This window comes from Cavia porcellus, unplaced genomic scaffold (genome assembly GCF_034190915.1).
Source record: "Cavia porcellus strain 051 isolate PalLab524CR breed Dunkin Hartley unplaced genomic scaffold, mCavPor4.1 scaffold_2, whole genome shotgun sequence".
NCBI lineage: Eukaryota > Metazoa > Chordata > Mammalia > Rodentia > Caviidae > Cavia > Cavia porcellus.
In genome coordinates this window covers 54,407,515-54,479,603 of record NW_026947485.1, presented here as the reverse complement: position 1 = coordinate 54,479,603, position 72,089 = coordinate 54,407,515, and the positions used below count along the sequence as shown (strand labels likewise).

Sequence of the window (72,089 nt, the reverse complement as noted above, 5' to 3'; positions counted from 1 at the left end):
TTCCTCATTTCTCCTTCCACCTACTTCTCCCCAACTGAATTAAAACTCAAATAACTACCGTTTGTCTCTCAACTTCTATGAAATCAATACATTTAGTTTCTATACATGAATAGGAACATGCAGTATTTCTCTTTCTGTGCCTGGGTTATTTTACCTCACATGGTGATTTCCAGTTCCACCCATGTTGTCACAAATGACAGGATTTCATTCTTTTTAGGGCTGGATAATATTTTGCTTTATGCTTATACATTTTCCTTATCTGTTCATCAGTTGAGGGATGCTCATTTTTATTTCTTACTCTAATTAGTGCTGAAATAGACAAGAGGGTACAGATGTCTCTGCAACATACTTATCTAATTTCTTCTGGATAAATACCCAGGAGTAGGATTGCTGGTAGTTCTGTTGTTAATTTTCCTAAGAACCTGTACATGGTTTTCCATGATAGCTGTACAAATTTACATGACCACTAACAGAGTACAAGTATTCTCTTTTATCTACATTTTCCCCAACACCTGCCATCTTTTGTTTTTATAGTAGCAATTTTAACTGAAGTGAGGTAATAAATTATTGATGATTCTTTGATTAGTGACACTGAACATTTTCCCATGTGTTTGTCATTTATGTGTTATATCTTCCTTTGCAAAAAGTCTATTTAGACGTTTTTCTCCATTTTAAAATCAATTATTTGTTTTTTGAGTTTCTAGAGTTCCTTACATATTCTGGACATCAACCTCTTGTCAGATACATAGTCATGTATTCTCTTAGTGAAACATTGGTTCAAATGTTTGCCATTTTAAAATTGGGTTACTTGAATTTTATTTTTCAAGAGATCTTTATATATCCTGGAAATAAGAACATATCTATGAGATGATTTGTAAGTGTTTTTTTCTAATGTTTTTAACGATACTTTTTAAAGAATGTGTTTTTAATTTAGAAATACAACTTACAACTTTCTTTTTAATGGCCCATGCCATGTCATTTTTTCTAACTCAGTGTCACAGTTTCTTTTCGAAATTTCATAATTTTAGCTTTTATATTTAGGTTTATGATCCATTTTTGAGTTGATATTTCTGGATAGTGTTTAGGGCCTGAATTCTTTCTTCCTTTTTTTTTTTTTTCATATGAATAGCGAATTGTCTTAGCATTCTTTGTAGAACTGACTTCTGTTTTTGCATTTAATTCTATGGCACTTTTGTCAAAAATCACTTTTCCATAAATGTATGGAAAAATTTCTATATAACTATATAGTTATTTCTATATTCTCTCTTCTGTTATATTCATCTATGTATTTATTCTTATGTTGATACTATACACCTTGATGATTGTGGCTTCATACATCTACACTGGAAATCAAAGGGTATACAGTCTCCAGCTTTGTTCTCTTCGACATTGTTTGGGCTATTCTAGATTCCCTGCATTTCCATAAAAAATTTAGGATCAGCTTGTCTGTAAGAAGTTTATTGAGATTTTGACTAAGATTACACTAACTCTATTTGTAAAACCTCACTATCTTTATAATATTGATTCTTCCAGTCCGTGAACATGTTACACTTCTCCATTATATCTTCTTTAATTTATTTTAAGAATATACAGAGATACGCATCTGTGCCCATTTTGCTAGAAACTTATTTCTAAGCATTTTACTCTTTTTGATTCTGTTGTGAGTAAAATTTTGTTTTCAGATTATTCATTGCTAGACTATAAAAATGTAATTGGTTTTTGGGTAGCCATAGTATATTCTTAAAGTTTGCCCATCTGGTTTACTAGTTTTGGTAACTTCTGGTAGATTTGTTAGAATTTTCTACAAATAACACATCATTATCTTCAAATAAAAGCAATTTATCTCTTTCTTTCTTATCTGTACAATTTGAATTGCTCTTCTTGGTTACTGTGCTGGCTAAGCCTTTGTTTCAGTGTTAGAAGTAGTAATGGTGGACATCCATCCCTGATTGCAGGGAGAAAGCATTTGGTCTTACACCAGGATTATTTCAGTTGTGGTTTTTGTTTGTTTGGAGGAAGGCCTAAAATTAAGGAGAAAGTACACGCTGTAGTTCCATCTGATAGAAATGGAAGGATTTCAAGTGACCTCACTGCATGTTCCCCTTCCTACTCTGTTCCTGTGGATAAGGTCCCACAGCCAAGAAACTCTCCTTATCAAACACATCAGGAACAGTTTCTGCTACTCTCAAGCAGCATTCAGTGAGGTGGAACATCCTCCTACAGGTCCCATGGGTACCTCACCTCTTGACCCTGCACAGCCCCCAATTACTCACTCTGTTCCTCAGTGAAGCCCCCATGTACATCTGCATGGCGTGTGATGGCTTCTTCTCCTTGTGATTGACAAACTGCTGGTCATCTGTCAAGTGTCAAGTGTGGAATGCTCAGTAATCTCCAGAACTCTAGGTCAGGAATCCTTCCCTAAGCATGGGTTAAAAAAGAGGCACACATATTTGTCCACTTCCTTTATAAGACTGAGAAAGTATAGTTCTATTTCTTGCTTCAGGGTCTTAAATCATGAATTGATGTTAAGTTTTATGGAATGACTTTTTGAATCTATTGAGATAATCATTGGTTTTTCCATGTATTCTATGACTATGCTGTATCACATTTGATATTCATTTGTTTATCCAGTTTATATTTTTGGGATATATCAACTTGATCATAATGTATAACTTTTTGTATATGTTCGTGGATTCAAACTCTAGTATCTTTTTCAGGATTTCGGTATCTGTATTTTAGGCTGATATGTCTTTTGGTCTTCTTGTAAATTCTTTGTCTGGATTTAGTATCAAGATACCATTAACCTCTTGAAATAAATTGAGAATTTTTATCTACTAGTTATTTTACTCTCTTGTTTTAAATTTAATTGGCTCTTTCTATTTCTATTAAGGTAGAACTTAGATTACTAATTCAATGCTTTCTGCTTCAAAATATTGTATTTTAAAGCCATACTTTTAAAAAAAATGAGTTTATTAGCTGCATCCCATATTAGTTGCTCTTTTTTTCTCATTCAGGCCAAAGATATGTTCTTAATTTCCTTTCTGATTTTTTCTTAGTCCCACAGATTGCATTCACGAATGTGTTATTTAACTTGGAGATTTCTTGAATTTCTGTTATTGATTTGTAATTACATTTTCTGTGACCAGAATATATATGGAATATTTAATAGCTTGCCATACAGATGATCCTGAAAAACATTTCATGTGTACTTGAAATGAACATGTATTTTCTCTGGGTAGAATGTGAGTCTTTGCATGCATCTAAATTCATCACCACCGACTCTACTAAATTTCAGCTACTTGGGAGTCTGAGGCAGAAAGATGGCAAATTTAGGCCCAACTTTGGCAATTTAGTAAGATGCTATTTCAAAATAAAATAAGGTAAAAATGACTGGAAATATAGCTTGGTGGCACAACACCTGTGGTTTGATCCTCTCTATCAGAAAAAAAAATGATTGATCATATTCAGTTCTATTACCTACTTGATTTTATTTGTTCTACTGAAAGTGATATCTTCACTGTTTTGTTTTGTTTTTCTCTTTAAATTAAAAAAATAAAGTGAGATCTTGAAGTCTCCGTAGTTTTTAATTTATCTGTTTCTCTGTTTATATTCTGATGCAGGCTTTTCGATTAGTTAACTAAAATTAAACCTGATTTATTCTCATGATATATTAATGCCTGTCATTATAAAATATCCCATATTATCTCTAATAATATTCTTGAAGGCCTGTTTTGTTTTGTACTAAAGTATGAAGCAACAAGTGTTCTGCATTCTAGATTTCTCCAACTTCCTTGAGTCTCCACCACACTTTTCAGCTTACTCTCAGTTCCATGTGCACTGCCCTCTCAGGACCACACTACCTGACCTCCTAGGAATTCATCCACAATCTGGGTGAAAGTTTCCAAGACCCCGTAACTCTTGTATTCTGCATGTCTGTATCACCAGCACCACATGAATGATGCCACAGTCTTCCACCAGCTCATGTTGTAGACAGGAACACTTGGATCATGGTTCCAGAGGCCTCTGTGTCTATAGATGGCTGAACACTGTTAAAGAAATCCCAACAAATCAATTCCCTAGGTATCCCTTCTTGAGCAGTGGGCTCAGAATCCTCACAAATGAAAGTTTTACAGTTTTGCAACCTCAAGTATGCAAAGAGTGGGATCTTCTTGAATCCTGAGATACCTTCAAGGTATCATTTTTATTCTTCTGATAAAAAGTACTTGATTCCTTTCTATTGCTAATCTGTTCCGCAATCATGCTATCCTTTCTCCCAGCTTTGTAGACCCTTTCTTTCCTGAAAAACTGCAAACTTTTCAAATGGGTCTTTTACTCCTGATTCTCCCAGTAAATTTGGCTAAAAACTTGCAGTAGCACCTATGCCAGAACCTGAACACTGGGATGCTTTGGTATTTCCTCTGTCAGATTAATTAGTCTACTGTCATTAATCTCAGTCTTTCACAAAGTCTCAAAATGAGCAAAATATTGACAAAATTTCTACCCATATATAACATGCATGATCTCAAGTCCAATTACCAATGAAGTTTTTGTTCCAAACTGAAACTATTTGAACCTGGCATTTACTGTTTGCATTTCTATCAGCATTCTGGTCCTCTAAACTCTGACCAGAATCTCCCATCACACTCAGCTGAGACCATTCAAGCCAACATCTCCAAACGTTTCCAAATTCCTCCTATGAACCAGTTCCAAAGACTTCTGAACCAGATGGTCAGGTATAGTCACAAGAGTGACCACATTTCTCTGGTATCAAAATTTTTCATAGTTACTTTCTCACTGCTGAAATAGAATGCCCAATGGCCATGATATAAAGGAGGAGCATTTTACAGTGGTTCATGATATTTCATTCATGGTGGAAGGTCTAACAGAGGAAAGTTTCTCACATTATGGCAGCCAGGAAGCAGAGAGAGAAAGGGGAAACTAGGGAGGAAGATATACCTTCTAGGTCACATGCTCAGTGACCATAATCTTCTGATCAGGCCCAGTTCCTAACAGCACATTCAACTGTGAATACACAAGGAAGTTAACTCACTGTTTATTATAGTACCCTCATCATCCAATTACATTCCATAAGCCCCACCTATGAGCACATGAGCTTTTGGGGGTATAGTCTAGAACTCAACAATAATCAATTACATATTTAAAGTAAAACCACTGTCTAAGATTCCCTCATATTAAAAGAGAAGAAAAGTATCTATTCTGAAAACCATTCAATAATACTATTGAATACTCTATAGCATATTAATAAAACTCATCATCAATTACCTTCTTTCTTTTAAGTCATGTTTGAAAGCTAACAGTACCTTTGTCAACTAGTTATGAAAGAAAATTAAATTACCACAAGAATGTGATTTAATGCATATTTCTATATGATGTTATTTAAAATAAAACAAGGTATTTTACTCATAGCAAGTGTCATTGTGTTCTTGTCACTGTAACAATATTCAATACCCACAATTTAAAAGAGTGAATGTTTATTTTGTCTCACAGTTTCTGTCTGGGATTGGCTGACTACAACACAGTGGGAGGGTCTGGGCAGAGAAAAGCTGCTTATGTCAGAGAGAAAAGGGGTGAAGGGACATGAATACACCTTTCCATGTCATCTCCAGTGACTCACCTCTCAACAGGCCACTCTCCTCACAGCACGTTCAGCTACTGAACTCATTAGTGTGTGATGAGTGTGCTACCCTCATAATCTAAACAGCCTCTAAAACCCCGTATCTGAACACACAAGGCTTTTGAGGGACATTCCAGATCTAAACCATAATACCAAGGAAAGCTTGTTTTGTGAGGGTATTTACACAGGCCCTCCTCCTTCCATTTAAACGAATTGGCCTAGAAATGTATAAATATCTTAAAATTCTTTTTAAAAGTTGTGAGAAGTTGGAGAAAGGTAATTTATGTTCCATTTTTCAAGGGTAGTAGTTTTCAATATAACATAATCCTGTAGAAGAGAAAGATGAGAAAATGTGAGTTATTAAAAAACTTTTTAGTGACTTTAATATCAATCCCCAGGCTTAGAATCAATGGAAGAAAAGGAAACACAGTTAGTAAACTGCAGTTTAAGGAAAGATGTCACTCTTAAATATTGTTTTCTATCTCATTATATTTATGATTATTTTAGTGTTTGGTGTTACAAAATGAGTTTAAATAATAACCAAAGCACTAAGAGACAAAAAAAAAAAAAAAAACAAGAAAAGATATTGACCCTTGAGAATTAAAATGGCCCAAAGGCTGGCCACTCCACAAAACAGAAGAATGGTGGTGAGGACAGCATTTAATTAGCACAGGGTTAGTACAGTCAGAGGCAAGGTCAACGCACATGGATTGGCTTTTGAGACTGCCCTAGTCAAGATGGGTCCTGGACTGGAAGACTTTTCTGGGTAGAAAGCTCTGGGAACAAATTTTTGTTTGTAATTTTCTCAAATTACAGCTGAGGAGGAAGAGAGGAGAAGTAAAAAGGATTAAGAGGCAATATGTGTATTATCAAGTCCTCACAATGTGTGTAATCAGTATGTGTTTATAAAAACTTAATTTAAAAATTGAGTAAAATATAGCTAAAAAGATTAAACCTGCAAGGCCACCATCCCAGGACTTTTTCTATTTTTCAGGTGTTTATAATCTTCTTTTCATGAATCCATATCATCTTTATTTAAAAATAGTATATGTATCAACTTGATTTCCATATATATGAAATTAATTATCCCACACATCTCATATTAATTTAGATATATTTTAGAAAAACTCTATTACAGGACAGACTATCAAAATAACTTTTTGTTGCTCTGTGAAGTCTCCCAGTTTTATGACAAAGTTTTATAAACAAATTTATAAAATGATATGGAAATATACTAAATCCTTCGCATTCGGAATTAGAATTTGTGATATTCCTGTTTCTCTTTACAGAAATATATGTATAGTCAACTTTTTGTCACCATTGCAGATACTTGAAATAATTAACTTAGAAAGAGCATAAATTTATTTCGGCTATAGTTTTGGAGATTCGAGTCCATGATCATGTAGTCCCATGGCTTTTAGGTCTCTTGTGGGAGGACAGGGATAACACATCACAGCAGGAGTCAGTTGCAGAGCAAAAGCCATTTACTTCATAGCTGTGAAGGGAAAAAGAGCCAGAGGAGGAGGTCTGGGTCTCACAATCTTTCCAAAGACACACAATCACCGAAAGAACTCTGCTTAGGTTCTACCTCACAAAAGTTCTGCCACCTGCTGAGGTCAAATTTTAACACAAGGTCTCTAGGAAACATTTAAGAGCCAAACTATATCCTCATGTCATGTGTTAACACAAATAGAGAATGAAACACATTCTACAGATTTGCTATGAGAATTAAATGAGATAAAAGAGCACTGAGCAAGAATTTAAATGTCGTTCTGAAAGTCTTCTGTTGCCTGGTGAATATTCTTGTTAGAGAAGGAAGAATCCAGTAAAAGTTCAATAATCCAAATTATGGTTGGCTCAGTCTTAAAGATTTAAGGCTTCCTTCATGTACCAGAATTCCTTAGAATAGTCTTCTTTGCCTTAAAGAAAGAAAATATTTTACATTTAATTCAAACACTTACTTGAAGAGATACAGTTTAGCATAGCAGTCAGAATCTAGCTTCACTGGCAGACCACTAAAGGTTAATTCATCCCTTGTCTACCTAATGATATTGGGTGAGTTATTTTTACTTCATTTTACCTCTCTTTTAAATTTTCTTATACATAAAATAAGGATAATAATAGTACTCCAGTCATAGAATCTTTAGAAGGAATAGATGAGTTTAACATATGTCAGTACTTAACAAAAGAAGTTGCCTTAATACATATTAACTCTCTTCTTCCAGCAAATTCAAAACCATGTTTCAAATTAATCCAACTTCTTCCAATCCATTCATTTATTTGTTTGTTATATTGGGGATTGAACCCAAGGCTTTGTGCATGCGAAGCAAGCACTCTAACACTGAGCTATTTCCCCAGAACTTTTTAGTTTTACTTTGAGAGAAGATCTCGCTAAATTTCTCAGGCTGACCATTAATGGATTGTTGGACTTTCACTGGTTCTTTCCTCTCTAACAAGATTTACCAGATACCTATCTCTGGCTTCTGTGTAGCTGAGATTAGACTTGTATCTCCAAAACTGGCCAATTTATTTTTAAACTACGTTCCAGGAAGAACAAAGTTAGCTTTAACTGTTTTTGTTCTGTTTATTACAAGCAGGCTTACAAAACCCTATGTAAAATCTTATTTCTATACAGCATTCATTTTTAAACTTCTTTATTTTAGTATTTGTTTTTTCAATGACTTCCTATTAAAAAGTTGTTAATTATTGTACACAACTCTACAAATCTCAGTGGGTTGTTTAATATTGCCATTTTTAGAATCCACCTTGAAAACTAATGTGTTTGGTTTAATCACTTTAATCTGCATTACTTTGACATATAGCAACCTTCCATCAGGGCACAAGGCCCTAAGTTCAATCCCCAGTACAGCAAATGAATAAATGAATGAATTGCCAGAAGCTGGATTAATTTGAAAGATGATTTTGAATTTACTGGAAGAAGAGAGTTTTATTGTTCATCAATAATAAATATGCTGTGGCACATATGTCCTATCTGTGTACTACTAGGAATCTGATCTGAAAGATATAAGAGAAATATGATAAAGGAAAGCACTATTATCTTGCTTCCAAAAGCACACTTCACAATATATTGGCAATTTTTAGGTCACTTCAAATAAAGTGGCAATTACAGCTGCCACATTTGACATTTAATAATGAGTAATTTGCATCACAAAATAACACTGACTCATCTACAGTTTCTCCTCTGTGAATTATTCTCTGAGATGCTTTAACAGATGATGTAGTAAGCATCATAATATAACTAGTTCATTTTATAAAGTCCAATTTAAAATGTATATAAAGAATGCTAAGGGCTCATAAATGATGAACATAAGCATTAAAATCAATTGCTGATAGAATTTGGCCATAAAGTTAATGAAATGGTCCATGTTTTCTGGTAGCTTTTCATCTCTTGCATGAGATTTTCAATTAGAAATGCAGTTCAAGAATCAATACGTCATCCATTTGTCTTTTCTAGTGATTTTTCTTTCCCAAACTTGCTTTCTTAAAAAGGACAGAAGACTAGCTGTGGTCACATCAGCATTATATCATATGATATTAAAATACAGCTAGGAAACCATTAAAAGTTGAACAGTTTAAAAAATAATACAGTAAAGGAAATAAGTGAATATACCTGGGAATTAAGACCAGAATGAAAAACAATGAAAGTCATCCTTTTTTTATAGTTTAGGCAGCAGAGTGCTCATTTTGTTTTAAGTAGATAATGCAAGCCTCATTTCTGAAAGACCACAAAAGTAGACTGAGTTCTTTTAAAAAGCAATATGGTTAGAAGATAAGTGTGCCTTGTGAAAAATCATAGCCAACACGTTTTTTCATGGTAATTCATTAAATAAGAATTAACAGGTTTGATATTCTTTAGCATAAATTAAATTTTATTTTGTACAAATCTTATCTGGAAATGAATTTACAAATTAAAATGTCTTCTAATGTAATTACATTATGTCCTCCATTATAAATCATTTCAGAAATGAAAACTCTACTTTTAACAAGAAGCAAATGTATGTTTTTAACAGAATTATATGGAGACCTAAGCACCTCCTGAAATGTATATGCAATGTGGACTTCATATGAAGAAAATGAAGTATGATAGCACCTCCATTAATACTTCATTTGAATATGAATAGCTTTGTACATGATATGGGTTGAATACATTTGTTTTTAAGATCTATTTTTGTAACTTGATAATTCTCAAGAATTTTACTATTTTAAAATAAGATGGGGTTCTGGCAAAATGTCCTGCTTCTTCAGGATAATGAAGGATTTAGGATATATTTTGAACCATGTGACTAACCTGAATTTCACTATACACTTAATTGTTACACAGGAATGTACTGTGGTGGAGATGGGGGATGAGCTAGACCAGGTTTGAATCCTAAGGTTTGTCACACTTACTGTCCGAGCAGTCTTAGGCAATTGTCACTCGTAAACCAGAGACACAAACCTACCTCAACTGTTCATCATGAGGACTAAGAGACATAATGGACACAGGGCGTCTTCCTGGTGCTCTCTGTTACTTCAAGTGTCCAAGAAGTAGCAAATGTTAAACTTCTGTTTCTGAAAATTTATTAAAGAGGACTTATTAGGACAAAACCGGTCAAATTATAATCAGTTACACCCTTTCCATCACACACCTTGTGGTATCCTTGAAAGTCTTAAAGTAGTAAATATGGATTTAAATTTACCTCTTTATTCTGCTTCCTATTTAGCCTGCCTGCTCAGAGTTGAGGTTTTTCTTTCTTTTCCTGGTTTCTTGTGGAGTATGGGTTTTCGGTATTCCATTATTCCTCTTCTGTTAGTCTGAAAAATAGGTAATTTTCTATTCTAGAAACAACAGATTAGGAGTTTAAATTTACCACAGGAAGATATAACTAATATGCTATTGTGTATGTTATTTTAATTTTCTATGTATTTCAAATGCCAAAATCTTATATTTTTAGTATTCCACTTAGATTAATCCACTTTTTTATTAAGTGTTTTTGATACATTTTAGGTATACATAACCATTACATTCATTGTAAGGAATTTGTAGCTGTACATAGCGTAACTTGATGGGGTTTTTTTGTTGTTGTTGTTGTTGTTGTTGCTGTTGTTTTGTTTTGCTTTGTTTTGTTTTGGAAAAGCAGGAAAAATGGAAACAAAGTTTTTGTAAATAAGTAAGGAAGAGGGATTGAAGGGAGGGTAGAGGTATGGGATTAACCCCCTTATTTCTGGCTTTCTTTGGTATTTTTTTTCTGACTGCTTAGCTAATATTCAAATTGGTATCTGCCCAAAGAATATGTTTATTTCTCTCGAAGAATTTCTGGTATCAAATTCTCTAGCTGTTGACTGACAGTGATTTTATTTCTGAAGACTATTCTTGCTAGCCATAGGATTCTATGTAGTCATTATTTTGTATAGTGTGTTAGCTATTTAATTCTATTATATCTTGATTTTTCTGTTGTTGATAAGTTAGAGCTCTCAACATACATTTTGTCTTTCAAACGATCTTCCCTTTTCTAAAAGAAACACAAATTGCTTTAGATTTTTTTCTTTCCTTCAATTACACTGTGATATGTTGAGGTGAAGATTTTAAAGAATTTTATTCTGATCAGATTCATTATTCCTTTTACATTATTGCTAAGGTTATAAATTCTTCCTTATAAACATGATCTGTGCAAAAGGAAAATGTTCACTAGTAATAACCATACAATTCCCTACAGACTGTATTCACACAAAACAATAATTTCTAAACTTATAAAATAAGAGAACATTGATTTCTTTATTTTCTACCTCTCTTGTGAATAGCTCAATGTAAATATGACATTTACTATCTTCTTTAGTTTTCCATCCTTATAAAATGAAAGGTCAGTGACTGCCCAAAGATGCAAGATCAATTAAATTATTTAAATGAACCTTTTCTTTGACTATTTAAAGCCTTTTGGGCTTCAGAAAGGATTTTTCAATCTATTATAGCAAAAATGATTAACCAAGAAGTAGGCAAGCACTTATCCAGGGTTAAATACTTGAACATCCTCACTAGATAACAAAGGATTTCTGTTGAAGAAGCCAGCGAGCCATTTGTATAGACCAGATAGAAACAGTTCAGTGAAGACTATAGTCACTTCAGGGACATTCATAGGCAGTCAAGGATTTTGGTGTTGCAGTTTGCAACAGTGTTGCAGTTTGAAGCCTTTATTTTAGCCAATGTGAAGCTATTACTGTATTCATAAGCAAGATAGGAATGTTTAACTTTAAGTATCAGAATAAATGATTGGAAGATAAACCTTTCTGTGTCTCACCAGCCTCTATCCAGGCCCACCTCCTAATAGTACATTTAGCTATGAACTCATCAGTGGATCAATTCACTGACACGTACAGTGACCACATAATCCAGTCACCTTGCAAAACCCCCTCCAAACACGTGAGACTTTAGGAAGGCATTTTAGATCTAAACCAGACGAATGTAAGAATTATTAGGAGAATTTCAGGTATTGGGGTAAAGGGAGATGATTAGAAGCTCTGAAAGGAGGGGAAATCATGCAAAACAGGAAAAAAGTCACAGCTTCTTTGTCTATGTGATGAATATTATTCTTCAAATGATAATAGAGTCACTGTGTAATTATTTTCTTTTAAAAACAACCATTAAATTTAGCAGAGATGCCGGGTGTGGTGGCTCAAGCCGGTCATCCCAGCACTAGGGAGGCTGAGGCAGGAGGATCGTTTTGCGAGTTCGAGACCAGCCTAGGCTAGAAAGTGAGCTCAAGGCCAGCCTGAACTGCATAGAGAGACCTTGTCTCAAAAAAAGACAAAAAAAAAATTTAGCAGAGATAAACTATAATTAGTTGCCAGAGACCACGGTGACAAGCTGAAGGCAACAGGGGAAGGAATAGATGAGGAAAGGCTAGAAGGCAAGATACAGAGTCCATCATGGAGCAAATGAGTTTTAATTATATTAAAAAGATAAGAAAAGCAAGAGAGGAAACAAAATTCTGTAAAGCTTTTTGGAAAAATGAGGAAGTAGAAGTTACATAATGAAATAAGCTTTCATCTCTTTATAGTTAGTCATCAGTAATACCTAAAATTGATAAATAAAATGCTGAGATTATAAATTATGAAATAGCACATTAGTTTCAGACATAGGATCAATTACTAGTACAAACAGTATCAATTTCTTCTTGGTAACAGAGCTTGAGTGGAAATGTTGTCATTATGAATTTTTCAATAGGGTTTGATTCCCTTACTATATTTTAAATTATTTTAAAGGTATAAAATATTTAAACACATGTATAGTTAAAATTAGAAAACTAGGGGCTGGGGAATTAGCTCAGGGGCATAAGTGCCTGCCTTGCAACCTCATAGTCGTGAGTTCAATCCCCGGTATCAAAAAAAGAAAAGAAAAAACTCAAAACATACAGATCATAGATAACTGTGGTTAGGCTATTCTTTGGTTTTATTAAATTTATTTTACTACTCTATAAGGAATTGAGATATTTACAATATTTATTTATGTCCCATGAAAATATTGTTTCACTGCATTTAATTTTCTAAGTACATATTTCAATCTAATAATACTTTTCTTTTTACATCCTCCCAAGTTTTTGGTTGATGTTATATTTTCTATTTCTGTTGCAGTTGGGAGAAGAATATTTTTCCTATTATAGCTGAAGCTTGTTACTGCTGGTGAAAGGAATGCATAAGCAGAAAGAATCTCACTGAAAAAGAAATGAAAAGAAGAAAAAAGTAATCATGACAGAGTGAGAAAGTAGAAAAGTATAATGACTTCTGAATCTCTTACCCCACAATAGAGATTAAAAACAGGAGGAATGGAATACCTCCCTCTCACTTCAAGTCCTAGTGTAAAGGACTTTAATGGGAACCCTCAGAGGAAGTAGTACATGATTCCGTAGTTGGCAGGCACCATGAACATAATGGTGTTGACTCTTGCTTGAGAAATTTGAAGAACCAGAGGACTGATCAGACACTGAGAAATGTAAAGTGGCTGCAGATCTGCACACATGCCCAGGGTAGTTTGTGAAAGGGCTACTCATAGCCTAAAAGGATACAGTGAACAGAGAGGAAGGAGAGAGAAAAAGAAGCTGTAGTTATCAGATTTCCTAGCTAGAAGATACAGGAGTAACTAAAATGATGAAGATGGAATCCTTGGCATGGAGGTGTTCATTCTCTTTACTGAACTGAGAGTGTATCTTCAAAAGATTCCCAAGAAACCAAAGAAGTAGCTTCAGTTTTCATCTGACCAACAAGAAAGAGTTAGACTATCAAATACATTTAAATAAAATTATAATGTGAGGGCCGGGATTTAGCTCAGCGTTATGGCACGAGATTGTAAATTCGAGCCTCGGTACTGGAAAAAAAATTATAGTATGATTACACTGCATATGCTCTGATTATACATAAGAACTATACTAGTTTAATTCGGGGACTTTTAAAAATGTCTATCTTTTCTCCCCTTCTCTTACTTCTCTGCATCACCATCTTTAAATCTCTACGCTGTCATCCCCTTGTTTGTTCTGTGGTACTAGAGCTGAATTCTCTCATTCTGCTCAACTTCTGAAAGATACTCAGTTTAAAAGTTTGTATAGTTTTCATTTAGTAGTAAGTTATTATTACTATTATTATTATCTCTTCCACTAAATAAGATTAATGTTAATTAATATCATTAATATTATCTCTTCTACTAAATAATTTCTCTTTCAGTATCATGAGACTCTAAGGAAGTTCCCCAAAAAAGAGAAGATGGGGCTTCAATTTACACTACCTACAGGATAGGTTGCAGGGCTACTGATTTGTTACAGAGAAAAAAATTTCAAGACATCATTGAGAGAAATAAAGAAGTTCTTTTTTTTTTTTTTTTTTTTTTTTGTCTTTTTCCTTTTTATTGGTACCGGGGATTGAACTCACGACTGCCTGCTTGCAAGGCAGGCGCTTATGCCGCAGAGCTAAACCTCCAGCCTAATAAAGAAGTTCTTTAGGCAGAATTTTCAAAGTACGCACTCGAGAATGGAGTGGGCAGTTGAAGGTTTTTGTATTGTCTTGGGTGGGGGAACTCAGGTTTGCATTCCTTTTTGTCTGTCAGGTCACCCATTTGGCAGTTTGGCTAGACTGAAAACCATTCAACTGTGTTTGAAATTGAGATATGCTGCCCACAAATATTGCTGCTTCCTTGAGGACAGTTGTCTGTATGAGGAAGGGTGATTTGCAGGTAAAAAGCACAGGCCTAGTGCCCAGTATGTAGGCTTTTTATATCTTTAAAAGTCTTGCTCTTTTTTAAAGTAAGTTTCTCAAAAAAGAAAGTTTATGTCCTGAAGCTGTGGGGTTTTTGTTTTGTTTTGCTTTTTGAGCACAATTTTAAAAGTGCAACTTTCCTTGTCCCCTTTGCATTCTTTTATTCTATTACAGGTCACGAAGAGCCCTGTCTTGGCTCCTTGATCCTTTTATTCACCTACCAGTCAGCAACTGACTGGGACACCACATCCCACATCTTCCTACTGTCTCAAATTAGGGCAAAGGTGCCATTACTAAACCCTCTAGTTTCTTAAAGTAGTTTTTCTCTGACCCTGAAGCTTCCTAACCAGATGTCCTGATGATATATTTTAGGGTTCCAGGCTAAGCTTTCACACTGAGTTTGTTACAAATTCCAGGTGAGCCACAATTCTCATTCTATAGCCATCCTAAGCTTACTGCCTTCCCCAGAAGTCACTTCTAGAACTAAGTACAAATTACCCCACAGTGCCATATCCTCATGTCTTGGCTGCATCTCAGGACTGAACATTTTGAGTTTTCATATCTTCCAGAGCTGAAATATGGACTCCCCTCTGGGACAAACAAAAGCTCTCACACTTTCAAAGTTAACAAAGTTGCCTCCTCTCCGGACACTGCAATGAAGTACTAACAAATTTTAGGTAATTTTGCTGTTAAATTCTTAAAGCAGTAAACACAAAGCATTTCCCATCTGAAGTCACCTGATACTATATACATAAAGAGGTGCAGAAAGTTCTCTCTCCATCCTTCAGCCTCCTGGCAAGACTGAGCTTTAGGCCTAGTGTTGGGAGCTGGCTGATAACTGCGCTGGAATGTTATGATAGAAGTAGTACGTGGGTGTCATCTCTGTGAAGCTGGGTCATTTCCGGCTTTTCAGTGTAATTACACAGGCAGGTGATGTCATTTCTTCAAAGGTTCAGGAGTGGGAGTAGGATATGATCCTTGTAGTATAATTCTCCATCATTTTTAAAGCAGAATTACCAGGTCTTGGGACCAGGTACTAGATAGCACAGAGTGGGAAGAATCCTGCACCGGTAACAAGCACAGTATCTAGTCTTTCCAAATAGTAAACCTCACTGTAAGGACAGAAGCCCACGTGGAAAGTGCTTAGTGCTTCTGGGTGTTGACAGTGCTGCTATCCTTCAAACTCTGCTGACACATCAAAGAAAATCACCAAGTAAGATGGTAAATGATTTGCAAGAAGCTGCTTATTTTACCACTGGACTTCATGTTTTCTATCCTGTTTTGCAGCTCCATATGGGTAATAGATTATCCTATGTTTTAGCAAAGCTCAGGTGGCAAGTTTCTGTGATTACAGAGTGACTTGGTGATATTGTGTTACTTATCCTAACCCTAGCCTAGCCCCATTGACTCCCACCAGATCTACAGCCTTCCTTTACACCTTCTATGATCCATTAATCTACAACACACTGTCTTGCTGACCAATAATGCAAAAAGCCAGTTCAATCAAGTAGATGTTAATCACTGTCCTAAGCATTTCTCTCTTGGAAGCAAGCCTGATTCATACATAATATGGGAAAACTCTTCTCACCAGCACTATTTATCCACCTGCCAATTCTGATTAACATATTTTGCATGTTTCTAACCCAAGTAAACTACTTCTTAAAATCACAGTTTATGCTATTTACAAATAGTTATAAACAACAGGAGAGGGCAACCGAAATGAAGATGGCTAGAGACTGAAAGCTGCCAAATCACAAGGGAGGTCTGATATGCTAACACAAGTATGAAGAGCTCATTTGGCACAAACTCAAAGGTCATACTGGAGCAAAATGCAACTTGAAACAAGAGAAAAAAAGAACAGATAAAAAATGATGGGAAAATAGTGAAAGATTTTTACAAGGTGAAGGCTGCCAAAATGAAACAAGTGGATGGCCACATAAAATATTGAGAGGAATTGGCAGGACTGAGAAACTAATTAGATGTAGGCATGAGGAAAGTCAAGAATTAAGTTCATGTTTGGATTTGATAATCAACTGAGAGTGACACCATTCAAATATACATGAACAGAGGAAAGAAAGCAATTTGGAGGGTAAATTAGAGCTCTGATTTAGACTGTTGAGTTTGAGGAGTCTAGGAAATTAAATACTTTGTACATGAACATGTACATGTTCCTAGAGTGCCGGACACATCTAGGCTGAAATAAATACATAATAATAAGCAGAAGAATGCAGTTGAGATGCCAAAGGTAGATAAGGTTATTTAAAGTAGGTAATAGAATGGGTAGGCATGGTGTTGGTAAGAACAGAAATATGGGTTTGCAAAATATACCAACACAGTAAGACATGAGCACAGAAGTATGAAGAATTCTATTACAGAAGCTAAAGATGGAGAAACAGAAAGTAGTTAATAAATGCTCTAAAGATCAACTAAAATGTCTTTAACAATATGAAGGTCTTTTGTTGAATCAGTAAGAAAATTGTTGGGAGAGCTATGGGTAAAATTCACATGGTCATGGATAGAATATACATACATACATATATATATATATATAGAGAGAGAGAGAGACAGAGAGAGAGAGACAGAGAGAGAGAGACAGACAGACAGAGACAGAGACACAAAGAGATATCTGTATATGGGTTGATACAGGATTGAAGGAGGATTTTACTACCCTAAAGCCTTGACAATGTTCATTCCGTATTGTAAGAGAAGTGTCAGAAGAGACATTGAATAAATTTGGTAAGATTATAATGTAGTAGTTAACAGTTTGGAGCCAGAGATGATGTTAAGTACTGATTTTGGTCTCAAACTGGTTAGACACACAATTCTTAGACATAACTGTGCCATTTTAGAAAAGATACCTACATTCATTGCATAAGTTTCCTCTTTTATAAAAGTATCTGCCAAATAATGTGGTAGGGAAGAGTCGATGAAATCACATACCTAAAAGTGTTTACACAGTGCCTAGAACACAGTAAAGAGTATAGTCGTGATCATTTTTATTGTTCTTATGGATAAAATTGTTTTATATGGAAAGGAAGAAAGGAGTTTCAAAGGAATTGAGCCCCTAATGGCTGAAGCAAAAGAGTGTATCTTCTAACTAGGAAGGAGAGATGGACACCAATACACATGGATATGAATTACAAGTGAAAATTCCTACTGAAAGAATCTTGCCCTAGAATAAGTTACAGGGATGGGAGGCAGGATCAAGGGATGTTTATTTACTTTGAGGTCACTTCCTCCTTCCCCTATTACAGCTTCTTTTTTCCATTCCCAGGGCACTCAAAAAAAAAAGTTCCAATCAGCTCCTCATACATCATCAATGCCCTCCCTAAGCAGCACCCCTGGTCTGAGGTTATATGTATATCCCATAGCCCACATTCCAGTCAGTGCAAGGTAGGACATCCATGGTCATAGACTCCTCTCAACATCCTTAAAATAAAGGCCACTTTTTTACTTTATATTTTTCTCTTTCATCATGCCAAAAACTCTAACATAATGGTGCCATGACTCGCATGGCAAAGTGTGCTAGCTCCTAAAAATCCCTCCCAGTTGGAGCTCCTCTGCTTATGAACCACTTTTTTTCCCTCTGGGGCTGTTTACTTGCCACTGCTAATCCACATGCAACAGCAACCTTCCTCACTCATCACAGGTGAGCTACCATCCAGGGTTTTCTGTTTCCATTCCTAAAATTTGCAAGCTGTGTCAGAAAACCTATCCTTGCCATCCCTGAACAGAGAAAACAGTTTTCATGCTCCTTAGGCCATGCAACCTAAGGCAAACTGTTATTTTTGTTCCCTCGGACCCCGCCCTACACTCTTGAGTGTTGGGACTTTCCATGTCACACATTCAAAATATATGAAGATCTCTTTTGTTAAGTGTGATCTGTGACAATTTTCATGTTCCTTGGCAGGGAACTATAACTCTTACATCCTGAGGCAAAATTGTTCTTTTGGCTCACTTTTAGTTCAGTCATGGGGAATACTATTTCCTCTCCCTCGAAAAACACACCTATGGTGTGCCTGGTTCATAACCTTGGTGGTCTTGGCTGCTAAAAGGCTATAAAAACCAAAAACCTGATCTTTTATTTATGTTTTTCTTACAGTGGTGGCAAGTTGGCAGAAACTCTTAATTTTGGGCCCTTTTCACTTTAAGGATGTGTCCTTCTCTCCATCTTGCTTGCTCTGCTCCACTACGAACTCTTCCTCCTTCCACACTGGACCCTTTAGACAACTTCTCCCCTGTATCTCCAAGACCAAATCCTGCAGCTTTCTCAGCCAGAGGTTTCCTGTGCCTCCTGCTCTGTCCTCTCCCCATTCCTTACCCTCAGTGGCCTCTAATCCTTCCCTTAGTTTCTCTCCCTAGCCTCCAATTTCTCAATTCCATCCACCTGAGCCATCTATTCCATTGAAGGGTTCTTTGTCCTCTTCCCTTGTGTCACCATTTTCTCTGCCAGCTCATCATATACAGTTTCATGCATTCTAGCAATCCAGCAAGCCACGTGGTTCTCAGTAGCCATCTTGCTGCATTTCACATAAAAGATAGTCAAAACTTAAATTAGGGTCCTTTTCTGCTATTCTTATTTCAATATATCTCTATTAATTAATCTACAAAAAGGTTCACACTAGTCTATTTATTATAGTTCAAATTGGCCAAATATATTTGAATGCACTCTGATTTTGTACAATGATTGTCACTCTATATATCTGTTGTCTCTTTGTCCATTTGCCTGCTCTATAAACAACTATTCCTTTTTATTTGAGCTCAACAATCTTTTCCTTCTCTTTTACATTTTCAGATCATTTAATCAAGGTTTATTTGGACTATAGATTTAAAAAACATGCTTCCACCTAGGTTGCCAGCTGGTCAAAATGATGCTAGAATTGGTTAAACAAGATCCCTTGGGGTGAGGAGACATTGGACAGGACTTCAACTGATGAATAAGAAAGTGACCACCTAGTAAATTTAACCAGTTCTTGTTCATTAATGAGAGGCCCCAATAATCTCCATAGCCTTTTAGTTGAGGGAGACACCTCAACTAAAGTTCATATGACTAAGACAATTCATTGTTGCTGATCTGATGGTATATTCATGCCTTCAAATATAAAATTGGGATTGTTTATGATGACAAGAGTTTTCTTTCAGATCCAGACATCTGCCTTTTTCTTGTGCTCCAGCCAGGACATTCAGGTCAGACTAACATGAAGTCATCAGTCAAATAATAATTTTCAAACAAAAATTTATGTAAGTTATACTTAGAGATGCTTAAATAGTGAGCAGTCCAAACAATGTCACAAATTTCTTCAGTGCTCAAGTGTTAAAACACCCATGGTTAATAGAAAATAATAGTTCCATTTAATGTTCTATGTTAAGCTTACTGTCTCTACTGTACTGTACTGTTATCAATCTTCTGGATGTTCAACAACTAAAAGTAAGAGATAATTATAAATTCTTTTTGGATTCCTTTTGCTGGGACCCACCAGATCTCTTCCAGAAAAAGGATATATGATACATATTGGGGCCATAATTAGCTATACTCAACTGGCATTAAATAATACTGCAGCTGATCTCTCTCCTAAATAAAAAGGTAAAATTAATAAAACAGGCCATCCTCCCAAAATCAGATGGCATTAGACATTCTAACAGCACAGGAGGTACTTATACAACTGTAAAACCTAAATGTGTGTATGACAAATTAATGACATGTCAGTTTCTAAAATTCCCTTGACCTTATGCTTATCCTCCTTAGGGAAGCCATTACTAAAATTATACACATAAATACCCTGTTGAGTGTATTATTTGACTCCTGCATACTTAATTGATTCTTTGCCTCTGTCTCCTTTAAACTTAAAGCTGTAGACCTACCCAAGGTGACTGTGGAGGAGACAGATACCTTACACTGTGGGCCAGATCCCAAGACAAAAGGCTAAACTTGGCCCTCAGACTCCACAGGGAGACTCTCTTAATATGGCTTTTCATGTTTTCAACAACAGAGATAAAAACCAAAAGAAAAATAACAATCTGATCTTTTAGCAGTGACACTTACAGCTCTGAGACAGATAAACCGAGACAAGGTGGAGCTGCCTGAGCCCCTCCCAGACCATGCTTCAAGTGCAACAAAGAAAGACATTGGGCAAGAGGGTGTCCCAACCCTGGCATTCCTCTAGGACCTTGCCCCTATTACAATCTCAAGGGCCATTGAAAGAGTGACTGTCCTAGTCACCAGAGAGTGGGTGAGCCATCCTCTAACTCCTTGCCCTCACAGGAGATCTCATCACCACTGGATTCAGTGTTGACTGATCTACTTGGACTTGCTGCTAAAGGCTGATGGGGCTTGGGGACCAACAGCTCCCATTAAGATATCCTTCTCAGAGCCCTAAGTCCCACTGGAGGTCTCAGGTAAGACATTCTCTGTACTTGTGAACATAGAGGCCATGTATAGTGTTCTTTCTGAGTTTTCAGGCCATTATATTAAGTTCCCAGTCTCTACAGTAGGTGTTGACGGTCACCCTATGCAGCCTTTGCAGACAGGGCCTATTCCATGCAGGTTCCAGGCTCTTTTCTTTACCCATAGTTTCCTCGTCCTACACCCCTTTTAGGTAGAGATCTTCAAAAGCTTAACTTCTCCTTTACCTTCTCCCTCTCCATAGCTCTCTGTCCTCCAGCTGCCCTCACAGTGTGCATCAAAGCCATCCCTTCCCCTCCTTTCTTCTCTGGTCAATCTCATAGTTTGAGATACCTCCAATCCCACCAGCACTACTCATGCTATGCCTATTTTAATTCATCTCAGGGATCCTTCAATTTTTCCTGTGTTCCCCAATATTCCATAGTTCTCAAACATTTACAGGAACTTACCTGTATAATCAAGCACCTTTTACACAATGGTTTTCTTAAACCTACACATTTACCCTATGATACTCCCATTCTCCCGGTATTCAAGCCTGATGGGTCTTATCATCTAGTGCAGGACCTTGGGGTAATCAATAATGGCATTACGCAAATCCACCCAGTGGTGCTAAACCCTTATATCATGCTCTCTCATATCCCTCCCTCCACCACTCACTTTACAATCATAGATCTTAAAAATACCCTTGTTTAGTCCTTTGTGTTTATTCAGACTGACCCAGACACTCTGAGGTCTAAATAACTTACACTTGTCATTTCTCTAGTAAAACCTCTCCTCAGGGACACATAACACCCCCTTCTATTCCTATTTATCAATTTCATGGACACACCCTGGTCAGGACTGGCAGATAGATTTTACACACAGGTCCCACCACAAAACTCTCAAGTACTTTTTCTGGATGGACAAAAGCTTTTCCCACAATGAGGGAGACTGCTGATGTCATTACTAAAGTCCTGTTACAGAAAATCATCCCAAGGACTACAATCAAGGTTGAGCAGCTCCTACCTGGTCTTCTTGGCAACCCCAACTGTAGTCAAAGTTGCTGGACTCCCATCCTGGTTCTGCATCACTCAAGCTAAGTGGTGCCCTACCAACCCTAAGTCTAACCATCCTGAGTGGTCATCTCATCTATCTCTCACCTGTCACTGTCTTACCAAGGCCTCACAGCCACAACTCTCAGGCTAAGTCATATTTTGTTATCCAGTTTGGTTCCAAATCCCTTGCATTCTATTAATTATTTTTTTACAGCAGGACTCTTGAGAGTTTTTCCTAAAGACTCCCACATGTCTTAAAATTGTCTTCATGTTCTCTCTACACTCAGCTGTTGAGTTAAACATGAGATCCCTGTGGGCCTAGGCTCTTATCTCCCTTATAGTGACACAGCCATGGCCCTCTCCACCCCTACTCCGTAATTTCCCAAATATGATTCAATCATCAGGCCTTATATTTCTCATGCTTATTTCCAGCTCAACTCCTGGACCAAAGATGAGCCCTACCTACCTACACTTTTAATTTTTACCCTTTCACATGGGGAATAATCACCTCTCACAACTTCACTCCTCCTAACCCCACACTTATTTTTCAGATTCTACCTCACCATGGCTCTGATGAAATGGCATATTTAAATCAAAGACACCTTTCCTTCTACCTCTCCTGGGTATTTACATATGATAGTGGCCTGCTTCCTCATAGCATCTTGTCCCTTTGTTTTTTTCAATCTAGGATGCAGGCATTCACCAATGATAAAGTTGTCCTGGCTGAAACACCTGGTACCAGCTTCTACATGGGCATCAACCATCATTCCATCAATCTTCCTAAATCCCAATACAGTGCCCTCCACCTTTCAGTAGGAAGTAGTAAGAGAGAGACTTCACCCTTTTCCTGGCACTAAAGAAACAGGAATTAAAGAGTTTTGCCCTAGAATAAGTTACATGATATTATGGCAGTGGGAAGCAGAATCAAGGGATGTTTATTTACCTGGAGGTCACTTCCTCCTTCCCCTATTACAACTTCCTTTTTCCTTTCCCAGTGCACATGAAAAAAGTTCCCATCAGCTTTTCATGCATCATCAGTGCCTACCCTAAGCACCAACCCCCAGTCAGAGGTTATATGTATATCCTGTACCCATGTTCCGGTCAGAGGAAGCTAGGTCGTCCATGGCCATAGACTCCTCTCCACGTCTTTAAAATAAAGGCCACTTTTTAACTTTTTTTTTTTTACTTTGTATTTTTCTCTTTCACTGTGCCAAAACTAACACCTACCCCATTTTCCTTACCAATACTTATCAAGAAAAAACTGTAACCATTTCCAAGAACCTAGAAATAGCCACTATAAAACTGCAATAAAATGGCATACATCTGAAATTGTATATATAGATATAATATATATATATATGTATATATAGCAAAATGCTTAGTGAAAACTCATAGTGCTGTCTGCATTCTAATCCATAAGACAAAAGCTTTAAGAAAAATGTCCCATATAGAGTATAATTAAATCCAACATTGTTTCTGAAGTCTTCAATGTTTTGTGGCTAAGATGATAAAACAAATGATCTGCTACGAGATTATTATAGTTTATATTTAAAACATGCAAATTTTGCTCCATATGTTGGTAACTATTTTAATGTAAAATATTGTTGATCTAAAGAGATAGCACATTCCTCACTTAACTCTGCACACTGCTAAAAATCTTTAACTTGGAATAAATCAGCATCTTAGGATAAGACTGCTCAATAAAATTTATTAAAATTATCCACATCTTCTAAGTTTTCATGTTTTTAAGTTTAAACTTATACTGTGGGGCTGGGGATTTAGCTCAGCAGCATAAGCGCCTGCCTTGCAAGTACGTGGTCGAGTTCAATCCCCAGTACTGATAAAAAAAAAAAAGGTAAACTTATACTGTGAGGTCATCACACAAAATAATCGGTCAACTTGACTTTTTAAATCAATCAAAATGTTTTGTTGGATACTAATATAAAAAAGACCCAAACACTTGCTGGTGAGCCCACAATTTTCAATTGTGACTCTAATTTGGGCTAACAGTATTTCCTATTAAGACAAATTTAGATGACTTTATCAACATCATGTTCCTTGATTTATACTGTTTAGTGTTTCATACTGCAGCTAGAGAATAGAGCAGATACTCTGAAAATGAGATACTTAAAAAGGTTCCCTAGCTTGGCTTTAATCTGTTGTGAATCGGTCTACTGTTTAGCCTTTACAATATTTTAATCTATGTTAAGCCCTTGGTGGTAAATCTCAAAAATACATGAAATGAGTATGTCGAGGATTAAAGAGTTATCAACTTGTCACATCCAGTTGAACTGAATCAGCATGCTTCTGGATGTGGAAGGCCCACCGGAAGATTGTTGCCAACTGCATAAAAAGAGAACTGGAGGGGAAGGGCATGCTGCTGTTGATTCTCAAGGAGAAGCTTGTCACGCTGGTTTTCCTAATATGAACTCAGCTGTTGTCATCACAGGAGCTTGGGTCCTCGGTGTTGCTGAAGATGGCTGCAGTTCTTTAGGGGAGCTCTGGTCCTAGAGTGTTGCTTCCTAGCTCCAGTGCAGATCCTTTCCTTCATCAAGCTGTTGTAGACTTTCTAGCCTCCTCCACTGGCCTTTGGGCTTTCACACTAGAGAGCCTTGATACAGACTTGCTTGACACATTGTTGTGTGCTCTAGGCCCCTAGGTAGACTCACGCAGGACATTGCCGTGGGACCAAGGCCTTCAGCTGGATTTTTTGGGCCTCCAGTGTGTGGACAAATCTTGTCGTGCTCTTCTACATTGAACTTTTGGGTGAATATTATAATATTATACTATAAATTATGTGTCCTGTACTGAATCTATTTCCTTGCAAACCTTGACTACAACAGAATGAGACTAAATCATATTGGAAATATAATGGACAGGGATTCCAACCACAAGCATGAATGTTTTTGTTTTATATTTTTGATGTGTGACATTAGCTGTGTTTTCATGTAAGTCAGTGCAACACAAATTTTCCTTACCTAATCTGAATACTTATTACTCTTTTAACTTTAAATATGAGATACATTTTCCTTTTAGTTGCTTAATGATAATCTTGAAATACTATCCATAAAAAGAATGTCATCAAGAAAATCAAGTTATTATAATTTCTTAGGATTCTTAATTCACTTACTTGGTCAAAGATACTTATTGAACATTTTCTTTGTGTGCAAGGCATTCTTCTGGATAACCATGTGCAGAAATAACAAAATGTGTTAACCTCTACCAACAAGAGATAATAGAGTAGTAGAGATATTCACAAGCACTGACAGACCAAATTTGTTTGCCCAGTTGCTCTCAAAAAATCACATAGTTTAACATTTTCTTCTGGTACATTTAATATTAACTACCACATCACCTGTAGAAAGGTAATGTAGAATATTATCTCCAAAGAGACTAGGCACTAAATGTGAAAGAATATACAATATATAAAAAAGAAGTACCCTAAACAGCAAATCTATATGTCAAAAATTAGAAACAAAACAGATTCTAAAGAAGATTACATTATATATAAATGCATTTTAAAGTGTGGAGCTTATGAAATCAGATTAAAAATTTATTTAAAAAGTCTTTCCTGCAGAATTTTAAATTTATTAAGAGCAAGATAGTAGATCAAACCAAACTAAAATTTTTTTGAATGAAATGACAACAGAACTAAAAAGCTACTGGGGATAGCGTATTTGATAAATTAGTAAAGCACAATGATGTACACTTTAAAAAGACGATTTCAGGGGACAGTGTTTTTGTGATTTTTAGCAAAATATCATATAAGGAAAAAAATATTAAGATAAGATTACACTGAAAAATATTTCTATGTTGTTTCTTTCTTCTTAGTAGAATGGAGAAGTATCCCTGAAACAATTCAAGTAACTGCTTCATAAATATATGTAACACAAAATGACAACCATCAGCAAATTAGTCTAAATGTTAAAATTTTGGGGCTGGAGGGCCAGGGATTTGGCTCAGCAGCATAAGCGCTTGCTTTGCAAGCACATGGTCAGGAGTTCAATCTCCGGTACAAAAACAAATTGGGGGCTGGGGTTTTAGCTCTGCGGCACAAGTGCCTGCTTTGCAAGTGCAAGGCCATCAGTTTGATCCTCAATACAAAAATAAGGAAAGAAAGAATAACTGTTAAAATTTCTCAAAAATTTTAATTAACAACACCACTTTATCCTTTTAATAAAATGTCTCTATACTACATTAGTAATGTTTTGAAATTGGCAACTTCGGGCTGGGATTTAGCTCAGCGGCATAAGTGCCTGCCTTACAAGCAGGCAGTCGTGAGTTCGATCCCCAGTACCAATAAAAAGGAAAAAGACCAAAAAAAAAAAAAAAAAGAAAGAAAGAAATTGGCAACTTCACCATCCTAAAGAGTCATCTATAGTTCTTTTTTGGGAAGGAAAATTCATCAAAGTACTTATTCTGTAGCTTTTAGTAAGTAAGTTGGCTTATCACATTTTCAGCCCAAAGGCCTGTTTTGGTTGTTTTTTCACAGATCATGATAACAGATAGTACATATATTAAAAAAAAAAAAATTGGGGAGTGAGTAAAATTGTTATCTTTTAATTTTTAGTACTAACAATAATACATTACAAAGAATGTAAAATATACTTCTATTTTTATTTGGATTTCTCATAGTGAACAAATATGCTTTAGTTAGAGCTAATTTGATGCCCATTGGTTAAGAAATCAAAAAGGAGATTTTATTAAACATTAACTTTTTGATACTATAAGTTAATGCTTTTAATATGTGGCTTTTCTATTATATCATTTCTGAACAGTGAAGTATTATACTATTTTGTTTATGGTGCTAGTAGACTTTAATCAAACACTGAAAAATTTCAAAACAACCTGCCACCAAACATGAAATTTAAAACATGGTCATGTTTTATAACTATTACTTTTAATATGCTAAAACATTCAGTAACTATTCATTGCACATTAAGTGAAAAATTATTTTTTAACAAAATTTATTCAAAGTTTTAAAGAAAATCATACTGGAAACACAGAAATAATCATAACAATGCTGCATAGATCATGGTTTACAAGTTCCCAGACACTGAGTGACTTATTCCTAACTAAACCAGTTAAGTCACCAGTAGAGAATAGTAGAGGCATTATTTCTTCTCTCTGAGTTGGGAAAAATGGCTTCAATGGTGAAAAGTCACTAAGAAACAAAGATTAGATTATCTCCCAATTTAATTATATTTCTCTCTTGATATTTCTAAAAGATGGAAATATAGAATGCAAGGATCACTGGAAGGGAATATGAAATAAGTTACCTCTTAGAGGAGATAGCCTGATCATACTGCCTGTTTTACTAAGATAAAACACTAAGTTTTAAAAACTAGAACTGCAAACATGAATTTTACATAATGCATGCATACAAGGAAACATGACTTGTTTCCTATCTTTTTAACTTCAATAGAAAAAAAAATGTTACCACAAATGGGAATTTTAAAAATAATTTTCCTATTAACACCAGAGAGCTGAAAATGTTTTTTGAATACTTAAAGACTGAATTAGACAATGAGAAAATGCTAAATTTCTTTTATAAGACTACTTTTTGAAAAGACAATTTATTTGCAGAAATTTGTAGCTTGAAACACTGTTCATTAAGAAAACATTGTTACCCTGAGAAAAACTCTTAAAATTAGCAGTGCTTTCAGAGCCTTTACTATGCATGAAGGAACAACTGGTTGGCTCCAGCTTCATATGATTAGCTACATGAAGAATGTTTTGATCTAAAAGGGAATTTGAGCTTCTCTGCTATAGTGGTAACAGTTCACAACCAAAATACCCAAATATGACTAAGCATAAGCAAATTTTGCATTTATTTTGGGTAGACCTCTTCCTTAAGAAATGTTTATAGTTCTTCAAATGGCCTTGGACTCAAGACTAACTGTCCTCAAAAAAGAAATTTGTTAGTAAACTGGTAGTTTTAAAACAGTAAACAAATCTATCAGATCTACAATCTCTGATGTATGCCTAAAAACAAGGCATTAGTAATTCTTCACTGGCCACTGTAGGATGCAGACAACTGTTTTCTAATTAGAGGCAAATGTGAACATTTCTGAAAAGTGCACTGTTATTTTTAACATCTCTTATGCATTTACATAGTCTTGCATACTTTTAATATAAAATAATGCTTATTCCCAACACCTCCAAAATCCAATAATTACTTGAGAAAATATAAAGTGAGAGCAGCTACAGTAGTAGCAAGATATTTTCCACAAATAAAAATACAGCATACAAAAACATGGCAAGTTAGTGATAACTGGTAATGTGAACTCACAATAATACCCTCTTAAGGGCCCAAATTAAGATTTGACAAGTTTAAAACCTTGTCCTGTGTCCAGCACAGTAGGAAGAAACCAACTCATTTTTAATCTTTTTAAGCACCTAAAACAAGTCTTGCAAATCCAAAAAAGGTTCAGACCACATAACCAATTTGCTAAATGCACAAGTGGATATGTAATACGAGGAAAGTGTAACATCCAGTGCTTGGCCACATCACTTCCTGTTGGCAAGTGCAGAGTATAGTCACTCCAGCGTTTTGACACACCATACACTGCTTTCACTGTGCGTCCCTTTTCAGTCCAGCAGATGTTATTACTAGAATTGCAGTTGTATTCAACCCAATCCTTTGTAAAGTCACCCAGCTGTGGTGGGTCGGCTTCTTCAATATCTACTGTCTTTGGCATTTCTGCTCCTTGCACTGCAATATACTGATCATTAACCCTTCTCACTTCTTTGACCCAAGGAGTCGAATTCTCAGTATCTAATATGATAATAAGCCGGGAACAGAATGAACCATTCTTTTCTCTCCACCATTCTAATAGGGTGTCAAGGCGTAGTATATCTCCACCTGTGGACAAGAAAAAGTTGAGTAGAGAAGTCTCTGATTAAAAAATTTTCTCCAAAGTTATTTTCTTTAAAACTCTTAGAACTCTCTATTAACCTATTTGAAACTGTTTTTATCTTTTTCTCTTTAAAATAAAAATAAACTTAAAAACTAAAATTATCACTAAACACATAAGCAAACAAAAGCTGAAAAGTACTTGACAGATAACTTTTAAATTTTCTTTGCAGAAGGTATTTTTAAAGACAGATTTTCATTTTCAAGTTTATAAAACCATCCGTACTACATAAAAAAGTAATATACCATGAATTTAAGAAAAATGTTTTACATACTTATGCTTTACAGTGAATTTACATTCCAATAAACTCATCCTCAGTTGAAAATACTGTATGTTGGTTATACATTTAGTGGACCTCTCACCTACCAATGCACTCACCACTGCACCCTGTAGGACAGCAGATGTTTACTTTCAGGTTTGGGAGGCTCATTGGGACCTAAAGCTCACCCACCCTGCCTGGGTTCTCTAGAGATTATTGCATTGCACACTGCTAGCCCAGGAAAAGAACAAAATTCAAATTCAAAGTATGTTTTCTACTGACTACATATGGCTTTTGCACCACTCTGAAGCTAAATTAAAATTACACAGAAAGCTAATATTCTTTGCTGAGCTAGCAAACTACAGCTTATAGATCAAATCCAACCTGCCATCTATTTTTATGGAACCTAACAGCTAAGAATTGATTCTACATTTTTACATAGTTTAAAGCAAACCAAAAGAATATTTTGTGACATAAAGATTACAAAATATTTAAATTTCACATATTTCTATAAATAATGTTTTATTAGAATATAACCACACTGGGGATGGGGATCTAGCTCAGCGGCATAATGCCCGCCTTGCAAGCGCGTGGTTGTGAATTCAATCCCCATACTGATTAAAAAATGGAAAAAAAAAAAAAAAGCACATAGAATATAACCACATTATTTACATTCTCAGTAAGGTGGCTTTTGCTCTACAATGCCAAAACTAAGCAGTGGCAATGGATTGTACAATCCAAAATTTAAAATGCCAAAAATATCTAGCTCTATGCAGAAAGTTTACTGCCTCTGCACTGTAACACTGATAAAAAAGTATTTTCTTATCTTCAGAAGTTGGTATCTACTAAGTGCCTAAGGAGAAAAAACTTCTTATAACAAGAGTTTAATAATGGAATTATATTTATATTAGCTCTGTATCTGAAGAATGAAAAAAATTTTAAAGTCTAAACACTAACTTTAGAGAAGTCTGAACACATTCTAATTCTTCATGTGCATGTTGGGGAGGGGGATGTGTGCAGGGGGTGGAATCCATGGCTGTACCACCAAACCACATTCCCAGTCTTAAAGTACATACATTTCTAACCTGGAAACCTGTTTCACAGCTAGTTGATATTATATATGGCTCATTGTGGATTGTGTTTTTCTGCATTAATTTTAACTTTTAAGTATGTTATTTATTTCAGCCTTGCAATGATGGCATGTGCCTGTAATCCCAGCAATCAGGACATATAGGCAGAAAAATTGCTGTGAGTTTGGAGCCAGCCTAGGCTAGCTACATAGTGAGTTCAAAGTTTGCCTGGAATACACAATGAGATGCTGTCTCATAAGGATATGAAAATTATCTGTTTTAATGACAGGAGTTTTTTTGTCACTCTCTTCAGTTTTGTGCCAATGGTAACAGTCACCCTTTCCTCACCCTGGTTCTAGCCTTGTTTTCAGCGTTACAGAGACATAATCATCCAATTCTAGGGATTTATATTAAGGAAAGAACAGAAGCGGAAACAAAACAATTGCCTATAGAGATTTTTTTCCTTTGTATCCAAGGAGGTATCAAATCTGAAATGGGGAAAATGGAAATAAATTATGGTATGATCTTAGATATCTTATCATAAAATAACTATTATTTTTAAAAATGTAGCGCAAACAGGGTATAGTGGTACATGCCTAAGACAGAGGATCACTATGAGTTCAAGGCCAGCCTGAGCTATGAGTGAGTTCCAGATCAATTTGAATTACATAGCAAGACTCTGTCTCAAAAAACAAAACAAAAAAAATTGAGAAGAATATGTGTATACATGTAGGAAAAATGCACAAATAGAAATGTGTCTATAAAAATATCATAGCTGTAGTTGTTGGATTTAAAAATATTCATCTAATTTTCCAAAATTTTTACACTGAACATATATTACCTTTAAAATTAGAAAAAGTTTTAATTCACTAGCACAAAATCTAATAACCTAACTTCAGAATGCTACATGTTTCCACCAAGAACAACATCTTTTCTGCTTACGTATCAAAACCAGAGAGCAGGAAAAAATTTTTGTCATTTGGATGGTATTAGTGATATGACATTAGAAGCCAGGCTAAATCATAATCTATATACACAATTAATTAATAATCCTTTAATCATCAGCCTGCTAATCAAAACCAGACAGTGAAGCTTGTGTTTTATGAGTTGCAGTGCTGCTCATGCACACTGTCTCAGAGGTGCTAATCAGCACCCAGTCCCCATAGGTCACTAATGCGTCACTTCACCAGCACCTCCAGAAGATCACACTTTTTCAGGCATGGCCAAATGTTGACCTACACTATTGCTAGACCTATGATGTTTTTCTAGAGATCAGAAGATGACACAGATTATAAAAGCTGTTACACAAATTCCATCCATCACAAAATAACAATGCTTAACATGACTCATAACTACTTCAATATTCCTTAGCATATTCTACCCTCATTCACTTATATAAATGCTCTTTAGATACCTGTATAGCAGCATTAAAGTCTTTTAAATTATCTTTGTACTCTTTTTTTGTCTTGCTCTGCATTCTTGTTTGAATAGATTGTACACTGTGTTTGGCTCTGGGTCCAGATACAAAGTACTTATATTTATCTCAGATAACAGCCATCTGATGCATTTTAAATAATTGAGACTGCTTTTTAAAAGACTTCATTATGATAAAGAACTTTATAAGTTATCTACATTTTTTCCATTTATTTGTGCTTCTCTTCTACTTACCATAATTTTCTTTTATCATAAAGAAGCAAAAAATCAGGTCACATACAATAGAACTCCATACATGTAAAATTATATATTTTGAGAAAGATTGTGAGTAAAATGTGGGTAATAGACAAATACATATTCTCATTTTCCACAGCAATATTCAGTTCTAGACCTACTGCTAATTTGTTAACCTAAGTAAAAGCCAGTAGCTTCTCTACTTCCAAAGTGACTATGAAGGTAAGTATTAAATTATCAGTGCTTCAGCTGTCACTTAGTTTGGAATAAAGCCAGGTGCTACAGGCCACACAAGACAATATACAGTTGCTAAATTATAGGATACCTCCTCCTATTATCATCTTTTATTTTTTGTAATAAACTAAGAAAGTTACACTGAGGTGAATTTTTTTGGCTAATAAAGAAATTCTGTAGTGGTCAATTTATTTGTAGTATACTTCTAAAACTGTCATCAAAGAACGTGACTGATATTTACTAAATTTACAACACTTTGTATAGAGGTAGGTCTTCATAAATTATTTCTACTTCATAGTCAATGAAAATTTAAAAACATCAATTTATATACTTTGTTTTTTTTTTTAACACAGAGTTTCACTAAGTAGTCTAGGCTCCCCTCAAATTTGCTATGTAACTCAGACTGCCTTGAACTGGTGATCCTCCTGTCTCAGCTTCCCAAGTACTGAGATTACAAGCATGTACCATCATACCCAGATTTATATGTTATTTATCCTCATGTCTTTGTTTTCCTAGGAGAAAAAAAAGTGGATATAAATACTAACTAGTAAGCTTGATGCCTAGAATTTATTTGCAAAGCCGTACGTTTTAAACACCAAAATCATGCCTTTTTCCCCTCATCTGATTTGGGAAGTTTTTATTATAATTTTTGTAGTAAATTTTCAATAAGCAGTCTCTGGATTTAGGAATGAAGTTTTATTTCTGGAAAATTTTTAATTGACTAGAAATTTTTCCTCTGCGTTCTGAGTTAAAGGACCTAGTACAACATTCTATTTTACCTGGAATTGAAGGAGCCATAAAGTTTAAAATTTTCTACATTGTGACTGAAAATAAATTATTTTTAAACTATATTCATGTATATGTTGAGCACCTTGTTCTTTCTACTTTTTTGAAAACAGGTGATCTGTGCTAACAAACATATGTCACCAGATCCTGCCATTTCTCTGTCATCATGGAGTTCATGCTTGGTGGCAACATGAATAGAGGGGGAAAATGAACTGCAAGAGTCAAGCCAAACAAAGCTCGAGTTACAGCTCTACCACTCACGGTTCTGCCACTTAGTAATATGTCCACAGATAGTTATGTTACATAACCATTTTCAGCTCCATTTTATTCTTTGAAAAATGAAAACAATAGAAATGATGGCATCTATTTCAAAAGATTTCATATAAATATTACATCTAAAATTGTTTATAAAGTACTAAGCACAGTATCTGAGGCTTAAAATGTGCCTAGTAAATATTGGACTATTACTTCTAATCAGCTCTTGAATTATTCAATATTTATTTTAAAAATAGGTCATATATGATAAAACTTTTGGAATAACTTTCAGAAAAAAATACCTTTTTTATGACATAATCCTAGTTACAGAGTTGGTATGAAATCAGTAAGGTCATGCTGGTTTAAAGTCATCTCTGCTTTAACCTTGAGTTTGTTTCCTTCTGGAGTTCTTATGCTGCCTTTGTTCTTTTCATACTTATGTTTCTTTGATCTGAAAATACATTTCTATTTAAAGTTTATGACTATTTTATTATTATTGTGTATTTTTGGTTTAAAACATCTAAACTCTTCTCTAGAAAAGGCAGGATATAACAATATAAATACACTATTTCTAATATAACATAATTATGTTACTTTTTTCATGATTTATTCAATGATTTCATCTACCTATAAATAATTTAAGGATGCCATCTATGTTCCAGACTCTGTTCTACATAATAATTCATAAAACAAAGTCCTTGACTTACGGAGTCTGTACTGCAGTTGAGAGGATTGATAAATTTATACACAGTATTATAAAGAAAGACCTCACTTCTTTTCTTTCTTGGTGGTAAAAGGGTTTTCTTTATTCCCATAATGTATACAAACCTAGGTTATTTTATGTTTTTTTCAACAGATTAAAAGCATTTTAAAAATCCAAAGTAACACTGCACAATTTATGTCTTAAAATGAAATTCAATGATCCTTCCACATTTCCCATTCATTTTATAGAGGACAAAACTAAAAAGAGGCATCTTGCCTAAAATAACACTGTTGAAGCAATGAGAACAGAAGCCATGCTCTTATGACTTGCATTACTCCCACTATATAATAATACCTACAGTTTAAACTTTTGGTAATGAGCTGGGCATGGTGGCACTGCCTGTAATCCCAGCATGCAGGAGTCTGAGGTAGCAAAAAAATGAGTTGGTGGTCAGCTTGGATTATATAGCAAGACCCTGTCATGTCTCCAAAAACATTTTTAGTGAGCTCTCTAATGTAAATAAAACTATAGGTGAGAAGGACTACTGAAATATGCATCTTATAACATTAAAAGACTTACATACTAAGTCAAAGAAGTTTAGCAGCTTCTAAAAAATTTGAATTTAATAATTCTGAAAATACTTTAAAAGGAAACTGATTATAAGTCTTAAGTCGATTTTTTTCCAATTACTATAAAAACATAATCCCCAAAACCTTATTATTAGAATTATACTATATAGGTATGGTAAAGAAAAAAGGTCTTACATGTTCTTGGGAACCATAAAGTAATAATTTGGAAAATTTAATGTCTGTACACAGAAAAGATTTCTACAAATATGTGTATCTTCACAATAGTGAAATTGCCAAAGGTGAATTACCTGCTAGAGCCCACTCTCCTGAGCCATGGGTATGCCCACTGTAATACAAAACATATGTATCATGTCTAGGTCCATCCACAGTCCGAAGTTCAAGGAAAGCTTTCAGTTTGGAATGTAGAGTATCAAAAGACAGTCCACTTGTCGAATAGTCACATCCGTAGGTTTCAATCATATGATATGCAAAAAATCTTTGGATAGCATTGAGCATGCCGGTAGACCTCAAATTTAATTCCTGCACATGTTCTGGTGGAAGTAGTGTTGGCTGACCATCAGGACTGAAGAAGAAGAAAAACTATTATTTTGGTATTTTAAAATTACTATTCTATGTAATATCCTCATGGGTCATTAATAATTAAGCATCATAATACATAGTTGATTTCTAAATGGAAGGATTTTAAGAATCACCTTTCCTCAAATATGTATAGTACTAAGAGTTAAGCTTGGAAAATCAAAACCTGATGTTTTAAAACTGGTACTTATCAATAAAGCAATAACTAAACTAACAGCTAGGAGAGTATCTCCAAATGTAGAGAATACTACTTGTTGTTTCTAATTCTTTTTTTTTTTTTTTTTTGCCTTTGACAGGTATTAAACAAGACTTTTAAAAGGAAGTCATAGTACATATTTGAAGAACTATAACTTATTTTCAAGAAAAAAATTTTACCACACAAAATGTGGAAGCAATACTTTAAATTACATATTTAATTTGTGTTGAAAATCTTTATAAAGGTGATTCAAGCTTTACTAAAGGCACATAAAAGATGAAAGAGATTACATATTAATAAGTGTGATTTTAAAAAAATTATTAATACCTATATATATTGCCATATACTTCTGAGCACAAACTGAAAGACTCAGATGTAATCCTGAAACAGATTAAAATGGTACTCTAGTACAGATGCAACATCATGTTTTATATAAGCAGAAACTAAATGCTATCATTGCTGAGGGGGAAAGTCATCATTTGTATAGAAAACAAATTTCTATCAGGAACTTTGAAACTTTAAATGTTGGCTCATGTACTATGAGTACTATTCTAAGAACACTCAATTTTCATTAAAATAAAACGTTTTGTTTCATATTTGTAACATTTAACAGTCATGAAAATAAAATACACAATTAGCAAAAATTGTAACAGAACAAAAATCTAACTGTGCATACAATTCTTTCATGTACTCTTTCTGCAGAATTGCTGTTTTACTTTGAGACCTTTCCAAGTCTCTTTCTTTTATTTCTCCTAAGAAGTTTCAACTTTTACCAAGCCTTTAACATGGAGGAAAATAAAACAAATTTGTTTGGAGAATTTATGTCAAATATTTGAAATTAGATAAAAATGTTGATTTCAGAATATTCCTCACATAAAAAATATGATGAAAACTTAGTCATCAGAATTTATTAGCAGCAAGAACTATTTTTTCTGTTTTACAGATAATTAGCTATAAAAAATAAAAATGTAGCAATGTTTACAATTTCATGTAGATTTTCCACACTTTTGAAGAGGCAAATGAAGTTTTCTAAGTGTGAGATAATGAAATGTGACCAAACATTAAATTTTGAAAAATTGAAATTCTAAAAAAGCTGTATTTTATATTCACATAAATATTATAGAGATATTAAAACGTTACTGAGTCAAATAGTTATTTCTAACTATACTACACCATAATACCTGCAGAAGTTGGTGGGAATCACAATAGCATATCCAACAGATGTTCCTCCTAAACAGTTTCCCAACTCATGGAAGAGTCCATGAGCCATGGATTCCAATGGTAAAACGATCAGAAACATGCTCAAGAAGATTCCATTTGTTTGCTAAAAGAAATTCAAAACAACATCTTTATATAGTATGTAATTTATGTGTATGTTCCCGTACATCATGTTGATTCACAGTTTTTACCCTTAATTCCAAAAAAAGAACAATAATCTAAAAGTAATCATAAAATTAAAGCACATACATATACATAGGTTTATTAGTACAATGAACTTAAAATGCATATAAGTGTCTTAGGTGTGACAAAACAAAGCATATCATATTTTTAGAAATTTGTGAAATATCTCCCACAAACTGAAAACAAAAATATAAAACAAGAGCTAAAAAATGTATTTCCTTGTTAAACCCACGTGCCTTTTGTCATTTTGCAAATTAACATGTTCATTACTTTAGAACTCTTTTTTTAGTGAAAAAAATCTAGAAATTGTAAGAACAAATCTTAAGGAAATTTAAGATCCTACAGATTAAAAACAAATAGATTTTTATATCTTGCTTTTAAGTTTTTATAGTGTACCTTTGAAAAGCTCTCAACTCTATGTCTAAATTCAAAGCTGTAAAAAAATAAAGGAAGAAAATATTAAGGACATTTAATATCCTAAAAGCATTATAGAAAATAGGAAAGAAGAAATACTAAAAAGAGAAAGCAAGATTAATTGCAGTTAAAAGAAAAAAAGGACCAATTTAAGTGAAAAGCAAATGGAAAGATAATAGTCACCCAGTCCTGCACTACATCTTTAACTGAAACAAATACATATATTTTTTAAAATTTCTGCTACTCCTATATGTATCAGCACATGTTTAATGTTAGGGAATAATTCACCTAATGAGAATTTTAATGAAAAATAGAAAAATAACTCGCATAATGCATAAATGTATACACTCCCATTTTTTGGTAATTCGATCAATTACATACGTTGCATACAAGTATGTATTTAATAAAAAATACATGCTCAATTTAGAAACAATGGAAAATATAAAAAAGTAAAACAAAAAAGATACCATCAACCATGTATAGGTACTTCCTGAATTTCAGACTTTATTCTGTACCTATATCATCACATACACTCATATAGGTGTATGTAACTTTAACAAAAAGGGGTGATACGTAATACTCTGCAAACTTTTTAATACATTATAAACCTACTAACATAATGAGTAAGACCAAATGGCATTCTATTATTGGCATTTAGACTGCATATAATTCTTCATTTTTATAAGTAAAGCCATACTAAATATCAAGTTCTCTATTAATAAGGTTAAAGACTTTTGATGTTTGAGTTCCATCGTTGCTAAAATGGGAAAACTGTCCACTCTACTACAGGAACGGTCTTTTCACCAATTTACAGCTTTGTCTTGTTCTCAATTTGTTTTACATAAAAGTTGTTTGTTGGATATATTGCAAGTATTTTCCCCTTGAATGATTTTTTTAATGCTAATTTTTGCTTAGCATAGTCCATAACTGTAGTAATTTTGTGACTTCTTAATCTCCTTCTACCAACATCAAGATGTCTTATCTTTTGAAAAATGCTTTTTGCATTTCACATCTAGATTTACGTGTAATTGATTTTCATTTATAATAGCCCTATTTTTCCCTATGTGAATACTAAATTGTACGACCACTGTACTGAAAATATTAACCATTCTACATCACTCTACAATGCCACCTTTGTTCCAAATTAAGTATTCATGGACCTGTTTTTGAACTATTTTTTGTTGCTCCATTTGTCCACCCGTCAAATAGTTCCTTTAGCCTGTCTTTCCTTTTTTCAGTGGAGTAAAGGCAGATGAGATCTCTTCACTGTTTTCATTCTTACCCTTTCTTTCCATTCATTATTTTTCATTTTTTCCTTTCATGCATATTTTCTGACGTACTATGTTCACTTCAACTATGTCTACATATTAGTTTACAAACTGTATGAACTTCAGATATTTTACTTTGCAATTATAAATTCCTTAGTTCTTTTTCAAATCTGCCTTGTCAATTTTTAGTTTCCAATTTCCTATCATTATGTACTGATCTTTGCTTTTTATTATTTCAATTTAAGAATAAACACGATGGCTTTCTTTGATAATTCCAGTATCTCAAGATTTTTTTTGCTACTTCTTGAATTAAGTACTGTGTGTATATATGTACACCTGGATGTGACTTGAACACTGTATATAAAAGAAATCCCACATTATTGTATGAATCATTTTAGGTCTAGGACACCGATGCCTCTCTTGTCCTTGAGTTTTTGTTTCTTCCAGAAAGCAGAGGGCATTTCCAACCTACTTATCTTATTTATTTGTTTATTTAACTAGCATGTTTGTGATACATACTGATTATATTTACCTTGGGGGGGGTGATACCTATATATATATATATATATATCACATTTTGATCGTTTTTACTCCCTAATCCCCCTCACCTTCTCTCTCTTCTTTCCCAGATTCCTGTCCCACCTCTACTGAGCCACCTCCATATTTCTTAATATGGCTCCCTATTTTGCCCTTTACATGTTCCTACCAACTTGAACTACCAACGATACAAGCTACTGATGGGACAGTCATACATATATGACCTCATTGTGAATGTGTTAGGCTGTATTTTAGTTCTCTCATATGAGAGTTACTATGAGATATTTGACTTTTGTGACTGACTTATATTACATAGGATTATAGTTTCATAAGCCATCAATTTTCCTATACATGACTCGTAACTGTCCTTATTTGTGGCTGAGTAGCACTCCACTGTATGTAAATACCACATTTTATTTATCCATTCATCTGTTGCTGGGCATACTGGCTGCTTCTGTGATTTAGCTATTGTGAGTTGAGCTGCTACAAACATGGCTATTTATGTAGCGCACAGTGATACCTAAGTTCATGAACTTAATACGTTTCACAGTTCTGGAAAAGATGACCACGCTGGTACAGGAAAGATAGCTATGGTTGTGTTCATCACCCAATGCAGAGTTCACTAACAAAAACAAAATCCTGCCATTTGTTTCTGTTTGCAAACCAAACTGCTCTCAAACAAAAGCACTGATGAACTGAGGCACCACTGTGTTGTGGTAGGATGACTTTAGCTCTTCAGGGAAGATACCAAGGAGAAGCATAGCTGGGTGAAATAGAATTTCTATTTTCAGATTTTTGAGAAATCTCCACATTGATTTCCAAAATGGTTGAACTAATTTACTTGATCAGTATGGCTTACTCTGCACCAAAAAAACATATTTGGATACTTAATCTAGGTTAGTCCATTAAAAGGCATAAGGTCAGAAAGCAAATTCAAGAGTTTTGTGTTATCTGTTTGTTTCTTTTTTGTAAGAATCTTTTTTGGTTTAAGTCTTGTACTTTGAGTAACTACTCTGAAGATAACAATGCACAATGTAATAACTATTGTTATCCTTATTTGATTATGGAATTTTATTTTTTTCATAAAAATCTTTAAAAGGAGAAGACTGTAATATATATAGTTCCACCCTTAAAATTTCAACATGTCAGTTCAAAATGGGAAGTAATTTACCAAAGATCACACTTTGAGAACACCTGGGCTTTACTTTCTGCTCTTCTTGTGGCAACCAGAAGTATAGCTCTACTTTATCTGCCCTAACAAACATTCATAGTGCATAGTGAGTCTTCCTATCCCAATAGGTATAGGATTTTTTTTTATTTATTCAAGGCTTTTTCATAACATTCAGTGGAATTTCACAGCATTTCTTTATAAAAGTTCCATAAGTTTCTTTAAAACCTTATTTCTAAGCATTTTACACTTCTATTATTCTTATGCATGGAATGAGTTCCATTACATTTTCTAACTAGTGATTTCCATGCTAATAATGTGTTTATATTTACACATCTGACAGGTTAGTAGTTTTTAAATATACTTCCAGTATAAACACTATTTATTCTTATAAAAATATATAATTTATGTTGTATATACATATATATTTAACTCATAAATTCCAGAGAATTTATACAACTTTTACATTGGTTGAATCAAAATTTAACTATGTGAGCAAAATCAACTTTTTAATGACACAGTTTACAACCTAAAAGCAGTAACAATTCTTACCAGTATTACTGATGATATGTTAAATTAGTTTTACTTTGCAGATCTGAAAGGTAGAAATCTACAAATATTGATCATTTCATACTTTCTTTTCAATTTCTATTACATATTTTGCTCCACTGTAATTGAAAATTCCTTAAACTATTGACTTCATTCACAAAAAACGATTACTTTCTAACCCTCATACAAAGAAGTACTAAATAACATGAACAATATAATGACTTTATTCTTTTAACTGTACATAACTAGTATTTTTAAATCCAGACAACGGTACAAGAAGTTAAATTACTATCTTATAATTTACAGCAAAGTAAAATGCCTCCAGGGGCCAGATAATCAGATATGTGTGGCACTATTAATGTAATGAGTAATTGCAAGGATTCTAAAGGAAGGTACACTGTTATCTAAAGGGATACACTTAAGAAACATTCTTGCCAAATAAAAGTAGTAAACTCAAAAATAGCATAAGCAAGTTTATTTGCTTACTTATTATTTGGCCACACAGATATAGAATTTTAAAAAATAGAATTATAAGAAAATAGCATTCTTGTTTTTAAAAAATCCCTGCACATTATTTATAAAATCAGGATAGTTGTTAAGAGTTAGAAAAATAAGTATTTAAAATAATCTTTCTGCACCAAAGTTACTAGGAAATTTCATAATATAGACAAAACTATATTAAAGAAAATTTACAAATAAATACCTCTTAGAAAAGAAAGCAAAATTTTGTCATGTGACTAACAAAAGTAGAACACTGTATTGTAGGACAGCAGAATTTGCACCCTAAAACATGCTGCTTTGCAGAAGTATTTTTAATTGAAGGCAACTATGTAACAAGAAACATGTAACAAGGAAATCTCTCTAGCCTCTCCTTTATTTCCCCAAAAGCAGGGATAATTTTATAAAAATAAAGATATCCCTTCTCCCCTCTACCAGAAAAGCCAGGCTGATCAATGAAGAGGACTTTAGATCCTTATCAATCTAGAGATGGCACGGTACACGTGTTAATACTTAATTGTCTTCCCACAATTTTTTACTTCTAGAATCTCAAAGTTGGGCAGAGGATTTAATTTAACAGCATAAGCACCTGCCTGGCACCAGGTCGTGAGTTCGATCCCTGATACCAAAAAAAAAAAAAAGATTCTCAAAGCTCTTTTCCTATTTTGCCACTTTTCAAAGTTACTGTTCTCAGTTGAAGAATTTTATTGTTCTTTGTTGAAGAATTTTATGTAAGCCTGACTTCAGAGTCATCTCTGAGATTTACTCTTGCTGTAGGTATCTTCTCTGTATACATGGGGTATGCATGTTAACATACTTGTTTCTCTCTTGTTAAATCTGTCCTTTCCAATGTGGAACAAACTTAATTAAGAACCATAAAGGACAGAAAGACACAATATCCATTAAAAAAAACATTTTTAAAAAGGTCATTTTTAGCCTAATATGGTAACACATGCCCTTAGTCTCAAGAGGCTGAGATAGGAGTGCCACATACTGGGGGCCAGCCAGAGCAATTAAGACCCTATCTAAAAACAGAGTAGCATGCTTGCCTGGCATATGTTCAATTGCTAGGACCACCCAAAAAAACATAACATGTATGTAAACTTCATCCCTGTGCTATCAAATTTTCCTCATTTTCTACTCAAGACAGATATTTATTTCCATTCCTGAAACCAGGTCTACAAATACTTAGTTTAAACTTGTCCTTACATGTATCCAAATATGTAAGTGTAGAGACTGTCCTACTTAACTACTCACATATATAGATTAAAATCACTATTAGAGACTACAAAATCACAATGACTGGTTTTACATACTTCCCTAAGGATGAACAGAGGTTTGGGATTTTTCGTATCACCCTTTTGAGATTTTCCATCACCTTATTAGGGGTGGGCCATCCTTTCCCACCTACTAAGACCACTAAGACTAAGACTAAGACTAAGACTAAGACTAAGACTAAGACTAAGACTAAAACTAAAACTAAAACTAAGACTAAATGCCAAGTTCTGGTTGCCCGGTGGCCTTCTGTTCTTTGAGAACAGCTGATCTTCCTGGGTCCCCACTGTATCAGAATCTTCTCTCTTGGTCTTTCTTTCCACCATGTACCATTAACACCTGGCAAGAAATTGGTGCTCACTGCACTTGTCTCCAATAACAGCCATCTAACATGGCTTGAACACAAGGCATTCTCCCTTGCCTGGTGGATTTACTAGGAGTATTTTGACAGTGTTCATATCTCATGTGTTGATTCCAAAGCTAAGGTTAGTGCTTTCAATGCAGGAAGAATTTCCCTAGGATTAAAATAAGGAAAAATATCTTAATTTAACATCTCTTTCTTTAAAGTCTCTTTCTTTGAAATCTTTAAAATACTTCTTTAAATCTCTTTTACAGAAGACAAAGTACAGTGCCAGCTATCAGTATCACTAAAATACTCAAGGAAATAATTAAGTACAATCCTTGGTCCCCACAGACAGAAACTTTGGATGTTTAAAATTGGGACAAGGTGAAAAAAAAGGGAAAAACATTTCAAGAGAGCTCATGGCATAGAAGAAAATATTTCTCCTGAGCCAATCTTAGTTTGGAGCTTGGTAAAATCTATTTTAGATCTGTTAAGTACCAGGTATACTCAAACATTCTGTTTTAGAACAGGACAAGAGAGAAAAATATAAAGAAAAGGAAAAACCACACACTGTGCTGCTGGGGAGAGACCTAGAGCCAAGTGAGAATTTTAAAAGAAAATCCTCAGCCTGCGACTCCAGACTACTTAACGATAAAATATGCTAAACCTTACATGTCTAAATACCAACAGGTTATCAAGAAGGCAACTATGAAAGGACATGTTCTTGAAGCCTGTTGTTTCTCAATGGTGGTTCAGCAAATATGGTATGCTAATGAGGCTATGGAGACTCCTTCTTGGTCCAGACCTCCAGGTTTTTTAAGAGATTGATGCAAGGTGCCCAAGATAGCAGCATGGTTGTCTTCGGGTGGTTGTGACAGAAGCAGCAATGGTAGTGCAGGACCTGTGCCAGAAGAAACAAGGTGGCTGTGGTGGCCAGTGACAGGGCCATGTAACAGAAAAGTGGCTTCCCCTTCCCTGCTTCCCTTGATCAGGCCAGGCATGGCAGCACATGACTATGGTCCTGGCTACGGAAGAGGCTGAGGTGGGAGAAATGCTGAAGTACAGGAACTCTTTACTCTGGGACTCCTGGAGTCATGGTTAACTTGAACTATGTTAAATCTAATGGAAAGTTACAAAGCCGGTTTGAGTTGATCTAAGACCCCTAAATAAGGAGAATTTGCCACAAAACTCTCTAACTTCTTACCATTAAAACAGCAGAAGGACTTATAGCTAAATAACAGACTTATAGCTAACCACTGTCGGTAGAGAGGTTTAAGAGCCAGCAGGTTATAGTCCTATTATGATCCCTAAAAAACAGACTTAGTTCTTTCCCCAACCTGCCTTTTCATTGTAGTGCTCATGCTTTCATTATACACCCTTTCATTTCTCAGAAAATGTCTATGCTTGCCTACAGGCTGCCAAACTTGAAGTAATCATGCAGATGAAATCAACAACAAATGTTCTAGACTCCTTTTTCCAGGACTACCAAATCAACCTTATACAGAGAGTTTATAACTACTAAACCAATACATGTTATCTATCTGAGGCCCAGTAGATTAGGTCTCTGGAGAAGGCCCATGACTGTGGTAACTCCTACACTGACCCTTCTAAGGTCAAAGCAGTTAGATAAAAACTATAGCTGTTCTTCCCTAACTATATTTAGGGATACTTCTTCAGAGGGAAAAATATTATACAGTAAATTTATTTAGAAATATTGTAGCCAGTCAGACAGGGTTGGGTCAAGGAAATGTCAGTGCAGAAGACAACTGTGGTTAGAGGCATAATTACAAACACAAAAAGGGGAAATACAGTTACCTTTCACAGATACAATATGTTCTTGCTAGCTTTACCTTGAATTTTTTAAACCTGGTTACAGAAGGTAAATTCCCTCCATCAGAACTTCACTGGCAAAAGGACAAATCTGAGAAGCTCACCTAAGGCTCAAGTCTTACAGGAAGATATCCAAACAGGAAAATGGGATGGCCCAGTGCAATTAACAACATGGGCTAATGGGAATGCTTGTGTGTTAACAGACAATGGGACACTGTTATGGCTACCCTTCTGGAACACGTGACAATGGAGTGAGGAAAATCCCAACTCTGTGGTGGAGCCTGTTCCTGTATGGTCCTCCAGTGTGAGCATTCTTGAGAATGACCTTGGGAAAAAGGCTGACACCACAAGTACTGAGATCTACACAGGCTACAAAACTCAAGATATGGCAATAACTAAAGAAGATAACACAGGAGGCTCCCACACTGTTGCAACAGGGCCTCCCACAAACTCCTGACAATATGTTTGTTGCTATGGTGGCCATTAGAGCCTGTACACTGTTTCAACTTCTGCGGTCTGCGGTTAAGAAAAAAAGGTGAGGATATGTTTGGGACCACAAATTCACAATGGCTAGTTTTAAATACTTTCCTAAAGGAAGAGCAGAGGCTTGGGATTTTTGTTAACAGTCTTTTGAGGTTTCCTATTATCCCACTGGGGTGAGCCATCCTCTCTTACCACAAGACAAGACCACTAAAACTAAAGACATTCCAGAGCAAGAGCCTCATTAGCTTAATAACACCATTGTCCTCTGAGTCACCTGATAATCTCCTCAATCAATAAATGACCAGGTTCTAGCTGCCTCATGGCCTTTTATTCCTAGTGAACAACTAGTCCCTGCTGTATTGTTATTTTGCCTCTTGCTCTTCTTTTCTTTCCACTGTGCAATCATAATCATATCAAAGAGATGGCAAGTATGTCCAGGGAAAACCAAAATAACACCTGGCAGGAGATTAAGGTTCATTGCAGGAGTCTCCAATTCATTGTTACTGATTACTGCGTTATTCTTAAAGCTATTATTACCAATATTTTATTGTGCAATTAAAGATACCTTAGTTTTTACCATTAGAAAAGGTATGGACCAGTTTGACCTAGCAGTCAACACTGATGGTAACAGTGTTCAATACAATATTAAAGAAGTATTCAGAGGTCTAGTGATCACACTTCACAGACAACAGATAATGTATTACTACTTGCTTTTTATATTAAAACTAAGAAAACAAAATTTTATGCCATCATAATTTTTTAAAGCAGAAATACAAAGAAAAATGTAACAGTTATTTTGACTAAACAAGCTCAGAAAAACAGTATCAAATATTGTATTAAGGTAACACACAAAGGTGAACAGTTTGGCAACACAAGAAACAAACAAACAAAACCATAATCATAATAAACAGATGGTAAGTATGTCCAGGGAAAACCAAAATAAATTTAGAAAATTTTAGCCACTTGTCACAGAAAGCTTCAACTTTACTGGTCAGTAAACCACAGTTTCAAATTAGAAGTGATTTATGATTATGGGGTACTCATCACCCTTTAACAATTTCTAACAAGATCGACTCATTTGATTAAAACCAGTAAATATAGGTATTTCTCTTCCTTTGCTTCTTCAAATTATCCTAAAATCACTATCAACTTTTAAAACATGGCTCAAATTTCAGAGACAGAAATTGAACACAATGTCCTTTCAATGAAAGTAGTTACTAGATATTTATTCTTTAATTAGCTGGGATTTCAAGTCAAGATTAAAACAGTCATCATTCCATATCATAAAAGCTGAGTGACTTTACCATGTCATACAAATGACTTAAACTTTGGGAGTTAGACTGATTCAATTCTAGTTTAGCCACTTACTATCAGTGTACATATCAAAAAGTTAATCTTTCAAGTCTTGATTTCCTGAATCTATAAAAGGAGCAAAATTTATTTTGTGAAATTATTCTATGGATTAGAAATGCATAACATCATGCTGGGAGTATACAGTTCAGTAGTACAGTGTTTGCCTAGCATGTGTGAAGCTCTGGTTCTATCCCCAGCATGCACTCACAAACATGCATGTACATGTGCACACACGCACACACATCTACTCAGAGAGACAGAGACAGAGACAGAATAGATCCTCCAATAAATGGTAGCTCTGATTTGCAAAGAAGCATTTGGAAATTAAAATGAGGTCATTATAAGCAAAAGAACAGAATATAACCAATTAATTTCTGTCTAGAAGATGCTAATGTATAGTTGTCAAGGTCCTAGTAGAGGTATCTATCCTTTGGTCAAGCAGCCTCAGGAAGAGATAAAAACAAAATAAGTTTGTTTTTTTTTTTTTTGGACCATAACCACACTGATCTGAGAATTCAACACAGGCAGTTCTACTCTTTACAAAACAAACAGATTAAATAACTCCCTATATTAATTTATAACTTAAAAAGTAGTCAAAAATAAGCGATTATGGGTGAAGGTTATTAAGGTAGACTGCCTGGAGTCACATTATTGATGAACAAGTTTCATATTTTCCATCTATAAATGAGAACAGTAATAGAAGCTGTCTCAAAGTGCTATGAGAATTCAAAACTGATATACACATGCAAATGGTGGATAGAATATAAAAAGTTAATAAATGGCACCTCTAGCATGAGAAAAAAATTTATAACCTATAATCATTAAAAATGTTTCAACATTAGCCCCCAGAGTCTCAAACTCTGCAAGAGGGCTTTGATCCTCCTGGAGCCCTAAAATCATACCATTTGTCTCATTTATTTTAAGCTTTCACTGTAAACTCATTTGGGAGACTGGAGATCTTGGCGAGGTCCTTGATAACTGTCACCTGGAACAGAAACCTGAAATCCATGGACTAACAATTTCAGCCTGAATAAGTAAGTTTACCTAGACTGCAAAGTGGGGAAACACAGAAGACCTTCACAGGACAAAAACTTAGCTGGGAATGCCTGGAGAAGAGAGGGAAGAACAAGGGTTTAAATTGTAGTTCTCTTAACCAGCTTCTCCAGCTTCAGCTGACCACCCATCCCAAGCAAAAGGGATGAATACTTGGGAGCTTTTGAAGCTGGAAATTGAGCACACATGCAGAGCAATGGCATAGCCAGGGCATTGCAGACCTGAGAACAAAGAGACGCCTCAAAGGGCAAGATAAGGTCACAGTTGAGGACACCTAGCTCCAACCCCAATTAACTAAAGACTAGCTGCAGGCAGCAGTGAACTACAGGAGTGAAATGCAGTCTGGAGACTGTCTTCTAAGATACTTCTCCTAAATTAACAAAAGATAGTTCTCCTAAATTAACATAATCTGTTACCTGGAGAAGCCCTTGAACCATTCCCATAGTCCTGCTCAGTTTCCTATATTTTCCACTCTAACCCCTTCCTTGTTTGAAAATTAAATAAATATGGGCCACCCCTACCAAAGTCTCTGCAAGAGGGTTTTGATCCTCCTGGATCCCTAAAATCATAAAAAAAAAAAAAAAAAAAAAAAGTTTCACTTCACTTTAAAATGCTGCAAAACCAGCAGAAGATGGATCACATATGTCATTTGGGCATATACGAAGAAGTTACCAATTAGGTGCTCCCTTAAGATTACAATGGAGTTGAACACTGAGATTTCAGTTCATAATTACCTGGCTCCACAGTAGGACGGCATGGCATAGGGGCAATACTTCAAGGCAGCAGAAAACATCAAAAGCAACAAGAACAAAAAGGGAGGAGCAGGAGAGAAAATTCTTTCTGTCCCTTATATCGTATGTAGGCCACATCTACCCTAGGGCGAGTATAGCACTCACACTCATAATTGCAGCATTGGACAGTGAATTAATCACAAATTCTAAAAGCCGGTCCCCATAACTGCATGGCGCTTTAGGAAGACATCCAGACATAAACCACAACATTCTGCTCCTGGCCACACAAAAACTCACCATTTATGCAAAAGACATTCAATGCAATGCCAAGAGTTGCCAAAGTCCTAACAGTTTCAGCCCTGCCAAAAAGCCCAAGCCCAAAGTTTTCTCTGAAATTTATGGTAAATTCTTAGCTGTGAGCCATAGCAAAAATAAAAAGAAAATTAAACACTTACAAAATACAATGGCACAAGATAAACATTAACATTTCAGAAGGTACAGGCAGGATACAAAGGATAGGGACCAAGGGAAGTTCAAAATCTAGCAGGGCAAACATTAATCCTGTAGTTTCATGTGGAACATCCAAAGCAATCTGTGAAAAGTTGTGAGCTTCAAAAAGCACCAATTAGGGAACTCTCTTCCTCACCTGGGGGACAGGCCTCGGTATCCTGCCAGGACCAGTGGATCAGGGCAGGGCCCAGAGTCCCATTCCAGCTGGGCAGGGCTATCTCCCTCACCTGGGGGCCAGGCCACGGCTTCCTGCCGGGAACAGTGAGACTGGCCGAGCCACGGAACCCTATCCCAGCCTGGGGCACTTCTCTCCCTCACTTGGAACAACACTTAAAGCTCAAAACTACAGGAAAATGACAAAACAAAAGACCAAAATGCAATCTCAAACATCCAGCCCATCCCAAGAAAGCCTAGGAACCATGTACTTAGAAGAAAATACATGCCACATACCTGAAATACCTGAAATAATAGTAACTGAAATAAACAACTCTGGGAAGCCTTAAAGGAATTCAAAATAGAAACGATATCTCAGGTAAAAGAAGAAATGATAAAAGAAATTAAGGAGATACTGAACATATCTAAAGAAGACACAGTTAAAAAACTGGAGGAACAAAAAAAAAAAAGAATCCCTGGATGAACAATATAAGAAACAACAGAATACATAAAGCACATGCAAAGAGATATACAGGAAATCAAAAACTCCATTGAAAGTTGTAAAAACCGCCTCAATGAATGTGAAGATAGAATTTCAGACCGAAGACAAGATTGCAGCCAGTGAACAGGAAAGGAAAGATCTTTTAAAAATAACAAGAAATCATGAAATAACAATTCAACACCTGCAAGATGACACAAAGAGGAACAACATAAGGTTGACAGGGATAAATGAAAAAGAGGGGGACAATATAAAGGATGTCAAGAGGATATTTAGAGAATAGCTGAAAATTTCCCAAACACGAGATTGGAAACTGATATCAAGATCAATGAAGCATATAGAACTTCAAATAGCCATAATCAAAATAAAACTACACCCAGACATATAATAATCACCATCCCAGAAATCGAACAAAAGAATAGAATATTAAAAGTGGTCAGAGACAAAAGACAGATCACCTATAAAGGAAACCCTATCAGAATCACAGCAGACTTCTCAGCACAAACAATAAAGTCAAGAAGAGCATGGAGTGAAGTATTTCAGATCCTAAAGGAAAATGATTTCCAACCTAGACTGATGTACCCTGCAAAACTGGCCTGCAAAATCGATGGAGAAATAAGATACTTCTATGACAAAGAACAGCTGAAAAACTTCATGATCACCAAGCCAACCCTGCAAAGAATACTAAAAGACAGCCTAGATACATTTAGGAAAAAACCACTAAACAAAGCAGACAATTAAACAGAACACAAAGATAAAGATGCAACAGCAGAAAGATAACATGTCAACAATAAACCAATATATAACAGTTATAATCATTAATGTAAATGGTCTCAATGTACCAATTAAAAGAAACAGACTGGCAGAATGGATCAAGAAACAAAATCCAACAATATGCTGTCAAGAGAAACCCATCTAACCCAAAAGGATACTCACTTTGACTAAAAGTCAAAGGATAAAAAACAATACTTCATGCAACAGGAACCCCCAAAAAAGAGGGGAGGGGTAGCTATTCTGTTTGCAGACAATGTGAACTTCAAGCCAATAATGACCAGAAGGGATAAAGAAGGTCACAACACATGGTTAGGGGAAAACTCCAAGAGGAAGAGATAACTATCTTAAATATATATGCACCAAACTCCAGAGCACCCAGTTATATAAAACAAGTACTAACAGAAATGAAAAACCAAATTAGCAGTAACACAATTCTAATAGGAGATCTTAACACACCAATGACACCAATGGACAGATCAACCAGACAGAAAATCAGCAAAGAAATAAAAGAACAGAATCGCTCCTGTGAACAAATGGACTTAATAGACATATACAGAGTATTCCACCCGACAAGAACAGAATACACATTCTTCTCAGCAGTACATGGGTCATTCTCTAAAATACACCATACATTAATTCACAGACCATATTTAAATAAGTGCAAAAGGGTTGAAATTATCCCTTGCATGTTATCGGACCACAGCACTATGAACTTAGAAATTAATGATAAAAGATGCTGCAAAAATTCCACAAACACATGGAAACTGAATACACACTCTTGAGTAATCAGTGGGTCACAGAGGAAAAAAAAGAAGAAATTGAACAATACCTACAAAAAAATGAAAACACAAATACAACTTACCGGAATCTGTGGGATACAATGAAAGCTGTCCTCAGAAGAAAATTTATTGCACTGAGTTCCCACATCAGGAAAACAGAACGAATACAAATAAATAACCTAATGTTACATCTCAAACATCTAGAAAAAGAAGAGCAAGTAAAGCCCAAAGCCAAAAGAAGAGAAGAAATTACAAAAATCAGAGCAGAAACCAATGCAATAGAGACTAAAAAAAAAAAAAATCCAAAAAAATCAACGAGTCAAAGAATTTGTTCTTTGAAAGAATAAATAAAATCAACAAGCCCCTAGGTAACCTTATTTAAAAAAGGGAAGAAAAAGCTCAAATTCATGCAATAAGGAATGAAAGAGGTGAAATTACTACAGACCCTATAGAAATACATCATCAACACCTATTTTGAAAACCTCTACTCTCAAAGGTTTGATAACACAGAAGAAATAAATGGATTCCTAGAAGCATACGAAGTATCAAAGCTAGGTCATGAACATGTAAAACTGCTGAATAACCCAATTTCTATTAATGAAATTGAAAACGTAATTAAATCTTTACCTACAAAGAAGAGCCCAGGCCCAGAAGGATTTACTGCAGAATTCTATAAGAAATACAAAGAAGACCTATGCCTACATTCCTCAAACTCTTCAATGAAATTGAAAGGGAAGCAATCCTTCCTAAATAGTTCCTAGAAGCAAATATTACTCTAGTACCAAAACCTGAGAAGGACCAACTGAAAAAGAGAACTACAGACCAATCTCCCTAATGAACACAGATGCAAAAATCCTCAATAAAATATTGGCAAATAGGATGCAGCAAATCATCAAGAAGATCATACACCATGACCAAGTGGGATTCATCAGGGCATACAGGGATGGTTCAATATATGTAAATCAATAAATGTAATACACCATATCAATAGAGCCAAAAGTAAGAATCACATGATTATTTCTATAGATGCAGAAAAAGCTGTTTATAAGGTCAAACATTTATTTATGATAAGAGCCTTGCAGAAAATTGGAATAGATGGTCTTTACCTCAATATAATAAAGGCCATCTAAGACAAACCAACAGCCAATATCAAATTAAAGGGCCAAAAATTGAAGGCCTTTACTTTAAAATCAGGCACAAGACAAGTTCCTCTTTAATACAGTACTGGAAATACTAGCCAGAGCAACTAGACAAGAGATAGAAATAAAAGTTATAAAGACAGGAAAAGAAGTTAAATTATCATTATTTGCAGATGACATGATACTCTATGTAGAAGATCCCTAAAACACCATTGAAAGACTCTTAGATATAATAAATAAATTCAGTAATGTAGCTGGATATAAAATCAATACTCAGAAATCAATAGCATTCCTATACACTAACAACAAAGTCACAGAAAGAAAAATAAGAGAAGCCACACCCTTCACACTAGCAACCCAAAAAATGAAATATTTAGGAATTACTCTCATGAAAGAAATAAAAGACCTACACAGGGAAAATTATAATACACTGAAAAATAAAACTGAAGATGATCTCAGAATATGGAAAGACATCCCTTGCTCATGGATAGGAAGAATAAATATTGTGAAAATGGCCATTCTTTCAAACTTTTATAGAGATTCAATGCAATCCCGATAAAAATACCATCAACATACCTCATAGAACTCGAGAAATCACTCCTAAAATTCATCTGGAGCGAGAAGACACCTAGAATAGCAAGGACAGTTCTAAGCAGCAAAGGCAAGGCAGGAGGTATCACAGTCCCTGACTTGAAGTTATACTACAAAGCAACTATAGTAAAATCAACATGGTACTGGAATCAAAACAGAGCCAAAGATCAGTGGAATAGATTAGAAGATACAACCACAACTACAAACACACTAAACCACTTTATCTTTGATAAAAGGTCCAAACATGGTCACTGGAAGAACGACAGTCTCTTTAATAAATGATGCTGGAAAAACTGGCTCTCCATATGCAGAAAATTAAAACTAGACCCATGCCTATCACCATGTACTAAAATAAATTCTAAATGAATCAAAGATCTAAATATTAAAACAGAAACACTAAATCTATTGGAATACAAATTGGGTAAAAAAAACTTGAAGACATAGGAGTAGGTAGAGAATTCATGAACAGGACTCAAACCGCAAGGGAAATACTTCCCAGAGTCAATAATTGGGATCATCTCTTTTTTATTAAAAAGTTTCTGCACGTCCAAAGAAATCTCCAGCATAGTGAAAAGAAAACCCACAAACTGGGAAAAAATCTTAGTGAACTCTCCCTCAGACAAAGGACTTCTGTCTAAACATATAAAGAATTAAAAAATCAGACCCCCAAAATTCAAAGACCCAATCCAAAAATTGGCATCCGAGATGAATAAACAATTTTCAGATGAAGAAATACAAATGGCAAATAAATATATGAAAAAATGTTCATCATCATTAGTCATTAGAGAAATGCAAATCAAAAGCACACTGAGATTTCATCTCACTCCTGAAAGAATGGCCAAGATCAAGAAAACCACCAACAATAAATGATGGAGAGGCTATGGGGAAAAAGGAACTCCCCTCACTGTTGGTGGGAGTGTAGACTAGTGCAACCATTGTGGAGGTCATTCTGGAGATTTCTCAGAAAGCTGGGACTGGAAGCCCCATTTGACCCAGCTATTCCACTTCTAGGCATATTCCCAGAAGAACTGAAAGCACCATACCACAGTGATATATGTGCACCCATGTTTATAGCAGCACAGTTTGTAATAGCCAGATCTTGGAAACAACCTAAGTGTCCATCAACTGAGGAATGCATAAAAAAGTTGTGGTATTTTTATCAATGGAGTACTACTCAGCTATAAAGAATAATCACAATGAGATATTTATAAATAAATGGACGCAGCTTGAATCATACTCATAAGTGAAATAAATCAAACTCACATGTATAAATACCGAATAGTTTCCCTAGTGTAAGAAATGATAAGAATACATAAAGGTATGTGGTAGTCATGATTTGCAGTCATATTGGTTTGAAGCCATATAATGTTTTCACTCATTAATTGCAATGGTTCTAACCTGGGTTGTTCAATTTTAGTATCTGTGATAGTACAAGTAGCTATTTTGAAGAAAACAACACATCATAAAAGCTAGTGCTAATTTAATATCTTATTTTGAAGTCCCATCAAGCTGTGGTATATCTGTTTCCACTGGTTTTAACATGTTGTATCTTACTATATTTTACTATATGCAATAGTATAAACAAAATTTTTTATAGAGAAAGAGATAATATAGAAACGGTTGTTCATTTTCTGTTAGCTGGTTCTAAATACCCTGTAATTCTTTCATTCTCTTGAATGGCTTCACACTGTCTTCATATGCTTGATGCTATGGTATACCAAGTTATACTCAAATAATTCAAGGAAAGAGGCACTATGATGACTATTATTATGTTAGATTATCTGGGGGTGAAACACAATGATGCTTACATTGTTCAGTTCTGACCTATGTTGTTCTGTTACAATGTCCTCTTTTATCTCAATCCCCCCTCCCCTTTTTAAATTAATCTACTTTTTCTTATTTTTTTTTCAATTAAGGGAAAACGAAATTAAAAAATAGCGGGATATGATATAGTAACTTTTTTGTTTTCCTATTAACCTGATTTGAACCCCAGTATTGCTCTCCCCATCTTGTTCTGTCTGATTTTACTATATTCTATTTTGTTTGATAGTATCAAGTTTGAGGGTATAGGCAACCACTTTGAAGACAATAAGATTTACTATGATGCCCATTAGATAACAGAAGACTATTATCTTCTTTTGAAGTCCTGTAAGGTCTCCAGTGCACGTTTTATTGGTCTTGTTCTCTACTGTTTTGATCAATTCTATTATACCTGATGATATAGGCAGCTCTTTTTAAAAATAGCAAGAGGCACAATGGTAACCATTTTTGATCACCTGGTATTCTATTTTTGCATCATGTAGTATGCCCATCCTTCTGTTCTAACCAACTGTTTTGTTTAGTCACGTTTCGTTTTATTTTCTTTAAAAAAAAAAAGTAGTAAGAACTGTGGGAGTAAAAAAACCCAAAAAGTGTAATTGTTATTGTAAAAGAGAGGAAAGGAATGTGGTCTAAGGGATATAACTACATGTACGTTTAAGTGTGTAGGATGGAAAACCGTATTACTGAGCTTTTGTTGGATCATTGAATGGAACTGTCTACAATCTCTCTGTATGAATGTCCACTTTATATGCTTAAATTTTATAAATTTGGACAACTGTTTCTAAAATGATAACATGTAACCTATTAATTAGTGATTTCTTACTGTATATTTTTTTTCTTGAAATTTTATATTACTTGCACCCTTTTACTGTTTTGTTTTTTAATTTCCTTTCTTTTTTCTCTAAAAAGAAAGCACCAATTAAAAGAAATACAGGCAGAGTGGATCAGGAGACAGGGTCCAACAATATGCTTTATCAATATGGGGCTGGGAGTTTAGCTCAGAGGCATAAGTGCCTGCTTGGCAAACACAAGGGTTGTGAGTTCAATCCCTGGCACCAAAAAAAAAAAAAAAAAAAAAACTTTATACAAGAAACACATTTAACTTGAAAAGAGTTTATAGGCTGTAAGTCAAAGATGAGAAAACAATACTCTATGTGATAGGGAACCAGAACAAAGTAGGGATAGCTTGCCCATCAGCTGCAGACTGGTTAGAAAGCCATGACAGTTACATACAATGTAAAACTACTCAGCTGTAAGAAAGATGACCTTGAGGCTCTTTAAGTAAATGGATACAACTTGAGATCATATTCAAGGGTAAAAACATTCAGAGTCATATAGGTGAATAGCGTGTTGCCTCTCTAGTATAAAAACTAAAGGAGTTAATGGGATCCAAAATGTACAAAACATCCTGTGAAAGTGAAAGGGGAGGAACTGGCTAAAAAGGGAAGGCAGTGGCCACTGTTGATCTACTATCATGATTTGAAATCCATATTATTTTTATTGCTGTTTAGTTTGGTTTTATGCTGTTTCAGTTTGTCTAATGTATTATATTTAATGGCATAGACACTTATTTCAAAGATAACAAAATATATTATGGCAACCATTTTTTATTTCCTATTAGCTTGATTTGAAGCCCTGTATTGCTTTGTTTTATTTTGACTGATTTTACTCTATTTTGTTTTGTTTGATAGTATCATGTCTGATGGTATAGGCAACTATTTTAAAGACAATAAGATGCATTATGATATCCATTGTGGTTTTACTCTTATCTTCTTTTGAAGTCCTATGTTTCCATTGTTTTGTTTTTATTGGTTTTATTCTATACTATTTTGTTTGATTTTATTATGCCTGATGATATGGGCAATTCTTTTGAAGATAACAAGAGGCATTATGGTAGCCATTGTTGATCTCCTTGTATTGTTTTTAAGTCATGTACCATGGTCACCCTTTTGTCTTGATTGACTCTATTCGGTTTTGTGTCATTTGGTTTTATCCTCTTCAAAATAAAAAAAAAAGGCTTATGTAACTCTGTAACTACAGTTGTAGCTCCCACAATTTCTCTCTTGGGCCTGCTTTGCTCCCGCCTTGCAGGTTTCCTCAGATGATCCACATTACTGGCTTCTTCAAACCTTTGGGGTCTCAAATGTGCCTTTGGCTTCATGCTCACAGCTTCACAAACTTACCTCTCAGTGCTACACTACTTGACCTCCCAGTCTTCTGACGGCTTTTTAACCTGAGTGGAAGCCTTTTTAACCTGAGAACTCTTGCATTCTGCATGTACCTAAAGCTAGCACCATATGGATGATGTCAAGGTCCACTGCCAGCTGAAGCAGTAGCCAGATTTTCTTTTCTCTCACTAAAGGGATCAAGTGTCTGGATTGCTGAGCACTCTGAACCTCATTCTGAGGAACAAATTCTCTAGGCCACCACCATTCTGGAGACCTGGCGCAACTATCACCAGTTTGGAACCTCGTACAGCCTCCGTCACCATTCTGAAACACACTATGGTCTTTGCCATTAAGGAACATGGTGCTCTGTGGAATCGTTCCCTTTTGCAGTTTTGAGGCTTCAAAAGGTAGAAACTTGCTGCTGCTTGTGATGCCTTCAGGCCATTTTTTCTATTTTCCAGTTCCTTCTCAGAAATCGAGATCTCCTCAGCTCTGTCTTTGCAGTCCACAACTTTACTGAAGCTTTCTTTCTGGCCAAACTCACAACATTTTAAATCATCTTGCTGGGCTATTTCCTCTTGCTCTCTAACATAAATCTGGCTAAATGCCCCCAAAAGCCATACCTCCGCCTCAACATTAAACTATGTTGAAATTTCTACTGCCAGATTGATTAGTCAACCACCCTTAGTCTTAGTCTCAGGCAAAGTCACTGTCCATTAGCGAAATGCAGACAAACTTTTCGTCAAGCCAAAATACAAATCATCTGGACTCCAATACCCAATGCAGTCATTATTACCAGCAGAACACTCTCAAGCCTGATCTTTTCCAGCAGGATTTCTATCAGCCTTCTGATCTTCTAAGCTCTGCCCAGAAGCTCACATACAGAACAGCCTAAGGTGTACCAGCTCTACTCTTTTAGGTGACATCTCTGAACCTTTCCAACCACTTCCCATAAGCTATTCCCAAAGGCTCTTGAAACACATGTTCAGGTATAGTCACAGCAATGACCCCATTTCTCTGATACCAAATTTGTTGTAATTAAGGTTTACAAGAGAAACAATTTAATACAGGATACATAATTTATAGAATTATTTTATAATAGTCAACTCAAGAGTCAAACACAAGTACAGAAAATCTGTCCACACAAGAAATCTGAGGGCCTGTATCCCACGACAATGTCCTGCAGCATGAGATCAGCTGAAGACCTAGAGTCCATGACAGTGTTTCACGCAAGTCTGTTTCACAGATCTGCACTGTGGAGGTCCAAAGGTCAGTGGTGGAAGCTAGAAAGTCTGTGCCAGTGGGACAAGGGAACTGTGCCGGCAGACTGAGGGATCTGCACTGCAGCCAGGCAGTAATGCTCAAAATTAGGGATCAGAGCGCCCCAGAAAACTACTACATCCATCCTTAGCAACAACAAGATCCCAAGCTGCTACAACAATGAGAACATCTGAGTTCATATGAGGAAGCCAACATTACATGCTTCTCTTGGAGACTGAACAGCACACTATCTTTCCCTCTGGAGCCAGAAAGCAATGCTCAAAGTAAGAACCAGAGCTCCCTCAAAATGAACTGCAGTCATTCTCAGCCACAATGAGGTCTGGAGCTCCTCTGTCATTGGGAACAGCCAAATTCATATTATAAAAGAAGCTTGATAAGCTCCTTCAGGAGAAGCAACGGCAACAAGAGAACCAACAACACCCCTCTTCCTCTCCAGTTCTCTTTATATTGTTGGCAACAATCCTCAGGTGGGTCATCCACACCTGGTACCATGCTGATTCAGTTCTACTGGGTGTTACAAGTTGATCAGTAGTTGTCAATCCACCTCAGTGGTCTTTATCTCAATCTAATGAAAGTCATCTATGACAAACCAAAGCCAACATCATACTAAATGGTCAAAAACTGAAGGCTTTTGCCCTAAAATCAGGGATAAGACCAGGATGTCAACTATCACTACTCCTGTTCAATACAGTTCTGGAAACATTTGCCAGATCAATTAGATAAGCAAAGAGAAATAAAAGCAGTAAGGATAAGACAGGCAGAAGTTAAATTATTATTATTTGCAGAAGATATGATATTCTACATAGAAGGCCCCCCAAGAACTCCACAAATAGACTTCTAGACTTAATAAGCAAATTCAGCAGCATAACTGAGTACAAAGTCAATAGTCAAACATCAATAGCATTCCTGTACACAAACAACAAACTCACTGAGGGAGAAATTAGGGAAAGCACACCCTTCACAATAGCATCCAAAAAAATGAAATACTTAGGAATCTATCTAACAATGGTAGTAAAGGATCTATTATTGAAAATTTCAATATTGTAAAAAAGGAGATTAAAGAATGTATCAGAAAATGAAAAGATAATCTTTGCTCATGGATAGGAAGAACCAATATAGTAAAAATGGCCATACTCCCAAAACTGTTACACAGCTTTTATGCAACCTCAATCAAAAAACCATAAACATACCTCATAGAACTAAAGAAAACATTCTTAAAATTCATTTGGAACCAGAAGAGACCTTATAGTAAAAAAAAGTCAGGGCCAACAAAGGCAAGGCAGAAAGTGTCACGATCCCTGACTTAAAATTATATTACAAAGCTACTGCGATAAAAATCAGCATGGTACTGGCAAAAATAAAACAAAATAAAACCAGACCTACAGACCACTGGAACAGAATAGAAGATGCAGACACAACAAATATACTCAGCCACCTTATCTCTGAAAAGGGGCCAAACATGTTCATTGGAAGAAAGCCTTTTTAATAAATAGTACTGGAAAAACTGGCTGCCTACATGCTAAAGACTAATGCACGACCTATGTCTAATACCACGTATACTAAAGTCAAAAAATCAAAGATATAAATATTAAAACAGAGATGCTAAACCTACTGGAAAAAAAAAAGCAGAGGAAAAAATCTTGAAGACACAGGTGTAGGCAGAGAATTCACAAACAAAATCCAAACTGCATGGGAAATACTTCAAGATCAACAACTGAGATCTCATCTTAGTAAAAAACCTTTTGCACATCAAAAGCAATCACCAAAAAGGTGAAGAAACAACCCATAGAGTGGGAAAAAATTTTAGCCAGTTGTCCCCCTGGCAAGGGATGTCTACATAGAACATATAAATAACTGAAAAAATTTAGACCCCCCAAATTCAAAGACTGAGTCCAAAAATGGGCATCTGAGATATATACACTTCACAGATAAACACAAATGGCAAATATATGAAAAAAGTTCAATATCATTGGTCATTTCAGAGATGCAAATTCAAATAACACTGAGATTCCATTTCACTCCAGAAAAAAAAAAAAATGGTTATCATGAAGAAATCAACCAATAACAAATGATGCAGGAGATTTGGGGAAAAAGGAACATTTCTCCACTATTGGTGGGAGTGCAGACTAGTAAGACCACTGTGGAAATCAGTGTGGAGATTCCTCAAAAAGCTAGGATTAGAGGTCCCATTTGACCCAGCTATTCCCCTTCTGGGTATCTTCCGGGGAGAATTAAAAGCATCATACAACAGAAATGTATGTGCATTTAAAGTAGCACCTTTATGGTAGCACAATTCATAATAGGTAAATCCTGGAAACAATCCAAATGCCCATCAAAAGAAGAATGGATTTTTTTAAAATGTGATATTTTTATACAATGGAGTACTACTCAGTCTTAAAGATAAGTAAACTTGAGACTACTATAGCTAAATGGATACAACTCCAGACCATACTCCTAAGTGAAATAAATTATATTCACATATGTAAATATATTGTCTCCCTGGTATGAGAAACTGAGAATAAATAAGGTCTAAAATGTACAGTAGATATTGTAAAATGGGAAGCTGTTTAAAGGAAAAAGGAATTAGGATGTGGGAAAAGAAGGGAAAAGGCAGAAAAATGCAAGTTAGGTACACTATTAGTGTTTCTTAGTTCATAGAAAAGGAAGGTTTGCGCTAATATTGATTAGGCAATTTTTATACGTATTGTACTGAGCAACTACTTTAAAAGAAAATAATATGCAACGTATTAACTATTGTTATTCACTTATCCTCTTGCTATGAAATTTTGTTTTACCTTTTTTCTATGAAATAAAATGAAAAATAAACTTTAGGAAGAAAAATGGCACAAAAGAAAAATTTTTTAAATGAGCTTATGGTTTAGGAGGTCATTTGAAAATTCCCTACTTTCTATCCTAAGTGAAGTACTATGGCTATGGCTGATTTTGTCATCTTGTAAGCAATGAAACTGCTGTATCTGTGGATTTCGTCCCTTTCTTGGATGTGAACCTGATACTAGGATATCTGTCATACCTAATGACTGCCATTCCTTCCCCTATAAAGATAGAAACTGTGATTACAGTTTTTCTAGTTTGGGTCAAAAGGATCCCTATATAAAGCTACATCAAATCCCAATGAATCTACAAACGACTGGCAAGAAAATATATGAAAATCTTATATAAAAGATTTCAGAAAGAATTTCTAAATATAAGCACCTCAGAACAGATTTCTATAGGCATCTGGATACTTTTCCCCCTTTTATACTTCTATGAATTATCAATCACAATAAAATCCTAAAGCTAATCAGCAAAACTAGCATCAAATGCTATGTACTGTAGCTTTCTAATTGACTTATTTAAGAAAAATAGTTTAAAAAAGGAAAGCAAATGGTACATTCAGTGAACAATAAAAACTGTAGGAACAGCTGCAATGTTACATTTTAAAGTTGGAATGAGATTATGAACAAAACACAACAGAAGTTAATGATAAAATTCCAGCTTTTTAATGTAAATGACTTTGGAATAACACAGCATTCTCACAGTATTAGACTCAGTAAAACTAGTGAGAAAGAAAGCTATTCATATGGAGTTAGGCAAAGATTCGTTAGCCTTTGACACCAAAATATTCATAAAAGAAAGATAATTGATGAACTGGAGCATACCATCTCTACTTTCATGGATCTGCCTATTGGCTGACAAACTGATCTACTCCAAAGGCTTAAGTCACTCTTCTTGCCACATTAGGTCTGCCTTACCCAATGGATAAGTGCAACAGTTTTTCCCTTGGAATTCCACGGAAATGTGTGCATGTAAGACAGTGAGGAAAAGCAGTTTAGCATTTTACTATTACTCTGTTCCTCTGACAGAAATCTAAGAAATGAACTGGATGTGGTGGCACATGCCTATAGTTCCAGCACTCTGGAGGCTGAGACAGGACTGCTGTGTGTTCAAGTCCAGACTGAGCTACGCAGTGAGAACTTGTCTCAAAAAACAAAACAAATAGGCTTAAATGTATTCTTAAATAGTTAATCAAAGCCTGGCCTAGCATTTGGCGTTCTAGGCCAGCCTGAGCTATATAGCAAGACCCTGTCTCAAAAAAAAAAACAACCTCTTAATAATTTGTTTCATTATATAATTTTCTGACTCCATCATTCAAAAGGATTGGAACTTGTATAAATGCAATGATGTTTTTTGAACTGTTTCATATAAAGATGACACTTGATCTCGCCAAAAGTCTGAGATCACACATAGACATTAAAAGTTGTATAGGTTGGGGAGCTGGGTAGTGGGAATAATGAAGGGCAAAGATTTCATGATCAAATAAATGTTGAAGTGTTTCCCTTTCTATGTATCTTTGAATGCTTTTTTTCCTCTAAGTGTATTCATTCTCACTGAACACTGGGCAAAGCAACATTTGGAAAATCTATAATAGATAAAATTAAAATTAAGTTAAAAAAATCTAAATATTTGAAAGGCACAATGCCAATATCACAGACAGCAGCTACCATCAAAAACTAACTGGGTATGCAGACACAATTTAGAATTAGTCTAGAACAACTAAATTAATAATTCACTCAAGTGCACTCTGCCTAGGAGTTTCTGCATTACCTTGAAAATCTTTAGAAATCTCAGGTTTTTTCCCAAACATTACTGAATTCCAATATTCAGAATTTTATTAAGTTCTCCCATATCATTAATATATATACAAAAAGCACTGGTTAAGAACAAAGGCTGCCAATTTTTTTTTTTTTTTTTTTTTTTTTTTTACTTTTTTGAGACAGGGTCTCTCTATGCAGTTCAGGCTGGCCTTGAGCTCACTTTGTAGCCCAGGCTGGTCTCAAACTCGCAACGATCCTCCTACGTCAGCCTCCCAGTTGCTGGGATTACAGGCATGAGCCACCACAGCCAGCCAATTTATTTTTTTCTATAAATGACTAGAAAGTTAATATTTTAAGCTTTGCAGACAATATGGCCCCTATTCAAACTACTCATTACTCTACTACTTAATAATGAGTCAGTTATTAAGGAGATACAATGGAGATATAACACCTGTTCTTATTTAGAGTAAAAGGACTTCTAATGTACAAAAAGATGAATGCAAGTACACAATTCAGCAATTATAAGGGAAATTTTAATATCACTTCTCAGTACTGATAGTACTAGAAAGAAATAGCAGAGATACCGACACATTAATAGTACTATCAAACAACTTGACCTAACTGAATTTATAGTATATTCTGCCCAAGAACATACACTTATTCTTTTCAAATATAGATGGAATGAAACATATGCTAGTCCTAAAAACAAATGTTAATTTAGAAAACTAGAATTATGCATATTATGTACCACAATCATATGGATTTAAGTGAGAAATCAACAACACAAATATGGGAAATTCCCAAATACTGTATTAGGATATCATGTGACACAATTATAAATTATGGGTCAAAAAAGAAATTTCCAAGGAAATTAGAAAAAATCTTCTGAGACTGTATGGCACCGGCTTAAAGATATAAATACAACAAAACCACTCAAGAATAAAGCTTTTTACATTTATATTTCATTTTGGACAAAGATATTAAAGCAATTCGGTAAAGGGCCTTGATAAACGGTACTGAAAAAGATATATACACACAAACAAATTTAAGATCTTTACCTCATATCATAAACAAAACAGCTCAAAATGTATCTTGTGCTTAAATATAAAAACTGAAATGATAAAATTTCTGGAGAAAATACAGGTGAAAAATACTGACTTAGTGATTAGTATTTCTTGAGTAGGTTATCAAAAGCACAGTCCATACAAGAATTGATAAACCATACTATAAAAAATTTAAAAGGCTTAGTCTTGAAAAAGTATGCTTAGAAAACAAAACAATAAGCCAGATTGGAAGAAAACACTTTCAAAATCATTTATCTACTAAAAAAAAAAAAAAAAAAAAACTCGTATCCAGAATATATATATATAGTTTAAAACTCAAGATAAATACCCCAATTTTAAAATGATTTACATTTTAACAAGATAAATAAATGACTATAATAAACACATTAAAAGATGTTCATCCTTAGTCATTAATTAGTGAAATGGAAAGTAAAACCACAATGAGATACTACTCCAAATCTAAATTGAGGGACATTCTTAAGTACTTTAACTTTAGGAAAGAGTGCACTAGAAGGTGAGAATCTGGAAATTGATTCTTGTAAAATGAACTTTGCTGACTTACTCCTTGGAGAGCTTCTGTTTACTTCCAGTGATATATATATTGTATCTAGAGATCCTAGTTTATGAAAAAAGGAATCTGGTAACCAAGGAAGTATTTAGTTAATAGGACTTGATCACCTGGGAAAGCATCATACATGAGTCTGACTTGCAAAAGAGACTGAGAGATGAGGTAACAGGGACAGAAAAAGAGACGAAAAATTCTTGCTAGAGTTTCTGACCTCATCATAATTCTGACAGTCCCTAGCATTACCAACTGGAGTCAAATGAGAAAGATATCCTCAGGCAACAGTTAAGATGTTTTCAACATTGGTTGACTGCCACACTGACTCCCTTCCCAGCCTGCAATGACTAGAAAGCATCATGCCCAGGCAAGTCTGCATATCTCCCTTTAACAACACATCTATAAATCATGCAACACCCTGGTGCAAAGCAGAAAACTGTACCACAAAAAAAAAAACTGTACCACACTGGGTTGATCCTCTGTTATGACCTACATCACAAATTATAGCATTTGTGGCAGTGTAATCACAGCTGCTTGTTTACATACCAGCCTCTTCCCCCTCCCATTACAGACTCTATTTAAGCCTTGTTTAAGGACAGAAACATCTTGAGATCTTCAGCACCCAATGCACTGTGTGGCAGTTAGTGCAGTTAATAATACTCAAAGAAAAGAAGACTGGGCTGGTTATTACTATAGATACAAACTTCAACAGTACAGTTTGAATATTTAAGGGTCCTTAACCTATGACTGTTTAGTGAACAGCTAGGAAGTGGAAGCATGTCATATACTGAGTACTCCTAACATTTTGGTAATTCTTTGCTAGAGATCAAACTAAATCACCCTGTAAAAATAAATTTGGTGGTTCAACTCCATTAAAAAAATTAAGTAGGCACCGAAAAACATCTCCTTTTGAAATAGGCTCTGGACTTACCATCATAATTTCAACTCTGGAAGCCAGCATTTTATCATATATCACAAACAATGACATAATTAAAACAGATAGGCTTACCTGCCAGGAAACTGCTCCCAAAATTGCTGTTGCAAGAAGGCTAAAGAAAACTAATTGCTCTGAAATTAAGCAAAAATGACGCATCCCTTTGGATGCCATGATTCTATCAAGGCTATTGTTATCGGCCCTGTGGGCAAAATATACTTTATGGCAGTCATTTAATTTGGTATGGAATCCCCAAAGAGTTAACAGAAAAATAATATGGCAAATCATCCAGAAAATTCCAAAAATGGAAAAGCCCGGTATTACAAAATACCAGAGATGAGTGTCTCTAAGTTTAAATGCTGACAAAATAAAAAATGTAAGTTCAATCATCCCACTGAAAACAACAGAAAGTCTTCTACAAATTCTTCCACGGTACAAAAAGGGTTTCCATCTTTCAGTTACTGAAAGTCCACTAAAATAAATGTCAAGGAAAGGATCAGTTACTAGGCAAATAAAAAAACATGCAAAAGCAATTGGATTTTGAGGAGTTTCCAATGAGGAAAAAAATAACAACACTGCAAAAATAACCAGGTTTGGAAGAGCTAGGAAAGACTTCATTCTCAAGTCAATAATCAGCATGGCCAAGGCTACAACAAGTAAAATGATACTCAAAGATTTCTCTACCAACATAGTTGTGCTGGCAATGGCAAATCCAACAAGTTCCAGAAATTCTACCGTGGTTAGTAAAGTAGGTCGATGACGGACATAACCAGAAATTCTTTCCACTAATGCACATAATATCCTTAACACTATGGAAGTTAGAAGTAAGTATTTAGTTGATTCTTCTTTCACATCATTTTTAAAAGATGAATTATCAAGAAAACATAAAAGGCCAAGCAAGAATCCAAACCAAAGATTGGAGAGACTTAAGCTTGCTGCTTCCATTGAAAAATAATAGTAGAGTATGCTGGCAATTCCAAGAACAAAAAGACCAAGAATAAAAATTACCAAAATTAAAGAATTTGCTGTTTTTTCCCATCTTACATAAAGACCTAAACAAATAGCCACCAGTAAGTTTATTCTGGCTAAATAGCCAAGGTACCGCACTGAAGAATGCATATTTACTTCCCTATTTACTTCTTCCAGTCTTGTCATTGCTAGATAGAGACAATGACTAAAGCAGTAACGCAGTGATTTACACATGTAATCCAGCAATTCCGGTTGTTTCCTCACGTTACAATATTTAACTTCTTGTATTTCATCCAACAAATCCAACGTTTCAGTAATTCTTATTTCAACATTTTCTCAGGTAGAAATTTTGTTTACAGTGATCTAAAAAGAAAAAAAAATTCAGTGTTAACTTTCCTTAACATTTCATGCTTTTTCAATACAAAATAATTAAGTGAAAAATGAAGGTTCTTCTAAAATCCAGTTTAACATCTCATCTGTATATATCTTAATGTATGTTGGCATAAAAACTGTGGTTTATTCAAAGGAAAAATGGCTATGTTTTCTATTCATCTTACTAAAAACTCCATGACTGAATCATCATCAATGGGGTCTTCCTTCCACAGATGAAGAATTTGACTAATCCATTCTCATGCCAGTGTTTAGTTCAGTTTATGTTGTAGCCATGACTAGGGAAATCTACTCGGCTCTTAAACAGAATGAACAACTTCCTTGTTACTTCTAGTAACCATTACAATCCACCTAAATATCCTACATCTTTGTATAAGCCAGTTCTAACAATGTTATAAAATCTTAAAACTTTATACTACTTAATAAATTTACTTAGAAGTAAAATTTAACTAAAGTTACTAAAAAATAAAAAATGTTAGTCCCTAAAGTTAGCTTATAATTGTTTCTGAACTTTTACCTATACTAAATTACTCTGAAAATGAAAATTTGTTTTCTAAATCTGAAAATAACTGTTGCAAGGTATAATTTTAAAAAACTAGGATCATGATCAACAGTCACTGCAAAGAAAATGAAGAACTTTTTGTATTCTACTTTTTTAAAAAGGTACTAAAACGATTGTTAGAAGACTCAAAAATTATTTCAAACATAAATGCTCCACAAGTTTCACCTAAAATATGACAGTGGTTTAAAAAGATGCTTTAACCACTCATTAGATAATTACACAAAATTTCTAGAATACTGCTTCTGAAGAACATATCTCTTGCAATGCTCATATAATATTGAAGCACACTTCAAATATTCAAAAAATAGTTTGTCAGCTGAGGATGTAGTTCAATGAATGGTGGAGTGCCTGCCTACCAGGTAAGAGATCTTGGGTTCATTCTCCCACACAAAACAAACAAACAAAAAAAACAAAGTGTGGTATTTTTATACAATGGAGTACTACTCAGCTATAAAGGAATGATCACATTGAGTTGGATACAACTTGAGACCATACTCATAAGCAAAATAAATCAAACTCACATGTATAAATACCGTATAGTCTCCCTAATGTAAGAAATGGTAAGAGTACATAAGAGTTTATGGTAATCATGGTTCCTCATTACATTGCTTTGAAGCCTTATAATGTTTGCATTCATTAGTTGAAATCGTTTTATCCTGGTTTGTTTGATTTTATTATCTGTGATAGTATGAACAGCTATTTTGAAGAACACAAGACATTATAATAGCCAGTGCTGATTTAATATCTTACTCTGCTCTTATGCTTTCGTTCTTCTATTTCCACTGTTCTATCATATTATATTTTATTGGATTTTATTATGTGTGATAGTATAAACAAATTTTCTATGGAAAATGAGATACTATAGTAGCCATTGTTCATTTTCTGTTACTTGGTTCTGAATGTTCTGTAATTCTTTCATTCTCTTGAATGGTTTTATACTATTTTGTTATGTTTGATACTATCGTATATGAAGTTATGCCCAACTATTTCAAAAAAAGAGACATGGTAATTACTGTTAATTATGAGTTGTCTTGTGGTAAAATGCTGTTATTTACATTGTTCTGATCTGATCTGCTTTGTTGTGTCCTCTTTTGTCTTAATCTCTTTAAAATAAAAAATATATTTAAAAAAAGAATATTAGTTTTTCATCAGTTTATAGCTTCTCAATAGCAGTACAAAGACCCAACAGAAACACAAGATAACCTGAACTAAATTCACTAAGTACCAGTTTGGTTACTGAAACAGTCTCAGTGTCTCTAGGAGGTTCCAAGCAACATTAGTAATTCTACTACATATTCAATAAACATATATTCTGTAACTAAATTTATTTAACTGAGTAAGTATTCCAACTGATTCTCTTCAATTACATTTTCAATCACGTGTTAAGATAACACACAATACTAATGTGAATGTCTTAAGTAATACTGGGTTTTGTTTTGTTTTTTGTCTTTTTCATTTTTATTGGTACCAGGGATCAAACTCACGGCTCCCTGCTTGCAAGGCAGGTGCTTATGCCGCCTGAGCTAAATCCCCAGCCCCAATACTGGGTTTTTTTTTTATGTGTGAGAAACTGACAAAATTTGGAATGAACTGTTTTTTTCTTTTTCTTTTTTAATATTAACTCTTATGCATTACAGAATCATTCACCAAATATGTTAAGACGTATATCCTCAAAAGGTTGATGATACAGTGTGTGCTCAGACTCTGTACACTACAGGAGAAAAAAATCATTACACCATGCTAAATCATTATATTCTAAATTCATGAGACATTGTTCTTTATTTCCCAGGTCAACATCCTTCTCTGTATTCAAATCTCTCTTCTTTCTCAAATTGCCAATGCCTACTTCCCATAACAATTTTATCAAGTCTGTCTCTTACAAAGTTATCAGAAAGAAGTTCATCTGCATTCCCAACACCACAAAACCACTTCTGACTACACCTATGGATAGAAGGAAAAAAGGCTGTCCTTTTCCATTTAAGACTACATCACTCAACTGTACTATATATATCTCTTCCTTTTTTTCTCTTCCAGAATATCAGTCTTCTTTTCCAAACTTTCACTTAAACATTTGTAAGCCTGTTTTTTTTTTAAGTAATACAAGGGGGGGGGGGTCTCAAAAAAACACTCAAAAACAATCCTTATTCGTTCCCATCTCAACTTTCATCTCGCCTTTCCCTTTTTATTTCTCATTCGTTTGCTTTTCAAGACATTAAACAGTAGTTCCTACCACACAACTGTTCTATCAAATTCTGAAATAACCTATAAATTCCTAAATACAGAGAATATTTCTTTTCCACTCGGTGTACTATGCATATTTTTAAAAGCCTTTAATCATGATGTGTTATCTCATCCTCTGAAACTTTTTCTTTCTCTGATTTTCAAAGGCCAAATTTCTAGATTTTCTTCTCAATTCATTGGTCTCTCACCCCTGGCTATACAAATTCCAACCTAGGCTTTTCTCTTAGTATACACTTGCTTTGATCACCCTCAATTATTTCCAAATCTTCAATTATGTAACATAATAAATCCATAACATGGAATATATGCAGACAGCTTCTTATAGGCTAAAACAAGACACCAAATAATTATTTTTAAATGGTTAACTTATAAAATTCTTCTCTCACTCTTCAAAAAGACAGCCTGGATTAGAGTAAAACAAAGAAAGCCTTGCCATACTTTTCTCTTGGTGTCCCAGCACTAATGATTCAAAGGAAATTACTCTGAGGCAAATAAAAAAACAGAGCACAGAAACCGAGAAGTATATAGAAAAGCTAACTAACCACTACTAGATTCTAATTATTTTATAAAACTTCCTTGGCCGGGGATATAACTCAGTGGTAGCTCTGGGTTTGATACTTTACATCACAAAGACATCAATCAACTTTTTTTCTTTTCCAGACCCATATAACTTCTCTTTTCAGCCTCGCCATCTACCATTTAATCGTCAGCAGGTCCTATCTATTCTTCCTAAACATCTTAGATATGTCTTCTAATTTTTATTCCCAAAGTCACTATTCCAATTTGGCCATCATCATGTCATGTCTGAATTCCACTACAGAAGAGCTCATTTTAAAACTAAAATGTATCAAAGTACTGTGCTATACCAAACTATGGGCTTCTCATCCTCCTTGCAACAAAGTTTAAACTCCTTACAGTGTTTTGGTAAAGCACTCTACATTGGACCGGAATAACTCTCCTGCATAGTTATCACTCTTCTGAAACTCTGCATTCCAGACATACTGATATTTCAATTCTACGCTGCACAAATATTATTTCCTGTCTAGTCTCCTCCTGTATGTTTCTGTCTTCACACCTGGCTTATCCTTAACCTTCAGGTGTCTGCTTAAATCATTTTAACACAATGAACCCTGACAATAATACTCTTGTACTTTTTCGTTATAGAAAAATCTATGTGTCTTCAATTATGTATGATCTGTGTCTCGCAGAACGTCTGACATCAACTGGTATTCAACAACTTGTTGAAATAATAAAGACTAAAACGAAATAACTATAACAATAATGGTAATCAGTTATTGGGCATTTAATAAACACAAAGAATATATATGTCTTAATAATCCACAGCTAAAGGACATCCCATGATTTCTGTATTGTTTCTCTTCTGGCCTCATTCAAGCCTTTCACTTAATTCACCTTATTTCTTCCAAATCAGTAACTTCTCTCTCCCTATCCTATTTCTGGGGAACGGCTTCAAGACATTGTCACTTGCATCACCTTTCACTTGGAAACTTTCTCTGTTCCATCTAGAAGGATCAAAAGCATAAAGAACCACATTGAGAAACCATAGTGGAGGTATGACAGTCTTTGGGTTCCCTAAATTCAGCATAACTCTTCACTCATCTCACCGGAGAAAAGCAACTCGATTGTTAAATGCCTCGTAAAGGGCAGCACCTCCCATTCAATCTCCGAGCCGGTAGCCGGGACGGAGCCCGACTGCCTCCACTACCGCAGAACTTCCGGGGAAGACCGGCCCATCGCGCCCAGTGGAATCCGGAGTCTCAAGGTGGTGCGTCCCTTATCAGCCGCCCCCGCCAACGCCGGGGTTCTGGCCCTCACCCTCGACCCGGGAGGCCAGCGGGCGGGGCCTGAGCCTGGACCACGCGAGCCCTGCGCAGCGGCATCTGCGCCCGAGTCCCGTCCCGTCGTTCACCCCGAGATTTCCCTACCTGGCTCGGCTTTGGCCACCGCTCTCAACTTGCTCCCTGGCCCACAAAGTAAAAAGGCGACAAGAGACTTTGAGGACTGAGCCTACGACTGGCACGGGGAAGTGTTGAGCCAGGGGAACCGGGGCCCGAGGCTGCACGCACTAGTACGAGCCAGTCTTTGTAGAAACTTTCTCAGTGACGGGCCCGGCCGTGGCCGCCATCTTTCTGCCGCCGCAGCCTCCGCTGTACGGAACGCCGCTGGGGTCAAACCAAGCCGCGCGCGTCCTTAAGAAGCCGCCTTCAGCCTGACCTTTTTTCGCCAAGTCGCGCAGTAAGGCGGCCCCTGGTGCACTTGGTGGGGTGTGAATGTCAATTGTCACCCATACACTATAGTCCCTCTTGAGGACCTGAAATCAGCGATGGAGAGCTGGGAGCGGAAAGCCCACCAAAAAGCAGGCACATTAAGCATGTAGGCCACACTATTCAGTTTGGACTGAAACTGGGACAGCTGGGCGGGACAGCTACACGTGGTTTGTAAATATTGCAGGAAGCCTTGCTGCTCTTTAACATATATGTGGCACAGTGTATAATCCTCTCTTGATCAGCTAAAGCTCAAGTTCGAGGCCACTTTGAAAACCCCTGTCTCCTGGCTTTCTAATGAAG

The 72,089-nt window shown here is 35.2% G+C and overlaps 1 protein-coding gene across 2 annotated transcripts; it reads right to left on the bottom strand.

Moving 5' to 3' along the window:
* Positions 1-27,190: 27,190 nt before the first annotated feature.
* Positions 27,191-71,662, bottom strand: Tmem168 (transmembrane protein 168). Of its 2 annotated transcripts, none has more exons than XM_003475129.5 (5): positions 71,448-71,662; positions 65,415-66,671; positions 36,748-36,890; positions 35,082-35,356; positions 27,191-29,177 (listed from the first exon to the last, which is right to left on the bottom strand). In XM_003475129.5, exons 2-5 carry the CDS (start codon positions 66,540-66,542, stop codon positions 28,630-28,632), a joined length of 2,094 nt encoding a protein of 697 aa, XP_003475177.1. In that variant the 5' UTR covers positions 66,543-66,671; positions 71,448-71,662; the 3' UTR covers positions 27,191-28,629. The 2 variants fall into 2 exon arrangements, with proteins under 2 accessions (XP_003475177.1, XP_063098146.1); XM_063242076.1 differs by lacking the exon at positions 71,448-71,662 and adding an exon at positions 71,127-71,308.
* Between the last annotated feature and the right edge of the window lie 427 nt (positions 71,663-72,089).

Bases quoted from the DNA above. Each gene is read 5' to 3' on its own strand.
- Tmem168 (XM_003475129.5), bottom strand. From the start codon at position 66,542: ATGTGTAAATCACTGCGTTACTGCTTTAGTCATTGTCTCTATCTAGCA. The intron at 36,891-65,414 runs GTAAGCCTATCT...AATTTCTTTTAG, and splicing joins TGGGAGCAGTTTCCTGGCAG to CAAACAAATGGAATCTTCTT. The intron at 35,357-36,747 runs GTATTATGGTGT...CTTCTTCTTCAG, and splicing joins ATTCCCACCAACTTCTGCAG to TCCTGATGGTCAGCCAACAC.